We start from the raw sequence: 72,089 nt of genomic DNA, 5'->3' as shown, positions 1-72,089 counted from the left end.
TAAATATTTTTTATCATAAAAATTGCTGAATTTGCATATTTCCTGTTCAATTAGAGGGGAGATACGCGAGTTGAGGCAGCGAGGAGTGGAGCCTCATCTCGGACTGCGCAATCCCTCACAAACTGGGTTGAGCGCATGCCTTTTGCTTTCTCACTGTTTGTCACCAATGTAATGTTTGTAGACACTTTTATTATATGTCCTCACTTTCCTTAAAATAGTTAATGTATTTCATGTATGTGTATAACATATTTAGTCTTGCTGATCTTACATAAACCGCACTGAAAAAGCATGAGATGAGGCAGCCAGTACCTCTGCCTCACTGATGGGGGCGTATGCGTGAGCCCACGGGTTTACAGGACGGAAAGACTTCTAAAACTAAAAGAAGATAAGGAGGACTTTTACAACAAAGTCACGGAGATTTTTGTCCAGAAGGATAGGAGAATGGACTTCATTTTCAAGTAAAGGTAAGCCCATGCATACACTGCAGTACATCATTTTATTTGTATTGAATGAGTATGTAATTAATTAAATACTAATAGTAGTAGTAATAATAATAATAATAATAATAGATTTTATTTATAAGCGCCTTTCTGGACACTCCAGGACACTGTACAAAGATAAACAAATACAAAAAGCAACAACAGATAAAAACTACACAATATAAAAAATAGTAGTAGTAATTGTGGAATTACGATGGCAAATTAGGAAAACACGCACGGTGCACAGCAAGTGCGCTTTCTCTGAGCCGCTTCTTGTCCAAATATGTACCTTAATTATGTGTGTGTAAAGAATGCTGATGAGATATGAAACACAAGCAGTAGTCAATGTGCAAGCTGCCAAATTAGTGGTGAATTGAAGCTACTATATTGGGTTCGTATATTTGTAAATGTGACTCTGAAAAAGTCAGTGCCTCACCAGCCACGAACCTCACCGCACGTCACTGGTAAATATCATTAATCATTTTGAAGTGAACCTCTTTGGCTTTTTGGGGGGGAGGGGGGATGAAATGCATCTTTTCCTAATTTTATGGGCATTCAAATTTGAGTAAATGTCTAAAATATAATTCCTTCTTAAAGGGTCAGCATAGCATATCTTCAGCAGAGAGTTTCTGATAAAGAGATTATTGCAGGTTCTGTCGACAAATTTTAAGTTGTCAATCATTAAGGGGCAAAGTGTGGGAGAAGAAGAACAAGTAGTAGTAATAGTAGTAGTAGTAGTAGTAGTAGTAGTAGTCAAGTCCATTTTATTTGTATAGCCCAATATCACAAATTACAAATTTGCATCAGTGGTCTTAACAGCAACACAACATGCTGCACTTAGACCCTCTCATCGGATAAGGAACAACTCCCTTAAAAAAAAAAAACAAGAGGAGGCGGAGGCATGGCTATAGTAGAACCGGATACGGCGCCGCCGCTCAACCTTGCAGCCATTTTTTTCCAGTGGTCACTCGCGGTATTGCGGCGGAAAATCCCCTGCGAGCCAAAAAGCATTTTCCCCATAGACCACCACTGTAAAAGAGACGCCTGTAAAACTGTTGACAGGACACCTGCAGCTATAATCATGGTCAATTATTACTCGTTGTGTTGGATAGTGTTAAGCCAATGGCGTTTAATCTTTTTTTTTTAATTTCCAAAGCCCAGATACCCGGTATCCAGTTCTACTATACATCCATGGGAGAAGAGGAAGAAGTAGTAGTAAAAGAAGAAGAAGAAGAAGAAAACGAAAACGAAGAAGAATGTGAAAGATGGAGCATGGTTAAATTGCAATTGGGCCAGTTTTCACCAAGCTGTGTTGTGTTTTAATGTGTCCTTAGAGATAAACCCACTGGATCCAGTCAACTAGCCAGGCACCTGCAGCATGACGCATCATGCTTATTAACTGATTTGCTGTGTATGCTGGTGGAGCTGGCTTCCTCTTGAGTTGGAATGAGGTGGACACATCCTACACTGTGTGCTGCACCATATTAAAAATAGAAATATGCATTTCTTATCACCAAGGGATTGAGGCCTAATAAAAGGGATATAGGTCCTCAGTCATCAGAGCCATGCAGCGATGAGTGCAGTGGTGGTGGGCTCTTTTTTCTGAAACTCTGAAATGAAAACTGCTGTTTGGATGTAAGTGAGGCAACAAGTTCCTCATTCAGGGGAAATTGAAGTTCAGCCCCCGTGGGCACTTGATGTTATTGTTTATTCTGCTTCTTTTTCTCAGTTTGGCTTATATTACTTCCCTTTTTTAATATTTCTTTCTTTTCATTACATGAGGAAGATCTCGTAAGGTCTCGTGTCAATATGGTGTGATACCAGGATTAGCCCAAACAAAGTGTCTATGTGGATGTGAAGCTCACTCAACTGCTTAGTGAGCTCTTTAGACAGTATTCAGTCTTGAATTATTTTTGTGATATGTCACAAAAACAAGATGGAGATCATTTTATGTGTAAAGAGTAGTCGTGATCGGGCGTCAGGGTAGCGTGGCGGTCTATTCCGTTGCCTACCAACACGGGGATCGCTGGTTTGGTCAGGCGTCCCCACAGACACATTTGGCCGTCTCTGCGGGTGGGAAGCTTGATGTGGGTATGTGTCCTGGTCGCTCCACTAGCGCCTCCTCTGATGAGATGTTATACTAGTGCTAATTTTTGCTTTTCGCTTCACACAAATTCTGGGAGAGGTTTGGGGGGCATCTGGTATCCTTACAGTTTAAAAAAAAAGAATTAAAAAAACAAGACATTGATCATACCCAGAAAATGAATCACTGACCCTCTCTTAAAAGAGATAATACCACAGCTAACAACCAGCCCTGAGATCTGTGCTGTCCCAGATGATTTGTGATCCCAATCAAAAATGCCAACCTTTCAGTGTGTGACGTTATCCATTCATTAAGTCTTGGAAAACATGTGTCCACACCAGCAGTTCACCCTTTACAGCTCTCTCAGAGTTTGATGAACTGCAGCAAGACTACACACAGCGTCTGAGGAGCGTTTCAGGCGTCGGGATGGACAGTTACTCGTTCCATTAGCAACAGGGGAGCAGATGGGCCCCTGACTCTGTTCTAAGTAAAATAAAAAATAAAAAGATGGAAAATGCCACTCAGCCACCCTGTCACGTTACAGCTATACCAGCCACTTTGCCGTGTATGATAAAGTCCCACTTAAAGCGGCATGAAAATGACAGTCCTAATGCTGAGCCCCAACTGCTGCCATCAGAGCAAAAAGCCGGAAAAGTCTGTTCAATTAATCAGAGAGTATTACAAGGGCCACACATTCAGATGCTTTTGTTGAAAGAGTGTGCTGTGGAACATTGAATGAAATACCTTTTAAATGTTCACCAAAAAAAAAAGCATTGACCATGATGTTCCATTTCCCCAGAGACTCCATTTTACAGGATGCTTTTTTTGGTATGATTCATTTCCTCTACCTCTTTCACATCGAAGAAAATGCCCTGAATAGGCTGTGAAGCTGTAAAGCAAACACTACTCCACTCAGGAACAGTTTAATGCTTACCATGATGGCCCTTGTGTGCAATGCCTTCACCACTTGACAAGAAAATGCCAAGCATAACACCGCAAAGAAAATATATTCACATGATGTTGTGGGATGTGTGCTGAGTCCATCTGGCCTAGGTATGTCCCACTGACTGAGTGTGTGTCCCACTGGCTAAGTGTGTGTCTGACTGGCCAAGTGTGTCTGTTATGTCTGCACACATCGACAGTGCTGCCCGACTGGCTGAGTGTGTCCGACTGGCCGAGAGCGTGTCTGACTGGCCGAGTGTGTCCGACTGGCCAAGTGTGTCCGACTGGCCGAGTGTATCTGACTGGCCGAGTGTATCTGACTGGCCGAGTGTGTCCGACTGGCCGAGTGTATCTGACTGGCCGAGGGTATCTGACTGGCCGAGTGTGTCCGACTGGCCAAGTGTATCTGACTGGCCGAGTGTGTCCGACTGGCAGAGTGTGTCTGACTGGCCGAGTGTGTCCGACTGGCAGAGTGTGTCTGACTGGCCGAGTGTATCCGACTGGCCGAGTGTATCTGACTGGCCGAGTGTGTCCGACTGGCCGAATGTGTCCGACTGGCCGAATGTGCCCACCTGGCCAAGTGTGTCCGACTGGCCGAGTGTATCTGACTGGCCGAGTGTATCTGACTGGCCGAGTGTGTCCGACTGGCCGAGTGTATCTGACTGGCCGAGGGTATCTGACTGGCCGAGTGTGTCCGACTGGCCAAGTGTATCTGACTGGCCGAGTGTGTCCGACTGGCAGAGTGTGTCTGACTGGCCGAGTGTGTCCGACTGGCAGAGTGTGTCTGACTGGCCGAGTGTATCCGACTGGCCGAGTGTATCTGACTGGCCGAGTGTGTCCGACTGGCCGAGTGTATCTGACTGGCCGAGTGTGTCCGACTGGCCGACTGTGTATGGTCACTGAGCAGTTCAGACCAAAAGGCTGATGGTCCTCTTTGTGGGTGGATGTCCTGATTGTGGGTTGAGATTGTCATGAGTCATTGTCTCAACTACTGTCCCCTCTGCACACCACCACCTTCCTTTGTGTGACATCTCCTGGACTAATCATGTGCCCATTAGTCTTCATTTCTTTTTATGGCCCACGTCAGCACAGACCAAAGAGTTCCCACTCTCATTTTCCTCCCACTGGTTTTATCTACCGACTTGACAGGCCTGGCAATCTTCCAGCCAACGTCTCCACGCCCCTGTAACCTCCCCATCAATTACAAAGCTCCACTGACTCTCCCACAGATGCAAACGTTTATGCATTTATGCAAACAAAAGCTTGAGAGTGAATGTTCTTAAAAAAAACACCTTTTCTTTGAAACAGAAGTGTCAAAAGCCTCCCATTAATTTCACCAGAAACTGCATAATGGATCACAAATTAAGATTATATTTTTCAGCATACCTTCATACATTCCACACAGATGGAAGCAACAAGAGAAAATGTCAGTTGTTGTTTCCACAACCGTTATTTTTCTCCACTGAAAACCCTTCACTATAATTTTATTTGTTTGAGAGACGCAGTTGTGTTTTAGTTTCATCCTCTGGCCCTGTGCTGTGCTAAGGGGACACTGCCAGGCACTCACGATAAATGAGATGTGGCAAGGCAATCTGCATTGAGAGCCCGAGGTCATAATAGGTGCCCTCATACATAGATTACCTAGTTAATGCACCTCTAATCATTCAGAGGGATGGACAGAACACCCATTGGCACTTTCTGCACACACACTTGGGTTGTATGAAATAGGATTGACACCAACAATCAGACAACACTGATGTTGTTTTGAATAACTTTGCAGAGGCAACTGCAGAAATAATTTCCATGTGGGGGATATGTGCCCTCAAAGGATTACAATAATAGTGTAGTCATCAGAGTTAGACAAATAAATAGACACAGCAGACATCTCTATGCTCACACTCATGATTGTTCTTACACAACACACTGCCCAGCACACAAATGAAGCACAGACGTGCGCGCATTCTAATATAGTCCCCTCCTTTTCCTACACACACACACACACACACACACACACACACACACACACACACACACACACACACACACACACACACACACACACACACACACACACACAAACCCCATATGCAAAGATAGAGTACAAGTAAGAAGATGCTGTACTCTACTGGGTGCTGATGTTGTGGTGATGTTAAATATTTGGGGGTTCATTATTGGGGTTCACCGCGTGCAGCAGATTTATTAGGAGACCATGCTGTTGAGAGAAAACATGGTGTAAATTGAGCATGCAGGGCAATTTGAAAAGTGCCTCTCAGAGCAGGCTGACACTGCAGTAAAGGGATGAGGTGTAGAGCAGGTCCCTGGGTGCCTGTCAGTGTCTCAATAGATGTGTCAAAACTCACTTATGGAGGGGGATTTACTGCCAATCTGACTCAGTCAATGAAGATGCTCGATCAAGGGTGCACAAAAAAGCACAGATGTACTTATGTCTGCCAAGTGGGACAATGGCAGGGAAATTCTCTCTCACATTCTCCCTTGCTCTCACTGCATCTTTCTTTCTCCCCTATACACAACTGTACATTCGTGTGCATGCACAGCGATGCTTTCACACATACAAACATTATATGTAGTAACCTATCTCAATGCATGCTTAATAAGAAAGCCACTTTATTTTTGTCATTGTGCAGTGGTTTGGTTACAGTGAAATTTGTCTTCTGCATTTAACCATCCTATTGTATAGGAGCAGCTGCAGCACCTGGGGACCAACTCCAGTTCTTCTGTCCATTGCTTTGCTCGGGGGCACAGACGAGAGTATTAATCCTAACATGCATGTCTTTCTGATGGTGGGAGGAAACCGGAGCACCTGGAGGAAACCCACGCAGACACAGGGAGAACATGCAAACTCCACACAGAAAGGACCTGGGATGGCCTAGGGTTCGAACCCAGGACCTTCTTGCTGTAAGGCAACAGTGCTAACCACTGGGCCACCATGCCACCCAGTAAAAATCCAGGCGTAGAAATTACAGAAACATTAAGGCAATGAAAGATATCCTTGCGAAGCAGCTGAATTTTACTGTCACACCACAGAAAGTCCCCAGCCACAGAATCAGCGATCCATAACAACAACATCACCGGCCAGGAAGCAAGCAACTTTGGACAAAAGTTTCAGCCTGCCTTGATAATGCAAAGCTGCCAGAGTCCAACATCACAAGAGAAGAGAGGATTGCACTCATGACTCTCATTAAAGACAATAACATCATCATTCTTCCGGTGGACAAATGTAGGTGTACTGTTTTAATAAAACAGACAGACCATCATGAGAAATTTATGTCATTACTTGGTGACATACATACTTATGAGCCCCTGAAATAAGATCCAGATAGTGGTTACAAGATAAAGGTGCTATAATATCTGAGGCTGTCAGAACAGGACAATGCTACTGACATAATTTTCTAAGTTTCTGGCATCTATTCTTAACCCATTGGTAGGCAGTACTGAACATCGCATACAGATTTTGTGGACAAGGTGAGGGACGTCATCATGAAACAATGGTCTCTTATGTTATGTCCCTCTTCACACCTGTTTATATTGCTGAAGCAGTGCAGGTCGTCCATATGAAGTTACAGGACAAACCAACTCTTCACAATAAGACCACCCTTAACACTGACCAGGTGTGTCTGCTCCTGAAGCTGTGTACTATCCACATACTGTACTTACAAAAGGCAGGACTATAGGCAGAAACATGGGTATGCTATGGGTTCCCCAGTTGTACCTATTGTTGCCAACTTGTATATGGACGAAGTGGAAAAAAAGAGCTCTGATGTCCTATCCAGGGACACCACCTAGCCATTGATTTAGGTATGTGGACGACACCTGGTTTAATATCAAATCACAGGATTGGGTTCCATGGCACAAGCAGAGCAATACAGTGTAAGCTGTCAATTGGCTACATGAACAGAGAAACGACCATCCCTGAACCAACAAGGGGCCTAAGAGTATATCTGTCGCCATCTTACAATGCAGCTACTAATCAGTCCTCTGTAAATAGTACACATAACCACTGTAACTCTAGTTAATGTTCACAGCAATTTGCATATGTTAGATCACTGGTTTTGGTGATTACATAAATCAAGAATCAGGAAACATTTATTGTTATTTCTTTCATGTACTTGCGTGCATGCGCACACACGCACGCACGCACACACACACGCGCGCGCGCGCACACACACACACACACACACACACACACACACACACACACACACACACACACACACACACACACACACACACACACACACACACACACACACCAACTCTGGGGAAGCCTAGCCTGAGTAGCTAAAATGTAGGAAGCAGACTCAGAACTGTTTCCATTCAACCAATGTGATTTCTGTACAGGGTGTAGCTACATGTGAAACAACAAACAAATATGGACAAAGCAAAGGAAACAACTTAACAGTTAACTAACCTTAACTGAACAAAACTCAACTCATAATATAAATTAAATTAACAGCACATGCACACGTCTACACCCTGACGTCCTACCCCCCTAACAACTCCACAGCAACTGCTTAAATAGTCCCTTGGAGTTGATCAGCAGCACCTGAGTTCAGGCTGCACCACTGCGGCAGGGAAAGCCAACACCTGTTGATGGATGGTGGGACAAATGGTGTGTTCTCACCTACTTTGTCACACACCCCACCTTAAGACCGTTACTCCTAAGAGTCATGGGACAGGAAGTCAGCAATGACTTTCTTGTGTCCCGGTCTGTACCGGACCTGAAAACGATAGAGCTAGAGAGACAAATACCATCTGGTAATTCTAGCATTAGTGTCTCTCATATTGTGAATCCACTGCAATGCACGATGATGAGTCTCAAGAACAAACTCTTTGCCAATTAGATAATATTACAAGGTATCCAATGCCCATTTTATAGGTAGGAGCTTCCTTTTCAACTGCTGAATACCACATTTCCCTTGGCAAGAGTTTTCGGCTGATGTACTGCACAGGGAACTGGTTTCCATCCTCCCCTCGCAGCAACACAGCTCTGAGACCTGCTCCGGAGGCATCTCTCTGCACGGTAAAGGGGAGAGAGAAATCTGGACACTGCAAAACAGGTTATTGACACAAATATTTCTTCAAGTCTTTGAAAGCACTCTCACTTTCCTGAGTCCATTTAACCTTTACTGGGCTAGATTTTCGAGTCATGTTAGTTAGTGTAACAGATCTTGATGAAAAGTTAGGGATAAATCTGCAATACCAACCTACTAACCCCAAGAATGACTTCAGCCTCCTCTTGGTTGTAGGTAGTGGTGTAGCTGCAAACACCTCTACCTTTCCTACCTGAGGTCAGATGCCTCCACCTCCATTCACATGGCCAAGGTTCTGAACCTCAGACTTGGCAATGTGACACTTCTTTGTATTGATGACCAGACCAGCACTCTTGATACGTTGAAAAACATCAGTAAGATGTTGCACATGCTCCTGCCAGGTCCAGCTGAAGATAACGATGTAGGCTGCAGACTTCATCCATCAACCTCTGAAATGTTGCTGGTGCTCCGTGCAAACCAAAGGGCATCATTCTGAATCTGAACAGGCCACTTGGAACTCTGAATGTTGTTAAGTCTCTTGAAGATTTTGCTAAGGGCACCTGCCAATACACTTTGCAGAGATCAAGGGTCATCAGGAAGTTGGCATTTCCCAAGGTAGACATATCATTCAACTTTGAAAAATTGACACAGAATCTCAGTTTAGGGTCATCCTTCTTTGGACCCAGCACCACAGGGCTACACCAATCACTGCAAGAAGGCTCAATGATCCCTGTAGCCAGCATGACCGCCACTTCTGGCTCCAGCTCAGGAACAAGTCTGGCTGGAATGTGGCAGGTGGTGTCCCTGATTGGCTGTTGTTCTGATGAACGCAGATTAATCTGATGCTCAATGAGGTGTGTACAACCTGGCTTAAGACTGAAGAGTTCTGGCGTCATGTTGACTTCCAGCTCAAGGCGTTTATCTGCTGTGAAATGACTTAGATCTGGAAACACTGGAGCCGCAAGTGCTTCCTCGTCAACAACAGTGCGTGCCCACAGGGTTGTAGACTGTTCTGGTCATTCTACCCATTCTTTCAGAAGATTTATGTGGAAGACTTGATACTTCTTCTGGCAGTCTGGCACAAAAATAGTTCATATGTGAATGGACCAGTCTTCCTTTTTATCTTGTATGGTCCCTGTCACTTGGCAAGGAGAGCACTGTCAGATGTTGGCAGCAGTAGGAGAACTTTCTGGCCCTCCTGGAAAACCCTCCCCCTAGAAGCCTTGTCATAACTCTGCTTCTGTTGCAGCTGTATTTGAGCCACATTGACATTAACTAACTCCTGAAACCGCTCGATTTTGTCCCTCATTTCATTTTCAGGGCATATGAGAGCTCACTGCACTGCTGTTGTGGCTTGGGACCCTCCCAGGCCTCCTTCAAGACATCCATTGGGCCCCTCACCGAATGTCCATACAGAAGCTGGAAAGGTGAAAACCCAGTTGATGCTTGTGGGACTTCTCTGTATGCAAACAACAGGAATGGAAGCTATTAGTCCCTGTCTGATCCTAAGTCACTGACAAATTTCCTCAACATGGACTTCAAAGTCTTGTTAAAACGTTCAACAAGGCCATCTGTTTGCGGATGGTAAGGACTGGTCCTCACACTTTGGATTCCCAGCTAGCCATATATCTCTTTCAGCAGGCTTGAAGTAAAGTTTGTGCCTTGGTACATGATCATTTCCTTTGGAATTCCAACTCTGGAGAACAGCTGAATGAGGCAGTTGACAATCTGGCAGGCCTTTATCTTCTTCAAGGGAAAGGTTTCCGGATATCTTGTGGCATAATCACAAATTAGCAGTATATACTTGTGACCGTATATACTTGTGGCCTGCACTACTCCTTTCTAGAGGGCCTACAATATCCATTGCAATGCGCGAAAAGGGTGTGTCAATGATGGACATGTTAATGAGGGGAGCCCTATCTCCTTTCTTGCCTGGTGCTGTCAACTGACACTGGGGACAGGACTGACAATATTTAACTTTGCCAGCATACTGCTGGGGCCAGTAGAACCATTGCAGAACCTGGCTAATTCCTGAATTTAGACACCAAATGGCTAACACTGATGTCTTTGCAAACCTGAATGATTGCTCGTTGCAAGAGGTAGACAATGTTAGGGGGAAGGAATTACAGATAATCATTAGGCTTTGTTGCAACCTATCAGACAATATTCAGGGCTAAACTTTTCCGTGGGTGTGTAAGAACAAATTTGTACATATGAATGATTGATGAATGAGGCCCCAAGTCCTGTCTCTACCACCCCACCGGCCTTATGACTGTGCCATAGATTTGCAACCCGGAGTGCCTCTGCCCAGCAGCCATCCCTCTACCGGCCGGAAGAAGACGTCATGGAAATGTGCATTCGTGATTCCCTGGCTGCAGCTAGTATATGCCCCGCTTCTCCGGTGAGTGCAGGGTTTTTCTTTGCGAGTAAGAAAGACGGCTCACTTAGACCGTGCATTGACTTTCGTGGCTTTAATCAGATAACCGTTAAGAAAAAAATGTCCATTGCCACTAATCAGCCCTGCTTTTGCCCCCCCGCCCCATGGAGCCGTGGTGTTTTAAGTTGGCTCTCCGCAATGCCTACCACCTTGTACGCATTACGGAGGGGGATGAATGGAGGACGGCATTTAACACACCTCTTGGAAACTTCGAGAACCTGGTGATGCTGTTCGGCCTGACAATGTTGTGTTCCAAGCCCTAGTAAATGATGTGAAGCGATTGGGTGCATTGTGTTCGTATGTATGTCCAGCTGATATTTTAATCTAATCCAAGGACCTCGACTCTCACCAGCTCCATGTTCACCAGGTGTTCCAGCACTTGCTGGAGAACAAACTGTTTATGAAGGCCGAGAAATGTGAGTTCCATGCTGCTACCTGATCCTTTTTAGGCTACATCATTTCTCAGGGACAGGTGCAGATGGACCCCACCAAAGTCACGGTGGTAGCGGAGTGGTCGGTAACTGCAACGGTTCTTGGGTTTCGCTAATCTTTACCGCCGCTTCATCAGGAACTATAGCCGCCTGGTAGCCCCCCTCACAGATCTTCACCTCCACTACCACACAGTTCCACTGGACCTCTGAGTCGGCGTTCCAGAAGCTGCAGCGTCGTTTCACCACTGCCCTGGTGCAGCGCCCTAGAAAGAGAGAGTTACGTCAACTCCGTAGACGTCAATGGACCAATTATTTAACAGCAATTGCGGATCATGGGAGCCCCGGATAGTTCCAAACAGTGCGACCCGGGGCAATAGGATTTCTATGGCGAAGGTATGTTTCTCGCATTAATCAAAGGTTAATTTACAGGTAAGAAACTACAGTTGACATTTTAATGATGATCATTTACAAGCACGTTTGAATCAAATTAACGATGTAATTTAAAGCATGATAGCTCGTCAGTTTCAAACAAAATATTCGTTTTAATGTTCCTACACATGCGCATAGAATATGTGTAAGGTTGGAATATATCTATCTACTCATATATTTTTGTAATGTGTGTGTGTGGCGTTAGTGTAGATAGCGGGACCGAAAACTAAAGCACTTATGATCCTAATTCTTTTTGGAGGTTGTAGGTATTGTCTCAGAGAGTAAGGGAAACATCCCAGAAAATTAAAATTATGCATAATTATGCATAAATATGCAAAATATGCATTTTTCAAAAAATGGCTAATAACCACTTTTCTCGGCATTTCAGATGATCCTGAGCATCTTTGATTTTTTTCACCTATCTAAAAAAAATTTCTGGGACTTAGAAATGTTTTGGCATTATGCAAAATATATGCATTTTTGCAAAAATGCACTTATGATCCTATTTTTCTTTGGAGGTGCTAGGTATTGTTCCAGAGAGGACCAGAAAAATAGCAGAAAATTCAAATTTAATTATAATAATTATGCATAATTATGCATTTTCTAAAAATGCAAAAAAAAAACATTTTCTCGGCATTTCAGATGATTCTGAGTATTTGGGGGGAGGGAGTTGGAGTGGGGGGGGGTTTAGGAGCAGGGGGAAGGCGGTTAGCTGGCAGGATGAAGAGGAGGAAGATTTAGACGGGTGGATAACGAAACCGCTACATTGTAGCGGGGTTCTTCTAGTATCTATATATAAATGTAAAAACCTGAAAATATTGGTTAGTAGTTACCAGAAATCCCGGCTAAGCAGTTCATTTAAATTACCCGCCAAGCTTCGTTTGGAACGATTCAGCGGCTACATTAACCACGTGACTCTCTGGCGTTCTGACCCCTCATTGACGTAACTCTCTCTTTCTAGGGCTCTGCCCTGGAGCTCACCCAGCCGGACCCGGAACTGCAATTTGTGGTGGAGGTGAATGCTTCCAATGTCGGTAGATGCCGTTCTCTCCCAGCACTCCCCTGCCAATCATAAACCTCACCTCTGTGCTTCTTTTTTCTTGTAAGCTGTTCCCCACAGAGAGGAACTATGATGTCAGGAATCAGGAATCCCTGGTGGTGAAGGTGGCGCCATTGGCAGGGGGGCGTGGAGCATTCCTTTGTCTGGACCGACCACAAGAACCTGGCATATATTTAGGCTGTCAAACGCCTGAACTCCAGGCAAGCCAGGTGGGCCTTGTTCTTTGACTGGTTTAATCGTATTGTCCAGGGTCAAAATTTCCAGCCTGATGCTCTCTCCTGGCAGTTTGTGACGGATGACACCTATCACCAATCTGAACCCATCTTGCCCCCATCATGCATTGTGGCTGCTGTTCTCTGGTAACTCGAGTCCTGCATCCGTCAAACAACAAGAAGTATTTTTAAACTCTTTTATTGAATTGTTCAAGTCATCCAACCTTTGTTGGAAGGAAACTTTTATGCTGACAACCTAGTATGTCAAAACTTCTTGTGCCCAGACAGGTGTTTGCCATGCTTTGTTTAATTTCTCACTTTTTTGCAATTTGTCTCATTTGTCGAGAGCATACTGATATTGACATACAAAACATCGAGCTATTATGTATTAGAGATTTAATTTAATGAATTCTGCAGCCTGTGGACGCCAAATATTTAACCCACCATACTCTCTTGTCAGTGGTGTATCAAGTAGGATATATAAATGAAAGCATAGAGAATAAATGATGATGAAAACGAAACAAATCTTAAGCATATTACAGGCATATGAGCTTTTTATTCTATTGCTTTATTTTCGTTTTATCACCAACGCTTCCTTATCTTCACAATATGTCCACTACAAATGTACAATGTTCAGAGTAATTTATGTGCATGCCACTAACCATTTAAGGATGTTATCAGTTGTGTTATATTTTTTTCCCTTTCATTATGCAGTTTTCATGTGGAAAATTGATAAAGTACCTATCACAATCCATCTCTTTTCTCAACTTGCCTACTCCTTCAAAAGGCCACAGGTTATCCCAGCAAACCTTGGATAGAAGGTAGAAAGGCACCTCTAGGCAGGTTGTGAGTCCATCACAGGGCAATCACACAACCACTCCTATTCATTTCTATGGACACAAAAAGCTGGGCTGAAATTAAGAGCAATTAGAATAACCATTTAAAGCAAACACAAATCTAAAATTACTATTCTGACTGTATATTTATCTGAATCAAATGACAATTCTAAGCTAAATTAACCACTGCCTGTCAGCATGGAGATGATCCATGAAAGCAAGCCTCCTCTAATGGATCAGTGCTAAGGGTGAGATGGTTAAATATAAAAATGTGCAAGCTTCACAGAAATAATTGGGTGTTGAATCTTTGCAAACAAATAATAAGCTCTTGTTAAAGAGTATTAGAGACGCCCCCCCCCCAATCCTTAAATACACATTTAAACTTTCCCCTTTTTTATTTTGGGTTATTTATTCCAAATTTTTTTCAAAATGAACATAACATCTTGTTCAGACTGCATAAATTCTTACACTTACTGAACTGCTGAACACACATTTCAGCTGTTCCTACTCAGACACTTGATATGTACAGTGTGTATGTTCACTCACTTGTGCAAAGATCTGTACAAAATCTAATCTTATTTGACTTTCCCATCACTATTGCAGAGAACCAGCAATTGGCCTTTTTATTTTAAGGAATTGCTTGTTTGTTTGAATTGTATGTGTGTTTGGGGCACAGTGGCCTAGTGGTTAGCATTGTTGCCTCACCGCAAGAAGGTCCTGGGTTCAAATCCCAGGCCGTTTGCTTTCAGTGTGGAGTTTGCATGTTCTCCCCGTGTTAACACGGGTTTCCTCCTACCATCAAAAAGACATGCATGTTAGGGTTAATACTCCTGTCTGTTTGAGTTGTCCCACCCAGAGACCAAGTCCTGTCTGAGTTGGTCCCTGGGTGCTGCAGCTGCCCACTGCTCCTATACAATAGGATGTGTTAAGTGCAGAGAACAAATTCGTTGTTATACAATAAAAAATACAATAATAATAACAATAATAATAATACAATATAAAAAATAAAGTGGCTTTCTGGGGAAAAAATACATTGTGTACTTTTTTTCAGTTGTGTTTAAAACCATGCAATCCAGGTGCCACAGAGAAACATCTGTAGGTTTGCTTTCCAAACACACATCACACCTCTTCATTTCACAAATAAGATGCCCTTCAATTGCACTAAGACATGGTGAAATCTACTAAGTGAAATCTTCTAGTTTAATGTTTAGTTAAAATAAAAAGTTGCATACACATCGTTCTACATGTCATATAGTTGGAAACCACTAGTTCAGACTAGCATGCCAACAAGGTTTAACTAGAAACGTTCCCTTTTTGACAATAACTTGATGAAAACCGATTTAATTTTACTATACCTCACCTGTTTTGTGCTATTCTGCAATTGTTCTTATAAAAACTCAATGTAAGAAGACATGGAGTCAGCTACGATCTGCAAAATCCTGTATGAGGTTTTGCATGAGGTCATCTCAACAAAATAAAAACCAAACCAACAAGGTTCCAAAACCAAGCTTGGCTTTGGAACAATCCACTTTGGCACAATAATAAACTGAATAAGACTGAGACACTGAGCCACAGCTTGACTTCACAGAAGGCATGGACTCTCAGCAAGGGTATACTCAAGACCGAGCAACTGGAAGAAAACACAGACACAGCTAAATAGTCAAGCCTCCAGATGGAAGCAAACACCAGGACTGAGTCAGAACAAATTGGCCGAGTTGCTATTGGCAACCAGCTCCCCAATGCTGTTGGTGTTGCACAGTTGTTAAATCCTCCCTCCTCCACAGATGGTCTCTGATAGCCTCATAACACAGTCATGTTGTGTTCTCTGGAATCCTTTTTTCACCTCAGGGTCCAGGATCTCCTGCAAGGAGACCCAGGACTGCTCCTATAGAATGTACCCATCCGAATCTGTCAAATACCGGGTGATGACTGGCTGGTCAAACTCCCATGTCCCCCTCAGCACTTCCACAAGGGTAAAGAGTTGGTCTGTTGTTCCACAGCCAGGACGGAATCCGCATTGTTCCTCCTGGATCCGATGTTCGACAATCGGTCGGAGCCTCCTTTCCAGCATCCTAGAGTAGACTTTCCGAGGGAGGCTGAGCAATGTGATGCCCTGATAATTGGAAGATACACTCCAGTCCCCCTTTTTAAATATGGGAACCACCACCCCAGTCTGCCACTCCACAGGTACTGTCCCCAACCTCCACGTGACACTGAAGAGACGTGTCAACCAAAACAGCCCAACAATGTCCAGAGCCTTCAGAATCTCAGGGCGAATCTTAATCCATAGCCGGCGCCTTGCCACCGAGGAGCTTTTTAACTACCTCAGAGACCTCTGCAAGGGATATAGGTGGGGCATCCCCTGAGTCTTCAGACTCTACCTCCTCCACTGAGGACATGTTAGCCGGGTTCAGGAGTTCCTCAAAGTGTTCTTTCCACTGCTCAACAACATCCCCAGTCCGGGTCAACAGATTCCCTCCCTGGCTGAAGACAGCCTGAGTCAAACCCTGCTTCTCCTTCCTGAGTCGCCGTATGGTTTGCCAGAACGTCCTTGAGCCCAACCATAAGTCATCCTCCATAGCCTCGCCGAACTCCTCCCACACCCGAGTTTTTGCTTCCGTGACCGCCGAAGCAGCAGCCCTTCTGGCCTCCCGGTACCTGTCTGGTGCTTTAGGAGACCCCTGGGCGAACCAAGTCCGAAAGGCCTCCTACTTCAGCCTGACGACTTCCCTCACCACCAGTGTCCACCAGCGGGTTCTTAGGTTGCTGCCTTGACAGGCACCAATGACCTTATGCCCACAACTCCTGCCCGCCGCATCTGCAATAGAGGCTTTGAACATGGCCCACTCAGACTCCATGTCCCCAGCCTCCCTCGGGATACACGAGAACTTCTTCCGGAGGTGGGAGTTGAAGACCTCATGGACAGGGGCCTCTGCCAGACATTCCCCTTTCACCCTCACTACACGCTTGGGTTTGCCAGGTCTGTCCGGCAGTCTTCCCTGCCATCTGATCCAACTCACCACCAGGTGGTGATCAGTTGACAGCTCTGCTCCTCTCTTTACCCGAGTGTCCAAAACATACGGCCACAGATCTGATGATACGGCCACAAAGTCTATCATCGATCTTTGGCCTAAGGTGTTCTGGTACCAAATACACTTATGAACTACCTTGTGTTCGAACATTCAGATTTAATTGCCATAAATTTGGACAGGTTTCAGGTTGAACATGTACGGATTGAACATGCATGGGTTGAACATCAGGTTGAACATGCATATGTGGTTGAACATACATGGAACAGCTTTTATACTGAGTGTATCAATGTTATAGACAAACATGTTCCCTGGACAACAATTAAGTTTAAAGGTAGACATTTACCTTTGATTAATGGTAATTTATAAGTCTCTTTAAACAGAGAGATAAGACCTGGGTAAAATATCGCTCGACAAAGGTTTCTGCTGATTCGAATGCATGTAAACATTTAAGGAATATATGTACAACCAAAACAAGAAATTCTAAATCTAATTATTAAAAAGACTCTTTAGCTAATGACTTGTAACCTAAACCCTTTTGGAACAGAATCAATAGTAATGATAAGAATAAACTTAGTTATATCACACCTAAACAACAACATTCTAAACAGCATTACAAGGTGCCCTACACAACAGGATAAAATAATACACATTGGCACAACAAAGCAACAAAATAGAATAAAAATATATAGGAAATAATGCCAGATCCGCTCCACAGGACAAGGTTAAACACGGCCAGGATAAAATCACAAGAGAATAATCAAAACGTAGAGAATTACAGCCGATAAATCAAGGGATATGATTAAAAACACTTTTACATTAAGGCTTTTTTATAGTAAATCCAATGTGGCCCATTTTTTAATTTGTTTTTTATATTTGTATATTATTCATATCCAAGGCTCAGCGTTTTCGGTTTTTATTTTTCAAAGCCATCCAGTATGCCGAATTTCGCCACAAGAAGACACCGTTACATAACCTCACACGAACAGGAACAACTTTTGGATCCGTGGAAACATAAAATCCAGGTGAAAATCAGTTTAAACCGATCTGCTCCTTTTTAAAAATCTGGGTATTTTTCGGTAAAAATCGGTCAAAACCGAAAACGCTGAGCCTTGTTCATATCTTATACTTTTATAATTCTACGTTTGTTTTCTCCCTTTTTCTCCCCGATTGCATCCGGTCAATTACCACACTCTTTTGAGCCGTCCGGGTTGCTGCTCCACCCCCTCTGCCGAGACGGGGAGGGCTGCAGACTACCACATGCCTCCTCCAATACATGTGGAGTCGCCAGCCACTTCTTTACACCTGACAGTGAGGAGATTCGCCAGGAGGAAGTAGCGCGTGGGAGGAAAAAATGCCCTAGGCAGCGGTCATTTTTTCAGGAATGCTCCAGTTAATAAATGATAATTTTCAAATAAAATAACCATACATTCAAATCCACCACAGTGGCACAAGATTGGTAATAAAAAACATCGTTTTAAAAGTAACTGCAGTACACAATAATAAACTTCTCGGCAATCATGTGTGTCCAAAAAAAACTACATGGATGGCTAATCTAATCAATTATTTTAGCGAGATTCATGAGAAAGTGAATTTCACTTCCTACCTTGCGGATTTTTTTTTTTGTGGTGGTGGGGGGGGGGTATTTCCTTGTTTTTCTCCCCAATTGTACGCGGCCAATTACCCTACTCTTCTGAGCCGTCCCGGTCGCTGCGCCACCCCCTCTGCCGATCCAGGGAGGGCTGCAGACCACCACATGCCTCCTCCGATACATGTGGAGTCGCCAGCTGCTTCTTTTCACCTGACAGTTAGGAGTTTCGCCAGAGCGACGTAGCATCACACTATTCCCCCCAGTTCCCCTCCCCCCCGAACAGGCACCCGACCGATCAGAGGAGGAGCTAGTGCAGCGACCATGACATATACCCACATCCGGCTTCCCACCCGCAGACACGGCCAATTGTGTCTGAAGGGACGCATGACCAAGCCGGAGGCAACACGGGGATTCGAACCGGAGATCCTCGTGTTGGTAGGCAATGGAATAGATGGAATAGACCACCACACCATCCAGACCCCCCCCCCAACCTTGCAGAAATACAATAGAATTGTGACCTAACCAAACAGGGCAGCCACAACAGCTGAACCAGAGCAGAAACAGCAAAAAACATGAGCGCTCTCTCTGGTGGCTACTCTGATTAATTCACCTCCTTACACGTACCCCCTATTTGCTTGATGGCGTCCCAGCCATCGGACAATAAAGTAAGCCACCCATAATCACGTACACTGTATTTGTGGTATGTGAAGTGTGAAGTGTTTTATATGTGTCACATACAGTCTCTAACAGCAGTGCGCTTTTCTTCCTTTGGCTTTCTGCCAGAACATCCGTCGTCTGCCTATATTCTGCTGAGCAGTTTCAGCTCCACAACTATTGATTGATAGGACAACCTGCTGGCAGGGTGTCTTTCTCTCGGAGGATTCCTTCTTACAGGTTCGGGGGGGGCGCTGTCTTGTGGGCTGGTCCATTTTTCCCCTGTCCTTTTCCTGAAATATTTCTTTGGGACTTGCCTTCTCCCTCATCCAGCTCACTTTGATACTCCATGGCTCACCTCCCTTAGTTGCCTCCTGCTGGGGCCCCATGGGGGGGGGGGGGCATGCACCGAGTAAGAAGGTTAACCACTCTTTCTCTCACTCCATCTTCAGACCAAACCACGTACACGGGTATGTCAGGCTGTTTTTTTACGATAATATAGGGCTGGCATTTCCATCTATCACCAATCTTCTGTCTGCCTTCCACGTGACATATTTTTATCAGGACCCTGTCCCCTGGCTTGAACACATTGTGCTTTGCTTTGCAGTAATTGTGTCTTTTCTGCTGTTCTTTGACTTGCCTGGACATCTGGTTGGCCTTGTCATAGGCATTTGTCAGACAGCCCTGAAGAGTTTGGACATATTCCCTGTACTCATATGGCTCCTCATTCGCTGACAGCCCAAAGAGCAGGTCGATCGGGAGTCTGTGATGTCTGCCATACATTAAAAAAGTATGGAGTGTATCCAGTTAAGTCATGACGTGTACAGTTATAGGTGTGTGTCATGGCGTGTACATACTCATGCCAGTAGGACTTCTGGTGTGGATCCAATGTACCCAGTATATCCATCAGGGTCCTATTAAACCTCTCTGTGGTTCTACTACCCTGAAGATGATATGGACTTGTGTCGGTCGGTGATTCCAGTGATCTTGTACGGCTCCTTCACCACAGCACTCTCAAAGTTGAGCCCTTGATCCGCATGAAATTTGGCAGGAAACCCAAAACGGCAGAAGTTCCTCCGCCGTGCAAGTCTTCTGGTCCTTAGTGGGTTACACTTGTGCAAAATGAGAGGAGTGGTCAGTGACGAGTAGAACATTTTCAATCCCTCCTTCGGACTTCTCCAGCGTCAGAAAATCTATGGAGACAAGTTCCATTGGAACACAAATGTGAATACTGACAAGGGGAGCTCTAAGACCTGCAGTGGGAGTCTTTCTGAGACAGCACCTCTCCGTTCACGCCATACTTTGATGTCATGGAGCACCCTGGGCCAATAAAAACGCTCCCTCATAAGTGAGAATGTGTGCTCAAAGCCGAGATGCCCAGTGTCACCATGAAGGGCTGTTTTTGCCAACATTCGCAGCTTCTCTGGCAGCACTAACTGTTCGATTAATCCCCTTTGACCATCTTGAACTCTGCAGTAGAAGATGCCCTCCCTGATCACCAACCTCTTCCACTCTTTCAAAAGAAGGTGCACCTGCGCCCCAACTTCCACACACCCACTTCTCTTTGGCTTGATGTTTAGTGACCTGTAGTGTAGAACTGGACCAATCACAGAATCATCCTTTTTCCCTGCCCTAACCTGCTGTTTTGTCATTGCAGGCAGTGACTCCGTTCCGACGACAGCATACTGTCCGTTCAGCGGTTCAGTTTGGCAGGATAGCGGTGTTTGGGTACAGTCTACCTGTACTCCTGCTGGATTTCTCTCTGCTGCATCTGAACTCTCTGATGTCCTCTTGCTGCTCCTGGTTTTCACTCCCTGGTGGCATGTCTGTAGCGCCTGGGCGACATCTTGACTGAACATCCGGGACAGTGCAACGGCCTTGTGTGTTGCATTTTCCTTGACGGTACTGAATATCGAAGTCAAACATGGACAGTTGGGACACCCGGCGCTGGCCAGTTGCATCCAGTTTAGCAGTGGTCATCACGTATTTAAGCAGATTGTTTTCTGTAATGACAGAGAATTTGTGCCCATACAGGTGATCATAAAACTTACCGGTTGCTGCTCATTTCAGAGCTAAAATCTCCAATTTGTGCGCAGGGTAATTGCCAAGAAAATTATCAACCTGTGTAAAGAAGTTTGTCAAATGTTCTTGACAGTTTCGAAAGACAGAAATGTTTGTACCTGGTGACAGCAAACCCCGTCCTTGCCATCTTGAACCAAGTATTGCTTTAGCTTTTGACAAATCTAAGTCCCTGACCAGGTCATTTAATTCTGGCTGTGTTACTAGATGAGGATAACCGGGCATAAAGGGTTCAACATCTGGATCAGTGTCATTTTCCACATCTGGTTCATGCGTTGTGGTATCTTCATCTGCCTCAACTAAGCTCCATGTCCATGTACCGAAGCGGTACTGGCAAACGGTCATCATGTGGCACTAGTCTCATGGCTGAAGACAGATTGGGGTATTCAATAGATTTCTTATTTTTAGTAGAGAAGCCAGATACATTGGTCAGTCAGAAGTAGCAGTCTGTTACATTAACCTTCTGTTCTCGCCATATTATTGGGACTGCAAATGGCATCGACTTCGAGGTACCTCTGAGCCAAGCTCTCAGGCTGACTGCACATGTTGCACAACAAATGCGAGGAGCCCAGGGTTTCTCTTGGTCACCAATTTTACAGCCAAAGTAGAGCTCATAGGCTTTCTTAATGAGTGCAGTCATGATGCGTCTTTGAGCCTTAAGCGTATACTCACCACAGAATGTATCGCAGCTGTTGCAACAATGATGAGACATTTCTGCTGTATTAAATCTTCCCGAAGACAATAAATCCTAATGTTAAGTATACTCACTATGCTATTTCCTGAAGAAAATGTTCTTCAACGGCATCTGTAAATATGAGCAGCTTTAATAGCCTGTCTGCCAGCATGTAACCTGACTAAGCATGCCCAGGCATGCCTAAGACAACATTTGCATAGCGCCTACACTGAGCGCATGCCCAGGCACGCTTAGCCTGACAAAACAGCTTGCTTTGTGGGCAATATACAACCCGGTAACACGCAAAAGCGTGTAATACACCCACTGGTGCATGAAGGTGCAGTGCCAGCAGGGGGCGATGATTGAGAGTTGAAGGCAGGTTCAGGTTAGGGTTGGGTTAGGGTTAGGGTTAGGGGAGGGATTTTGGGAAATGCTGTATGCTTCTTTTCCTCCGTGGGGAGTTGCTGCATTGAGTTAGTCATCGCCCCCTGCTGGCACTGAACTTCATACACGTGTGTACTTTTCACGCCTGAGTGAGGCAAACCATGACACTGACACAAAATATGATGGAAAATAACAAAGATAGGTTATACCTACAAAAGGGTATGTGATAGGAAAATGTTAAGGTGATAATCGTAATCAGCAGCCTAAAATCCACAAAATACACCCAAAAGTGTTCAGGAAGCAAAATCTTCGTTGTCCAATATTATCTGTGCTGTCATGCCCTGCGCACGGGAGGTAGCTTTTTTTTAAACAGTAGTTGACGGGAACATGTAATTGTCATAATTGTCATAATTGTGGACGTAACATGATGCGTATGAGGATGCTTATGAAGATGAGTATCCTCAGCCTCATAATTGTGGACATAACTTGAAACTTTTCCCCCGTTTGCTGGTAGGTGCAGGTGAAAGGTTGTCGACAATTATGTGCATGTCGTTGACATTTATCCATGGTAAATCTTGCAGGCATCGCGAAAAATACGCCACTGTCAATAGCACACGGCAACAAACAGTAAACTGGTATGACCGCTGCAGTAGAAACCGGAAGTCAGTGGACATCAGTTATGCACAGAGCCAATTAAAGTATGATTTGGATTAATCAGCTGACAGTTGCTGTTGGCAACAGGTGACTATGACATGGGCTGCCAATTTGATGTAGATGGAATGTTATTGGTCTCTATTCCAACAGACTTATTCATGTGCACGCCACACCATGACGGTGGAATGTGAGACACTGTGGCGATACACAATTGAGGGTGGATTCACCAGGGGCTGCTGCTCCTTTAAGGCAGACGTTCAGAGTGCTGACGTAGGCACTGCTTAGAATTTCCGGGGTGGAGCCATGTTTGCAGCAGCCTAGTGGTTAGCTGGTTGCCACGAGAGATTGTGCTGTATCGATGTCGTTTTGTGTGGCGAGTAAACGGAAATGAATCGACTCGATCTCTCCGTCTCCTCATTCCTGCACACAACACGTAGATTTTAAGTCACAATCCTTGTACCATAATATTGTAGCGAATTCGGGGGACAACGCAACCACAGGAACTGCCGCGGCCGGTAAGCGAACCCGTATTGCCCGCACCGCAGGAGACATCGATTAGCGATGTCGCCTTGTGGTGCAGTACACTCGTATCGAATCCCGCACCGGGCGAAAAAATAACCGGTTACATTGGTGTCAGAAGTGGGATGGCGACCGTAAGGCCGTCGGAAGCGTATGCGCCCTGAGGCGTGAAGGAGCTGATATGCTTAAGCGCGGGGACGCGCTTCCCGAAGGGGGGGGGGGGGGGGGTAGTGTGACGTGCATCGATAAGTAGACACGCTAGCCGCTGGCTGGCGGGTCTGACCCTTTAGTCGAGCGGTTAGCGATGTCTCCTGCGGTGCGGGCGATACGCGTTCGCTTCCCGGCCGCGGCAGTTCCTGTGGTTGCGTTGTCCCCCGAATTCGCTACAATATTAAGGCAGACATTCGCTCATTTAAATTTACATCACCTGTGCATAGTGTATGATACAACACCTCCCACTATGGATAACCGGTGGGTTGAAGTCGGTGTAGTGTTGAACGCATGTGAAAACAGATTTTAAGTCAACTTGAGCTGACTGATTTTGGACAGGTCGTGAAAATCAAACATGTTTGATATTTACAACCTACCATCTGCACAGGTCCTGAGCACTCTGGAAGCAGAGGCTGCCATTCCCCGAGGGAGCTGAATTCACAGCGACGCGAGACAGAACAGAAAGGGAGCGTTTGAAGAACGATGCACATGAAAAGGCAACACACACAATAACAAAATGGATTTACAGACTTTTTTTAAATTCTTAAAGAGGAGACAACTGTGTGATGACCAATTTTCCATAAGTGCCCAGGAGGTATGCATGAATTCCTGTGAGATTGGGGTCCTACCAATAAAATGTAAATTTTACAATGCTTTACATTTAAAGAACCACCGGGACAATCTCAATTGTGCCACTTACCTCGTCCAATCCTCTACCTCTGACAAATGTGCAATAGAGAGACAAATCATCTGTAAAACCTACCATATTGCATACCGATATTGCTCATTTTAAAAATGTGTAAACAGATTAAGTCAAGGTCTTTGCACAATACCAATTCTGAAATACTGTGCAGGCACAAAAAGATTGGGGTCAGTGTGGAGGGGAAGCTAGCAGAGTGCTAGACATCATTAAATATGAGTCATGTGCCCCCAAGGCAGTGAACCATTAATGATACAGCTTACAATCGGTTATGCCTTTTCTTTATCATCAGATGACATCCGCAGTGAAAACTGCAAAATTGGAAATCAAAGACCAGTTGTATAGTAGCATAGAGCTGTGGAAATTCCATACGCAGAAATTCACTCAGATCAGGTATTCCACCATGCAAGAAACACTGAAGCTGAATAATACCTAAATAAGTATGGCAGAAGAAATTATCAAGTAGAACTATCACAGAGAAAGTCCAGGAGGGAACTGCATCAATTTTGTTTTTGTGGTGGCCATTGATAGAAAAATTGTGGAAAAAAAAGTCAGTGAGACAAGGATCCTTCAAAATAAGACTTTTATTGACGTATCAACAAAGTCTGGGTCAGGTCTGCAGAGTGACTGAAGCTCAAACAAAAGTCTTACTCTTTTTATACCGTTCTGTTTAGATCTTTTCATGGGTTTCCCCTCCGCCCTTTGCCCCTCCTGCTAGCAGTGATGATCATAACACATACGGAGCACACCTTGGAGCATCCTTGCATATCTATGCAAGGATGTTTTCAGTCTAGCTATGCAAGGATGTCTGACACTCTAATGGTGGGTTTAACATTTCAGTGGTTACGCTGACGATTTGAAACCTCACTTACCCTGCCTTTGAGCATAAACAAGATCCTCTTCTAATAACTGTCTGTCCTGGTTATATGGCCTTGTGCTTCTTGCCACAATTGCTCGCCACTCTAATCACATGAAATGACAGATACACACATGAGGCCTTATACACGATACCATATACTATTTCCCCCCTTTGAGGCCTACAAGGCCTCAACCTTGCTTTAAAACCTTTCTTTTTCCTTCCTTCACTTGATTTTTTTCTTCTCGTCCAACTTGACTCTTAACACTCTCACACTCTTATCTTTATTCTGTTAGGGTTTGTGGAAGACCCCAAGCGCACGACACCAGACAGAGACAGGGTTAGCCGAAAACTGGCGTACTTTATTCCTTACGCGTACAAATAGTCAAACACACGAAGGCAATGAGCGACAAGAAAGACGGAAAGTCCAAGGGGAAAAACTCGCGGGTAATTCAAAACGGGAACACAGCAGGATACTTCCACGGGGAAACTTTGCAAGGGAAAACATAAACCAAGGGCTGGGGTAAGTTCGGAGAGAAAAGGACCGTGAGGGAAGAGTATCCGCTACTGCGAGGAGGTTACAACATGAACTGACAACGAGCGCTGGGAGGCCACCAAACTTAAGCCCAGCCCTGACGCCTAAGCCCGGCCCTGACGAGCTGATTGGCTGCCGGCGCAGGGTGGGCGGGCCATGGCGCGGGGTGGGCGAGCCGTAACAGTACCGCCCCCCTCCACGGGAGCCACCAGGCGACTTGCCCGGCTTGTCGGGATGGGAATGATGGAACTCAGTGAGCAGCCCAGGGTCCAGGATGAGCTGGTGGGAGACCCAGCTACGTTCCTCCGGACCGTAGCCCTCCCAGTCCAACAAATACTGGAACCCCCGTCCTCGGCGCCGGACGTCCATCAGCCGGCGGACCTTCCACTGGGGGTGCCCATCCACAATCTCAGGGGGAGGCGGAGCCGGGGCCAGAGGCATCAGAGGACTGTGAGAGACGGGCTTAACCCGCAACACATGAAACACGGGGTGGGTCTTCAAGGAAGCCGGAAGCTTCAGACTCACCACTGCGGGGCTGAGAACCTTCCCGATCTCAAAGGGCCCGACAAACCGGGGGTTCAGCTTCTTCGCAGAGGACTGAAGCGGGAGATCCTTCGAGGACAGCCACACCCTTAGGCCTGGTTGGTACGTAGGCGCCGGGGACCAGCGTCGGTCGGCTCCCCGACTGGCGCACTCAGCTGCCCGGAGCACAGCAGCTCTGGTCACCTCCCAGATGCGACGACACTGGTTCAGATTGGCCTGCATGGAGGGAACTGCCACTTCCGACTCCTGCGCAGCAAAGAGAGGCGGCTTGTAGCCCAGGGACACCACAAAAGGTGAGAGGCCGGTGGCAGAGCTGACCAGGGAGTTGATGGCATACTCGACCCAGGGGAGGAACCGGCTCCAATAGCTGGGCTTCTTGGCGGCCACGCACCGGAGGGCAGACTCCACGCTCTGGTTCATCCTCTCCGTCTGTCCGTTAGTCTGTGGGTGATAGCCAGAGGAGAGACTAACAGAGGCACCCAACCCCTTACAAAAGGCCCGCCATACCTGGGAGACGAACTGGGGCCCTCGGTCCGAGACGACGTCCAGGGGAAGGCCATGGAGATGGAACACATGGTTCGTCAGGAGGTCCGCCGTCTCAGAAGCCGATGGGAGTCTGGGGAGGGCCACCAGGTGCACTCCCTTACTGAAGCGGTCCACCACTGTCAGGATCACAGTGTTACCCTGGGAGGGAGGCAGTACGGAGACAAAATCCAACGCCACATGGGACCAGGGCCGGCTTGGAGTTGGGAGGGGCTGCAGCAGACCCGCGGGTGCCTGGTGAGAGGCCTTGCTGCGAGCACAGACGAAGTAGGCCCTTACGAAGTCCCTGACGTCGATCCTCATGGTGGGCCACCAGAAACGCCGAGCCAGAAAGGTGGAGGTGCGGTGGACACCCGGGTGGCAAGCAAACTGACTAGCATGGCCCCACTGGAGAACCCGGGGCCGACTGCGTCCGGGACGAATAGGCAGCACTGAGGGACGTGGCTCGGGGCGGGATGGGAGCGCAACGCCTGCCTGACCACGGTCTCGATGCCCCGGGTAACCAGGCCAACCACCCTGGCCTCAGGAAGGATGGGAGTCGGCTCCTCTGTAGCTGGCTCCCTCCTCAGGTGTTGTCGGGACAGGGAGTCTGCCTTCGTGTTGCGGGACCCGGGGCGATAAGTCAGCGTGAAGTCAAACCGACTGAGGAAGCTGGCCCACCGTGCCTGCCGACCATTGAGGCGCTTGGTTGCCCAGATGAACGTCAAGTTCTTATGATCAGTCCAGATGCTGAACGGCTGTTCCGTCCCCTCCAGCCAATGGCGCCACTCCTCCAGAGCAGCCACCACTGCTAGCAGCTCCCGGTTCCCGACATCGTAGTTCTCCTCGGCGGGGAAGAACCAGCGAGAGAAGAAGGCGCATGGATGGACCTTCTGGTCAGACGCTGACCGCTGGGAGAGAACAGCCCCAACCCGGTGTCCGAAGCGTCCACCTCTACGATGAACTGCCTCTTGGGGTCTGGGTGGAGCAGGACCGGGGCGCTGGTGAACCTCTCCTTAAGAGACTGGAATGCAGAGCGGTCAGCCTGGTGAGAGGTTATGCCACGCGGCTGTAGTTCTGGATGAACCTCCGATAGAAGTTCGCAAACCCGAGGAAGTTCTGTAATTCCTTCCATGATGTGGGATCAGGCCAGTCCACCACAGCCTGGATCTTGCGGGGGTCAGCCCGGGTCTGTCCCCTCTCAACGACGAAGCCCAGGTAGTCAACAGAAGGGGAATGGAACCGGCACTTACAGTGATTAAAGTGTGCCGGAGCTACCCGGATCCCGACACCGGCACTTCCCCTCCTCCCCCAAGTCAACCGGAGCTGAGATCCGGCACTCGGTAGACAGGAGTAATTTCAACCTTTTTGTCACAGTAAAATTTAAAACAAAAAACATGATGCAGCCAATTCACAAGCATTACAAAATAAATCGCAAATAAAGTCGTTCTTCTATTTTTATACTACTTTACTTTTTCTAAAAGTTTGAACGATATCGCGTCCTCACGTGACCCGCACCTGCCTGCTGTCTGGCTTCACCAGACTTGACATCAAAAGAGACTGGCTTCACACTCACGGGTCAGGGTCAGTTCACCGCACCAGGCAGACAAGACTCGAGAGAGCGTCAACCTGCTACCTGCGCTATTATCTTGGATTGGGGGGCATAAAGAGTGAGTATCTTCAGTGTATTTCCAATAGTATTTCCAATAGTTTTGTCTAGCTCTGCTGTGGTTTTCATTCAAGCAACTCACGTTAGCGAACGTAACGTTAGCTAGCTAGCTAGCTAACTAGCTATCTTCCACCTGGTAACGTTGCTAGCTAGTAGCTGACGTTGCTGGCTAGTTGTGGCACTTTCAACTAATACAAAAGACTGATTAAAATGCATTTCAATTTTTAAATTGAACATGTAGCCAGTGATTTATTGAGCATGTATTGGGTGTGTGTGTGCATGTGCTCGTAGGGTTAATTTCCTGATTTCAGAGATCCCCCACTTACCAAATCCCACTTTAACCCCTGGGCACTTATCTGCCTTGACGAAGAGCCGGTTCCGGAGGAGACGTTCGAGTACCCGGCGGACATGCTGGACATGTTCCTCGAGGGCCCTGGAGAAGATGAGGATGTCATTGAGGTAGACCACAACAAACTCGTCGAGCATGTCGCGGAGAATGTCATTCATGAGAGCCTGGAATACCGCCGGTACTCATAATGACCCCGGGGCATCTTAAAGGCTGTCTTCCACTCGTCCCCCTTCCGGATCCGGACCAGATGATAGGCACACCGTAGGTCCAGCTTAGTGAAGACTGTAGCCTGGGTGAGGGGCTCAAGGGTGGAACTCATGAGAGGAAGGGGGTACTTGTTCTTGACGGTTATCTCATTGAGTTGGCGATAGTCAATGCAGGGTCGGAGGCCCCCGTCCTTCTTCTTCACGAAAAAGAATCCAGCTGCCACCTGGGAGGACGAGGGCCGAATGAGCCCCGCTGCCAAGGACTGGGAGATGTACTCATCCATCGCAGCCTTCTCGGGGATGGTCAGACTGTACAGACGACTGCTGGGAAGGGGTGCCCCAGAGTGGAGGTCGATAGCACAGTCATGAGGCCGATGAGGAGGAAGAGATTGGGCCCGGGTTACTGAAAACCTCACCTAGCTCATGGTACTCAGGGGGAACAGAGGAGAGGTCGGGAGGCGGGGCACTAGGGGCACGTCGGGGAGATGGGGCAGGAGCAGCCTGGAGACATTGGGCATGACAGGAGGAGCTCCACTCCATGATGGTACCGGAGGCCCAGGCGATGTGTGGCTCATGCTGCACGAACCAGGGGCGCCCTAGGATCACAGGGACTAACGGGGACTGGATGATGTAGAACCGAAGTCTCTCCACATGGTTCCCTGCTATGGTGAGAGAGACAGGGTGGGTGCATTGGGTGACGCTGGCCAGGCAGCGCTCGTCCAGCGCGAAGGCCTCCATGGGCTTCTCCAGCGTCTCTAGCGGGATGTTAGCCTGGGCAGCAAACTCTGAGTCCAGGAAACACTCATCAGCCCCCGAGTCAAGGAGCGCACCCACCGTGAGCTGCTGGACAGCCCAGGCCAGGGTAATGCTAACCAGATGTTTCTGTGGGGCAGGACGGCGGGAACAGGAAAGGCGGCTCACTAGGATCTCCCGGGGCCCAAGTGAGCCTAGTCTTTTGGCCGAGTGGGGCAGCCGCTGATCAGATGTCCCTTCTGGCCAATGTAGAAGCATTGACCCACCTTGAACCGGGACTCCCGTTCGGCCAGACTAAGGCGCGTGCGCCCCAGCTGTATAGGTTCCTCCCCCGTCGTGGTCTGGGGCGCGGGGGGAGAAACGGCCACAGGGAAAGTGGGGTGAGCAGGAGTAGGGGTCCTGTCAGGAGTACTGGACGACTGGGGAATGGACGGGGATCCACGCAGGGCTCTCTCACGCCTCCTCTCCCGGAGGCGTCCGTCGATGCGGATGGCGAGCTTGATCAGGTCATCGAGGGAGGTGGGCTCCTCCCGGGTGGCTAGCTGGTCCTTGACAGCCTCGCTGAGACCTCTCCGGAAGGTGACCCGAAGTGGCTGGTCGTTCCAGCCGCTCTCAGCTGCGGCCAGCCTGAACTCCACCGAGTACTCTGTGACACTGCCACTGCCCTGCTGGATACTGCTCAGCCGAGCACCAGGGTCCTGGCCACCGACTGGATGGGGGAAAACCTTCCGTAGTTCCTCCTCAAAGTCCTCGTAGGTGAGGCAGAAACTGGCCTTCATGGACCAGGAAGCAGTGGCCCACTGAGCTGCTCGGCCTGTGAGCAGGTTGGTCACGTAAGCGGCACGGGCAGCATCAGACGTGAACATGCTGGGTTGGTGCAGGAAGACCAGCTCACACTGCATGATGAACGTGGCACAAGTCTCAAAGTCGCCATCAAATGGTCGTGGGCTGGAGAGGCAGGGCTCCCGGGAAACTGGGTTGAGCTCCACAGGGTTAACTGGGGCAGCGGGCCCAGGGGGCGGGTTACCCACGACTCCAGGGGCAGGCTGGCCCGGCGGCTGGATGGTGAGAGCCGCCGTGATGGTCTGCAACTGCCGCAGGATCTCTGCTTGTTGGTTCGCCAACGCCGCCTGCTGGCTCGTTAGGTTACCCACACAGGCCTGGAGGGGCTGGACCCGAGTCTGAAGATCGCTCACCGCAGCAGAGGCCGCCTCTAGCTGCTGGGTGTGGGAGTTGATCAGTTGGATCTGTCCGATGAGAGCCGCTTGAACCGGACTGGTCGGTACGCTCTCTGTGTCGGCTGGGGTCGTCATGGTCAGTTCGTACTGTTAGGGTTTAAGGAAGACCCCAAGCGCACGACACCAGACAGAGAGGGGGTTAGCCGAAACTGGCGTACTTTATTCCTTGCGCGTACAAATAGTCAAACATAGGAAGGCAATGAGCGACAAGAAAACGGATAGTCCAAGGGAAAAAAACTCGTGGGTAATCCATACGGGAAAACGGCAGGATACTTCCACGGGGAAACTTTGCAAGGGAAACCATAAACCAAGGGATGGGGTGAGCTCGGAGAGAAAAGCACCGTAAGGGAAGAGTAGCCACTACTGCGAGGAGATTACGGCACGAACTGACAACGGGCGCTGGGAGACCACCAAATTTAAGCCCAGCCCTGACGGCTAAACCCGGCCCTGACGAGCTGATTGGCTGCCGGCGCGGGGTGGGCGGGCCACGGCGCGGGGTGGGCGAGCCGTAACAAGGATATACTTATTAGAAGTGAATGTGCATATTTATAACTTGCATTTTACATTTTTACTTGTGCAGACAGAGTATTGTAAGCGTTTATAATATATGGTTTTTTGTTACATTTATATACTATACTTTTTATCTTTATACCTATATTTTCATACTCTTGAAAGACTGTAACAAACAGAATTTCCCTCCGGGATCAATAAAGAATTTCACACACACACACACACACACACACACACACACACACACACACACACACACACACACACACACACACACACACACACACACACACACGCAGAAAGAAAGACACAATACAAAAACAAAACAAAATTATGAAATTGTCAAACAATTTCATGTAAAATAATTAATGTTCCTGTGTAAGATTAAAAGTTTGACATGAACCTAGTATCACTTGGCCCAAGTCTGACAGGGTAATATTGTGCAGCTGTTGAAGAAGTAGACCTCTTCTTAACAGACGTTTCACCAGTTTGTCATTTTGAAGGTTGTTTCTGTGTTCAAGGATGTTGCGCATCAGGAAGATGTGAGCAGAAGGCCCCATGTTGTTCAAAAAAAGACAAGCAAAGAGTTGCTCTGCAACCTGGCTGTTCAAAGTTGCCTGAAGATCTGGAACAATGTGTATCCTTCTTAGTACATCCTGTGGGTCTTTTGTATTGCCTGATGAAATTTGTCATACAGGACATAGTGTTTGCTTGAGCCTGTAACAGGATGGCCATTTGAATCTTGATGTTCAAGTTTCTCAAACAACCACAGGAGATGCACTTTGAGTTTGCCATGAGCAGCAGCCTCAACATTGTCATTTGTTGGGTCAGCAAGTCTTCCGTCAAACGACTGGAATGGAGGGTTGTCTGTAACTCTCAAATTAGCATGGGCGACCAAGCCGCGTGCAAAGTCGTAAACACAAACATTAGGTAAATGCTTCCATGACAGTAGGAGGTCTGCGAAATCCCTGGGGCTTTCTGCTCTGAGGCTGAACTTAATATTGTAAACAACTCAATGGGGGCATGTAATGACGGACCATCCACCTATGAGAATACAAAATAAATATCTAGTCTAACTTCCACCTTTATTTTATGAAATTATTGCAATAATTTTACATTTCTACACTCACCAGAGGCCCCCCAAATTGACTGAAAGACCTTGTCATAGGTCTGCCTGGTCTTCATCTCCTCCCACAGCCAGTCAATTAAATGCATCACTCTGTGGCATTCTGATTACTTTATTCATCCAAAAATGGAAATTCATTTGGCTGTCAGCTCATTTATTTGTCTTTAAAATTAAGTTTGATTCATTATCAGTGTTTTCCCTTGGTTGTGGCAAGAGTACATAAAAATAAAAACACACCTTACATTGTAATGTTGCATTTCAGATGAATAATGATAAATGCATCTCATATACAATGACATTAAATTGTCATTTGCAAATGTATTTAATTAAAAATAAGAACAAATTAAACAAGATAATGGGTGACTCGACTGTACCTTCTGTTTTTGCAGCTCATCAGCGAGGCGGTCCGCTGTTATATCACCTAGCTGAGGTTCACCAGAGGACCTCTGCAGTGGCACCAGTGCTGCTTTTCCTAGTCTCCCCTCCAATCCAAGGTGCCCAGTTGTCATATGTTGGTTTAACAACAAATGGGTTCTGTGAGGAGACTTCATGGAAAACATAGACATTAAAATACTGCTAATTCTGAGGAGCACACACCAACTTCGATGAAACTTGCTGGATTTTTATAATCTAGACAGACTCGCACTTACAAAATCCTCAGCTGATCATGTGCAGATTAACCGATTCCCAGAATGCCGGCATGTCGTGCTCACCATGAAAGTCAGCATGTGGTTGTTCCAGTTCACTAAATGAAATTGCCAAACACAACAGTAAATTTTACCCTTTAATGAATGATACTATTGTGAATAAATGTTATGTCAATTAAATATTTTACAAGATAAATATATAAATGGAACCTAAAGGGAGACATACTTTCAAGACTGAAAACTCCTTTTCTGTGGAGGTCCATAATCACCAAAGGAGGGTAGAAGCCACAATTTACACAAGAGTATTTGTACTCTGTGTTGCAAAGTGCCTCGAATTGGCAGTATTCTTGAAAAATGAAGTCAGTGGCTAGAAACTTCATCTTCCACAAAGTCTCGAGAGAGGTGATGACTCGAGACACGGACACATGATTCTATATTAAATACAGAAGAATTACAGGAAAATATCAGGAATGATACGAATACCCAGAAAAGTATCAGTAACAACTAATAAGAGCAATCTCTGCTATCATTGTACCAAAAATGTACTGCTGTAAATGCCTACAAAATGTATATTTCCTACACGAAATAATGCCAACACTTTACAATAAGGTACACAAAATTAGAGTAGTTACTGGGGGGCTAATGATGAATTAACTATTACTTCACACACACCTGGAGATTGTGCCTCAACTCAAGTACAGACAAAGCTGCAGCGTGAGGATGATGTGGTCATTGAAATTATGAAGACCATCTGTCCACTCCTGGTATCGGTACACCATTTGGCATTTGGTGTACCTTCTATTGTAAGTTGAGATGTCTGTAATGGACATAGATACAAACATTAGGGCATAAAATTAGCTGTATGTTATAAATCTCATGATGTATTTAACTTACTTTCTATTACACCTTCCATGCCAACTACTCTGGCTTTTTGGGTGATTAGCTTGGCCTCCTCCAATTCAGGATTTCCAGGACACAGCTTGAATGTTTTTTCTGATGGCAGCAACTCCTTAGGGTAAGCTCTTCGAGCTGTGGCCTCTTCAGGGAGAGTGGCGGGTATTTTTTTGTTTTCGTAAACATATCTCACAGTTCTCTCCATCCCTGAAGTGGGGGGTTGACTGACAGGGTGAGTTGTCACTGGTGATGTTGGTGGTGTGGTTGTGGTCTGAGGTGCAGTTATGAAAAGCAGTGGAATGCCACTTGATTTGAGACCTTCACTCACGAACTCTCTAGAATGCCTTCTTCTTCTTCCCTAAAGTTCTCTCTACTTCCGCACCCCATCCAATCACAATAACGATTTGCCCTTATTGACATCTGACATTAACCAATAAAACACTCTTATATGCCATACAGGATAGGTTGTACACTCGCTATGCCGCGTGTGTGCCCACGTACATTCCAATCAAACTTGCTTAGTTTTTTCTTTTCTTTTTTTTTAAATCTTAGGCAGACGGGATGTGAACCTCTGTAGTGGTTATAGGGATACATAATTCCCCTTATTGAGCTAGTAGGAACGTTTGTTTACAGCTGCTGTTTTCTCGGTTTGTGTTTACAGTGGTACACTTCCGCTGCGCGGGTTTTTTTTGTTTGTTGTTATGGTGAAGGAAAAAATGGTGCACGTTGTGTAGCCCGAAAGAGAAAGTTGTCATGACTCCTGATTGAGCTCCTCTACACTGGTGACCCCGACATTTGTCTCTTGGTAGTTATCAGAGACAATTGTGGCGAACGTAGAAGTAACGACAAAGGTAACTTTGCAGTCTCTTGTATTGAACTCGCGCAGAGACAAGAACTTACGAGAAATGTGACACAATACATGGCGGTCATCTACTCGAACAAAGTTGATCAGGGTTTCAGTACCAAGGTTACACAACACAACAGAATGACAACTACAATTACACCACAACAAATAGTAATCACATAAACACATAAAACACTTACAAAACATTTAACAACAACTGACAATATGCACGCAGTGCCTGATGGGTAAAACAGGACCGCACAATTCTGACGGGGTAGCGACTTTGCCACATTACCCCCTCCAGCGTGTCGCCTGTCCTCAGCCGACAACAAAGTCCCTATCGCGAAGGGGAAGCCGTCTCCGCCGCCGCGGGGGCACAGGTCCCTGTTCCCCACTGTCCGTCCGGTTGGTAGGGCCTGTGGGTGTAGGAGGGACCGTCCCGGGTGGGCTAAACTGATCTACAGGTTCTTCAACCAAGGGGTGGTAAGGTGCCAAACAATCCCGGTGCAGAACTACCACCCGCCCCCGGACACACAGTTTCACCCCATACACAACATCCGAAAGCTGCTCCAACACCTCACAGGGCCCCACCCACTGGCTGGCGAGCTTGGAGGAGACTCCTCTCTTCCAGGTTGGGTTGAAGACCCACACCTTTGCTCCTGGGGTGAAGGAGCGGCCCTGACAACGAGTGTCATATGCCCGCTTTTGTTTCGCACCTGCCTGTTCCTGATGCTGCTGAGCAAACTCATGTGCCTCGGCCAGACATTGTTGGAGGTGCCGCAGGTACTCGAAACCGGGTATCTTGGGAAGGTCAGTGCCCGGGGGTGTGCCAAAGGCTAAGTCCACAGGGGTCTGCAGTTCTCTCCTGAACATGAGCGCGGCCGGTGTACACCCAGTACTTTCTTGCACTGCCGACCGGTACGCCCACAGGACCAGGGGTAGATTACAGTCCCAGTCTCACTGGTGCCGTGAGGTGACAATAGGGAGTTGTGTTGTGAGCGTTCAATTGAACCTCTCCACCAGTCCGTCGCTCTGGGGGTGGAGGAGCGTTGTCCTGGTCTTCTTCACCCCCATGCGTTGACACACCTCAGCGAACATCTGTGCCTCGAAGTTCCACTCCTGATCGCTGTGTATTTCTTCGGGTGCCCCGAACCGACAGAACATCTCATACACCAGCCGCTCGGCTGTAGTGGCAGTGCTCTGGTCTGGGACCACATACGCCTCAGGCCATTTGGTAAAGTAGTCCATGGCCACAAGGACGTACCGGTTTCCGTTGTCTGTGGTGGGAAATGGGCCAAGAAAGTCCACACCGACCCGTTCCATGGGGGCCCCCACCTGATATTGTTGTAGAGGGGCATGGGAGTGTCTGGTTGGTCCTTTCTTGGCAGTGCAGGCATCACAACAGTGCACAAAAAGTTCAGTGTCATGCCTGCATCCGGCCCGTAGCCCATAGCACTCGTTGGCACAGACCTTGGGCAACAGTAACTGCCACACACTTCTTCCCCGGCCCGGCGCTTGCCAGACCCGGTACAACCGTCCATCACGCCAGGCCAAGGTGGCCCACTGGGAAAAGTAGGCCTTGGTCTCCACCGACATGGCAGAGACAGCTTGCCAGTGGGGGCGTGCCTTGGCGTCGACCCACTGTCCCACCCTGGCCAGGGTGGGATCACTATCCTGCGCTGTTTGCCACTCCTGCCTGTCCATTGCCATCAGCCACGCCTCCTCTGGCTCAACCTGCCGCGTGGTGGACACTTGGAGGATTGCTCTGTCTCGCTCCTTTTGGCACTCACAATGTCTGCAATCCTTGCAGGGACGACGGGAGAGGGCATCTGCATTGCTGTGCAGGCGCCCAGCTCTGTGCTGGGTCTCGAAATCGTAGCTCTGCAGCTCCTCAATCCACCTAGCCACCTGGCCTTCGGGCTCCTTAAAGCTGAGCAGCCAGATCAGGGCCGCAAGGTCAGGCCATAGAGATAGGGGCGAAAATGATTGAACGCCATGACCACCGCCAGGAGCTCGCGTCGTGTAACGCAGTTATTGCATTCAGGGCGGCTCAAGACACGACTGTAGTAAGCCACCACTCTCTCTCCCCCAGCAACCTCCTGAGACAGGACGGTCCCCAGCCCCACATTGCTGGCGTCTGTGTCCACGATGAAGCGGCACTTAGGATCAGGAAGGGCCAGGATGGGTGCAGTGATCAAGGCAGTGCAGAGCTGGGCAAAGGCGGCTGCACAGTTGTCGTCCTAGTGGAACTCCCGTCCCTTCTCGGTGAGACGGTGTAGGGGACTGGCAATGGAGGCAAAGTTGCGAACAAAACGTTGGTAGTAGGAGACGAGCCCCGTGAAGTTGCGCACCTCGCTGACGTTTCGCGGAACTGGCCATTTCTCGACCGCCTCCACCTTAGTAGGATCATGGGCCACGCCCTCTGCCCCCACCACATGGCCCAAAAACTTGGTCTCACATCGAAGGAGGTTGCGTTTCTTGGGGTGCAGGCACAGGCTCGCCCCCCGAATGGTTTGGAAGACCTGACGGAGGTTCTCTAGGGCCAGCTCGAAGTCAGCGGCATGAACCAGAAGGTCATCAAGGTAAACCACGCACCGGTTGAGGGGAATGTGAGCCAGCACCCTCTCCATTAGTCTCTCGAACGTGGCGGAGGCATTGCAGAGACCAAAGGGCATCACACGAAACTGCCAGAGTCCCTGACCGATGGTGAAGGCCGTCTTGGGTCTGGCTTCTGGTGCCAGCTCCACCTGCCAGTAACCGCTCCATAGGTCAAGTGAGCTGAACCACTGTGACCCTGCGATGTGGTCTAGAGTGTCGTCAATGCGGGGCAAGGGGTAGGAGTCCTTGCGAGTTGCATTGTTCAGCCCACGAAAGTCCACACAGAACCTCCAGGTGTCATCTTTCTTTTTGACCAGGATGGCAGGGGCGGCCCAAGGGCTGTTGGATGGCTCTATCATCCCGGCCGCAGCCATCTCTAGAATCATTCGCTCTGCAGCTTCACGCTTGGCAAGCGCTAACCGGTAGGATCGCAGTCTAATGGGCGGGGTTGTACCAGTGTCGATTGTGTGCTGCACCAGGTTGGTCTGGGTACACTCCTCTTCGCGTGCAGCGAAAATCTCAGCGAACTGTTGGAGCAGGTCTTTCAGCTGTTGACTCTGCTGAGGGTCCAGCCCTTCACTGCTCAGCTGATACAGATCCTGGATGGTGGCAACAGTGTCCGGCGAGGGTGTCTGAGGAATGGTAGCCTCAATGAGGGTCGTCGTCATTGTTGGTGGGCCGGGCAGTGTCGTCATCCCCTCGGTTGGCAGTGGAGGTGGGGGCAGCGGCGGCAGCATGGTGACAGGTGGAGTTGGCTGGATGTGGATACGTCCCACCTTCCTCTCTGGACGGCGCCGGAGGGCCAGGGTCTCTGTGCCGAGGTGAATGGCATTACTCGACACATCGACCAGAGCCCCCCAGCGAGTCAGCAAGTCCAGCCCGATGATGCAAGGGTCTTGTATTTCAGCCAACCAAAACTTGTGGGTGGCTGCAACTTTCCCTGCCCGCACCTGCAGTGCTCTCTTCCCCAGCATGCTGGTTAGTTCCCCAGTCACAGTTCTGATTTTACAGGTGGTGGGCCTCCACTCTGTCTCCGGCAGCACCCCTGGACGCACAATGGAGATGGTGGACCCTGTGTCCACAAGGGCCCAGCAGCTGTGTCCACCAATGGAGCAACAAAGATAGAGACCGTGTGCGTGGCCCACTCTGCCGATCTGGGAAGAGTTCTTAATGGGGGATATGGTCGGTTGGCTGGGTAGCAGTCTCCCCGCAGTGCCACCCCATTCTAGTTTTCCGACTGGGGAGCGCTACGGTGTCGTGGTGCAGGGGCAGGGCAGTCACGGGCCTTGTGCCCCACTTCTCCACAGTGGTAGCATGGATCACGAGGCGACCAAGGTCTGAAGGGTGGTTGGCGTCGGCCTGGTTGCTTTCGGCGTGGTGACGGACAAGCCTGGCAGACGACCCCTCTTTCGACGTCTCCTTCATCTGCGTGGACCTCAGCCTGACGCACTCGGGGTCTTGGATGGTTGTGTGGGGCCATCGAAGGCTCAACCCTCTCTGCCTCTTCCAATGCAGTCTTGAAGGCTATAGGTGCCGTGATGCGGAGGTGCTCCTTCAACCTCTCTGGGGTGAGCCCTTGGATGAAGGCACTCAGGGCTAACTCGTCACGAGCTGCTGGATCAAAGTTGGGGTAGCCACGATGTGCAAAGAAGTGCACGTCTGCTGCATAGGTTCCCTGGGTCTCGCCCTCTTGGCAGCGCCGGCGGGGCCAGTCGGTCTCGCATGCTGTCAGTAGAGACCCGTTGACCAAAGCGTCGTTCTAAAACAGCGGCCAGTGTCTCGTAATCCTGCTGTTCTGATGGCATAAAGTCGAGCAATACCTGCAGCGCATTCCCTTCGAGCGCCAGGGCAACATGAGCAGCAGTGGCTTGGGTGCTCCACTGGTTGTGACTTGCTACCAGTTTCACTTGAGCTAGGTATGGCTCCAGGGCCGTGATGCCCGCATACCGTGGGAGCTTGAAGATGCTTGGGGATGGCAGCATCACATTTGCAGGGGGTGCTGGGGTTGTAGTGACGTTGGTCAGCGAAGTGGTGACGGTGACCGGTGACGTAATGGCGGCGGCGGCCGGCGGCGGCATGGCGGCTGTTGATATTGGATGGGCGGCGGCCGGCGCTGGCAATGAGACGGTGGTGGAAACAGCGGCGGCCGGCGATGACATGGCGTCGGCCGGCGGCGGAATGACGGCTGTTGGTAGTGGGTGGGTGGTGGCCGGCGGTGACGTGGTCGGCGTTGAAATCAGAGTGGGCCGCGACCCATCGGCGGCAGTTGCCGCCTCCGAATCGCTGAACCGGTTGGCCGTATCGGGTCCTGAAGGACGGGGGGCGTTGGCTGCGTCGGCCCTTCCTCCGCGGGACATCTTCTTCCGAACGGTGATGCTCTTTCCCCGGGAAAGCTCTTTTTCCAGACACTCGATGAAGTCCTCAATCTCACGGAGCTCTACATCGAAGTTTCTTCTTGACGTTGCCATCTTCGATTTGTGGGTATTGGCTGCGATCCCACTTCTGACACCAGTGGGGCGAACGTACAAGTAACGACAAAGATAATTTTGCAGTCTCTTTTATTGAACTCACGCAGAGACAAGAACTTACGAGAAATGTGACACAATACATGGAGGTCATCTACTCGAACAACAAAGTTGATCAGGGTTTCAGCACCAAGGTTACACAACACAACAGAATGACAACTACAATAACACCACAACAAATAGTAATCACATAAGCACATAAAACACTTACGAAACATTTAATAACAACTGACAATCTGCACGCAGTGCCTGATGGGTAATACGGGACAGCACAATTCTGACGGGGTAGCGACTTCGCTACACAATCTTTCAAACGAACATGGTTGACGAAATCAACGTGGTTTCTCTCAAATTGCCAGAGTTCTGGGAGTCATCAGCAATAATGGGAGTAAGTTTCACTTGAACATTGGGGGACACATTTAGTGGGGGGTCAGGGGGTCCTCCCCCTGGAAATTTTGAGCATCACACATTTATTTTCCTGCATTCTGGTGATTTTGTATGCACCAATTTGCTCTTTTTCTACATTAATTTATTGTGGAAATGTCTTATTTATGTAAAAGAAAAACAACTTTCAGATAGGCTAGCCTATAGTGACACAAAAAGGAAAATAATGAAGTACGCTTGTTACGGCTTGCCCACCCCGCGCTGTGGCCCGCCCACCCCGCGCCGGCAGCCAATCAGCTCGTCAGGGCCGGGCTTAGTCGTCAGGGCTGGGCTTAAGTTTGCTGGTCTTCCAGCGCCCGTTGTCAGTTCGTGACGTAACCTCCTCGCAGGAGTGGTTACTCTTCCCTCCCGGTGCATTTCTCTCCGACTTTATCTCAGCCCTTGGTTTACTGTTTTCTTTGTGAAGTTTCCCTGTAGAAGTATCCTGCTTTGTTCCCAGTTTGTATTTACCCGTGAGTTTTTTCTTGGACTCCCTGTTTTCTTAGTCGCTCATTGCCCTCCTGTGTTGACCGTTGTATGAGCTAGTAATAAAGTACGCCAGTTTCGGCTAACCCCATCTCTGCCTGGTGTCGTGCGCTTGGGGTCTTCCACAAACCCTAACAGTACGAACTGACCATGACGACCCCAGCAGGCACAGAGAGAGTACCGACCAGTCCGGTTCAAGCAGCTCTCATCAGACAGATCCAATTGACCAACTCCCACACCCAGCAGCTAGAGGCGGCCTCTGTTGCGGTGAGGGATCTTCAGACTCAGGTCCAGCCCCTCCAGGCCTCTGTGGGTAACCTAACGAGCCAGCAGGCAGCGTTGGCGAGCCAACAAGCAGAGATCCTGCGGCAGTTGCAGACTATCACGACGGCTCTCACCACCCAGCCGCCGGGCCAGCCTGCCCCTGGAGTCGCCCCAGTTAACCCTATGGGGCTCAACCCAGTTCCACGGGAGCCCTGCCTCTCCAGCCCACGACCATTTGATGGCAACTTTGAGACCTGTGCCACGTTCATCATGCAGTGTGAGCTGGTCTTCCTGCACCAACCCAGCATGTTCACGTCTGATGCTGCCCGTGTCGCTTACGTTACCAACCTGCTCACAGGCCGAGCAGCTCAGTGGGCCACTGCTTCCTGGTCCATGAGGGCCAGTTTCTGCCTCACCTACGGGGAATTTGTGGCAGAACTACGGAAGGTTTTCCACCATCCAGTCGGTGGCCAGGACCCTGGTGCTCGGCTGAGCAGTATCCAGCAGGGCAGTGGCAGTGTCACAGACTACTCGGTGGAGTTCAGGCTGGCCGCAGCTGAGAGCGGCTGGAACCACCAGTCACTTCGGGTCACCTTCCGGAGAGGTCTCAGCGAGGCTGTCAAGGACCAGCTAGCCACCCGGGAGGAGCCCACCTCCCTCGATGACCTGATCAAACTTGCCATCCGCATCGATGGATGCCTCCGGGAGAGGAGGCGTGAGCGAGCCCTGCGTGGATCCCCGTCCATTCCCCAGTCGTCCAGCACTCCTGACAGGACCCCTACTCCTGCTCGCCCCACTTTCCATGTGGCCGTTTCTCCCTCCGCGCCCCAGACCACAACGGGGGAGGAACCTATGCAGCTGGGGCGCATGCGCCTTAGTCTGGCCGAACGGGAGGCCTGGTTCAATGCGGGTCAATGCTTCTACATTGGCCAGAAGGGACATCTGATCAGCGGCTGCCCCACTCGGCCAAAAGACTAGGCTCACTGGGGCCCCGGGAGATCCTAGTGAGCCGCCTTTCCTGTTCCCGCCGTCCCCACAGAACCATCTGGTTAGCGTTACCTTGGCCTGGGCTGACCAGCGGCTCACGGTGGGTGCACTCCTCCACTTGGGGGCTGATGAGTGTTTCCTGGACTCAGAGTTTGCTGCCCAGGCTAACATCCCGCTAGAGACGCTGGAGAAGCCTATGGAGGCCTTCGCGCTGGACGAGCGCTGCCTGGCCAGCGTCACCCAACCCACCCACCCTGTCTCTCTCACCATGGCAGGGAACCATGTGGAGAGACTTTGGTTCTTCATCATCCAGTCCCTGTTAGTCCCTGTGATCCTAGGGCGCCCCTGGTTCATGCAGCATGAGCCACACATCGCCTGGGCCTCCGGTACCACCGTGGAGTGGAGCTCCTCCTGTCATGCCCAATGTCTCCAGGCTGCTCCCGGCCCATCCCCCCGACGTGCCCCTAGTGCCCCGCCCCCGACCTCTCCTCTGTTCCCCCTGAGTACCATGAGCTAGGTGAGGTTTTTAGCAAGACCCGGGCCCACTCTCTTCCTCCTCATCGGCCTTATGACTGTGCTATCGACCTCCACTCTGGGGCACCCCTTCCCAGCAGTCGTCTGTACAGTCTGACCATCCCCGAGAAGGCTGCAATGGACGAATACATTTCCGAGTCCTTGGCAGCGGGGCTCATTCGGCCCTCGTCCTCCCAGGTGGCAGCTGGATTCTTTTTCGTGAAGAAGAAGGGCGGGGGCCTCCAACCCTGCATTGACTATCGCCAACTCAATGAGATAACCATCAAGAATAAGTACCCCTTTCCCCTCATGAGTTCCACCCTTGAGCCCCTCACCCAGGCTACTGTCTTCACTAAACTGGACCGCCGGTGTGCCTATCATCTGGTCCGGATCCGAAAGTGGCACGAGTGGAAGACAGCCTTTAAGACGCCCCAGGGTCATTATGAGTACCTGGTCATGCCGTTCGGCCTCACCAACACCCCGGCGGTATTCCAGGCTCTCATGAATGACATTCTCCACGACATGCTCGACGAGTTTGTTGTGGTCTACCTCGATGACATCCTCATCTTCTCCAGGACCCTCGAGGAACATGTCCAGCATGTCCGCCGGGTACTCGAACGTCTCCTCTGGAACCGGCTCTTCGTCAAGGCAGAGAAGTGCCGGTTCCATTCCCTTTCCGTTGACTACCTGAGCTTCATCGTTGAGAAGGGACAGACCCGGGCCGATCCCCGCAAGATCCAGGCTGTTGTGGACTGGCCTGATCCCACATCCAGGAATGAATTATAGAGCTTCCTCGGGTTTGTGAACTTCTATCGGTGGTTCATCAGGAACTGCAGCCACGTGGCAGAACCTCTCACCAGGCTGACCTCCCCCACCCAGCCGTTCATCTGGTCCCAGGCTGCCCGCTCTGCATTCTAGTCCCTCAAGGAGAGGTTCACTAGCACCCCGGTCCTGCTCCACCCTGACCCCAAGAGGCAGTTCATCGTGGAGGTGGACGCTTCGGACACCGGGTTGGGGGCTGTCCTCTCCCAGCAGTCAGCGTCTGACCAGAATGTCCATCCATGCGCCTTCTTCTCTCGCCGGTCCCTCCCCGCTGAGGAGAACTACGATGTCGTGAACCGGGAGCTGCTGGCCATGGTGGCTGCTCTGGAGGAGTGGCGCCATTGGCTGGAGGGGGCGGAACAGCCGTTCAGCATCTGGACTGATCATAAGAACTCGACATTCATCCGAGCAACCAAGCGTCTCAATGGTCGGCAGGCACGGTGGGCCAGCTTCCTCAGTCGGTTTGACTTCACGCTGACTTATCGCCCCGGGTCCCGCAACACGAAGGCAGACTCCCTGTCCCGACGACAACCAAGGAGGGAGCCAGCTACAGAGGAGCTGTATCTGCCTGCGGTTAACCAGCCCCGGCTCCTATTCAGCGGAGCTGTTGGGGCAGAGAGATCCGCCGTGGGCGGTGAGAGCCGCCGTGATGGTCTGCAACTGCCGCAGGATCTCTGCTTGTTGGCTCGCCAACGCCGCCTGCTGGCTCGTTAGGTTACTCACAGAGGCCTGGAGGGGCTGGACCTGAGTCTGAAGATCCCTCATCGCAACAGAGGCCGCCTCTAGCTGCTGGGTGTGGGAGTTGGTTAGTTGGATCTGTCTGATGAGAGCTACTTGAACCGGACTGGTCGGTACGCTCTCTGTGCCTGCTGAGGTCGTCATGGTCAGTTCGGGATCAAAGGTTGGTGGCGGCAAAGTTTGTCTGGCATGGACTCAAAAAGGATGTGAGGGACTGGGCTGACACCTGTGTGGAGTACCAACACTCCAAAGTGCTCGGGCACGTCAAAGCGCCCCTGATACCTTTCACGGTACCTGAGAGGAGGTTCGACCACGTGAATATGGACCTAGTAGGCCCCCTACCCCCCTCCCGTGGTTTCACATACCTGCTCACCATGGTCGACAGGGCCACGCGATGGCCAGAGGCCGTCCCGCGTACGTCCACGACGGCGCCTGAGGTTGCCCGAGCGTTCATCGTAACCTGGGTCGCCCGCTTTGGCACCCCATCTAACCTCTCCTCGGACAGATGGCCGCAATTCATGACAGCGCTCTGGGAGGAGATTGCCGCTGGTTTAGGGGTGAGGCTCCATCGCACCACAGCGTATCACCCTCAAGCTAATGGATTGGTCGAGAGGTTCCATCGCTCGATGAAGGCCGCATTGCAGGCTACCCTCAAGGACGACCGCTGGGGTCGACAAACTGCCTTGGGTCATGCTTGCGCTCAGGACGTCCCCCAAGGAGGACCTCCAGTCCTCATACGCCGAATTGGTCTACGGACAGCCACTTCCGGTCCCGGGGGATTTCCTTCCCACCACCACAGCTCCCTGGTCCGCCAGCTGCCAACGGACTGCGCTGCAGGAGGAAGCCAGGGCTTTTGCACCGGTCCCCACTTCTCAGCATGGTGGCTCTCAGTCCTATGTCCCCACGGAGCTGCGGTCGGCGGAATATGTTTTCATCCGTCACGACGCGCACCGCGGTCCCCTGCAGCCACCCTACGACGGCCCATTTTGGGAACGGGACACTGGAGATAAGCACTTTGTGGCGGAGGTTGGCAGCAGGCTGGAGCGGGTTTCTGTGGACCGCCTCAAGCCTGCTCACCTGGACTTAGACCGCCCTGTTGGTCTGGCCCTGCCCCCATGGCGGGGGCGCCCCCCAGCCCTGCCCCCCCCGGCGAGCCGCCCCCTGCTTCCCCAGCCCCTCCCTTTCCCTGGTCCAACAGTGAGGACTCTGCTGCTTTGCCTGTGGTTAACCAACCCCCAGCTCCTGCTCAGTGGAGCTGTTGGGGCAGAGAGATCCGCCCCCCTCGCCACACTGACTTTTCGTATTAAGGCGAATTCTGGGGGGACATGTGTAGTGGTTATGGGGCTACATAATTCCCCTTATTGAGCTGGTAGGAACGTTTGTTTACAGCTGCTGTTTTCTCGGTTCGTGTTTACAGTGATACACTTCCGCTACGCGGGTTTTTGTTGTTGTTGTTATGGTGAAGGAATAAATGGTGCACGTTGTGTAGCCGAAAGAGAAAGATGTCACAACTCCTGCTTGAGCTCCTCTACACCTCAGACATAAGCAAACCCCTATTGACACAGTAAAACTACATGCATTTAACAACTGTAATAAACCCTGCCTTTTCTCACCCGAGCTACATAAGAAAAAAAAAAAGTAAAACAAAATTGTGTAAGCCGTGGAAATAGGTATCACACAGGACACAATCACTACTTTTGGGGTTCTTTATTTTTATTTATTTTTTATTTTATTTCATTTTGTGTGTGTGTGTGTTATCACTCTAAATTGAATTGAGTTAAGTTCCACCTTTATGGTTTAGGCAGAAAGATTTAATGAAAAACAAATACAAAAAAAACTCAAATGTATCCCGGTGGTAAAAGAGTATTAGTGTAGAATGCAAAGAAATTCATTTAAATCCTTATAAACTTGGAAACTACGATTGAAGTCCCTATTTCTGTTACATTGACATTTATGCTATTGTTGCTTTGAGAATGGGACGTGTACCGCTGACCCTATGACGCTGTCAGGAAGTGAACAATGTTCATTGTGGCCACGCTTTGGGTTTTGTTTTTTTTGCGCTATGCAGAACAGAGTAGGCAAGGGTTTTGTGTCCGCCGTAAAAGCTTTCAACCTTTGAGGTATGTTAAATCCGTTTACAAATGTGAATCGGACAATAAGTATTATTCGTATAACTTTGAGTTGCATATGTATGTGTGTGCATAAGAACAAGAGTTAGCTAATTGATTTCGTTGTTGTAGACTTCAAGACAGTAGGCTAATGCTAGTACAACAGTAGGCTAATGCTAATACAACAGTGTAATGGAGATTGTTTTATTTTTATATTTTCTCATTGTATTTTCAGCTGTGAATACGAAGAGTAGTGTATAATACTCTTCGTATTCACAACTGAAAACCAATACTCGCTGCTAAGCACACCAAGCCACCAACATGGTGGCTCGGTTCGTGCTCGAAGAAGGAGAATTTGGATCCCATCTGTTTGAAAACAGGGAGCCTCTGCTCCCAAAGCTGCATGATGAAAAATACCATTACTACAGTATTGGAAACCTTAATAAACCCAAAGCAAAAAATCTGCCGTCGAACGTGAGAAAGGATTACAATCGTGGAGACCCTCTCAGTAACATGGACAGGGTGTTGGTGAAACACAACTATAGCACTAACCGCATTGAAGAGTTCTACATCTCTGCACACTACAACAAAAATCAGACGTACAGGATTGACCCTAGTCTTCTGAGGGAGATGGGCCTGGGTCAGCCTGGGCTGGAGGGCCAACATGAAAAAAGAAAAGAAGAACACCAGGCTGACTCAGGCCCTGGGCTGGCCATGAGCCGGCCGACCCAGGCCAACCCAGGCCCATCCGCCTCAAGCCTTGCCAGCCTGGGCCATGTCAACTCTTCTCTCCAGCCTGGGCCTTAAGGCCCGGGCCAGAGATCTGGCCCTGGCTGGAGATCCAGCCCAGGTCCTCCCCAGCCTGGAGGGGGGATGGACCTTGGTTGGCGTGGGCTGGAGGGCCAGCATGAAAAAAGAAAAGAAGAACACCAGGCTGACTCGGGCCCATCCGCCCCAAGCCTTGTCAGCCTGGGCCTTATAAACTCTTGTCTCCAGCCTGGGCCACAAGGCCCGGGCCAGAATTCTGGCCCTGGCTGGAGATCCAGCCCAGGTCCTCCCCAGCCTTGGGAGGCCCTGGGCCGGCCCTTTAGCCCAAGCCAAGGTTGTATCGCCGGCCCTCCTATGCAGGCCAAACCAGGCCCATCCGCCCCAAGCTTTGCCAATCTGGGCCATGTCAACTCTTGTCTCCAGCCTGGACCACAAGGCCCGGGCCGGAGATCTGGCCCTGGCCGGAGATCCAGCCCAGGTCCTCCCCAGCGTGGGGGGGGGCATGGGCTTGGGTCGGCCTGGGCCGGAGGGCCAGCGTAAAAAACAAAAAAAGAAGAAGCAGAGGCTGAACACCAGGCCGACCCATGCCCTGCGCCGGCCCTTCGGCCCAGGCCAAGGTCGGATCAACGGCTCTCCGGCACAGACCGACCCAGGCCAACCCAGGCCCATCCGCCCCAGGCCTTGTCTCCAGCCTGGGCCACAAGGCCCAGGCTGGAGACAGGCCCTTGGTCCAGGTCCAGGCCCTAGCCTACTATTTCCTCACACAAGCAACCTAGCGAGCATTACGTGGTATTAACTGTAGCCTATTGAATACTTACTTTTACTTATTTAATTATAATGAATGATATTTATTTAACTTACCTATAATTAATTAATTATATTATTGCACTCTGTGTGTGCTCTGTCCGTATTCACCAGCTGTCTGCTATATTGCATTTACTTTTGGTGGGGGATGGGGGGCCCGTGGGGGGGACCAAAATGGAGGCGAGGCCTAGGGCCAATTAACGTGAGGCGGCATTGCCCTGGACAGGCCGCCAGAATATCACACAGGGTCGACATTCGCACACACACACACCCACACACATTCATACCTGGGGACAATTTATTATGGCCGATTCACCTGACCTACATGTAAGTGCCAAATAACGTGTCAAGTTGTCAAGTTGACATTTCTTATTTTCCTTCATTTATTGTGCAACAACTAAATGATAGCAGTACAAGCCTGTTTCGTGCCTCACGCACTCATCAGCTGCCAAGTTTGGTAAATAACAAAGGAAAACACCAGCGAATGAATGTTATGTTGCCTCGCAACATGCTGCTAGTTGCGGTGCACAGCACGGGGGAGAACATGCAAACTCCACACAGGACGACCCAGGACGACACCCAAGGTTGGACTACTCCGGGGCTTGAACCCAGGACCTTCTTACTGTGAGGCGACCGCACTAACCACTGTGGATGATTAACTGTATTTATTTTTACTGCTCAGTTTTACAATAAAGAGACTTTGAGGTGTTATTTTGAACCCCACTTCCATTGGGGGCTTTTCTGTGTGGAATAAATGAAACTTTCAAAAATCCCTGGAAATGATTTCACTGCTTTAAAGGCTGTCTTTTTGAGGTGCTTTATCATGGCTTAATTATGTGTAAGTTCACAAGAACATAATGAAAGTAAACTCTTCCGACTAGTTATGGGACATTGGTGTAAGAGTGTGGTAAGTATGTTGTATCAGTCACTGGTCCATACAACGAAGTGTTGCCTAAACCCCTTCTTTAGTCTCATATTATTTTCTACCTTCACCAACCCCAAAGAAAACTCTTCGAACAATGCCCTTCAAATAAGCTTTTGTCAGGTTATCTCCCTCTGTACTAGTGTTGGAATGTTCTAGGCCAGTGGTTCTCAACCTTTTTGGGGTCCTGGACCCCCTGCATATTTTTGATCTACCCCCTGAGAACCCCTCCACCTGATCTTTGGGGAGGGGGGTTGCAATTTGATAGAAACAGTAGAAACTGCATTTTACATTGCATTATAGCATTTATTCACTCTGGGGCAAAAATAAGAGCTTTCAGTTGTAACTTAGATATAGTTAACAGAATTCTTATGCAGTAACTTTCAGATATATGTAACAACAGAATTTTTATGCAGTAACTTTCAGATATATGTAACAACATAATTTTTATGCAGTAACTTTCAGATATATGTAACAAACATAATTTTTATGCAGTAACTTCGAGAAATATGTAACAAAACAAAATTTTTATGCACTCTGCAAGAACAAAAACAAACATAAGTATGAAATCTCAATGGATATTGTATAGTTAAGTCTTAGTTTTGTCTGTAGAGGCAGATGATGTGTGTGTTTTCAAAGCAAAGCATCCTCACTGTTTGTGTGCCACTTGGGTGTGGTGTGGTGAAAAGTTCATGTGTGGTGAGGTGTGCTGTGTAACCGTTAGTGAGACACTTGTACTTGTCTGCCGCTCATGAGTTTCTGTAACCTGGGTTGAATAGTGGCAACAGCTGTAATGATACCTCTCTCTTGAAGTCTGTTTCTCTGTTTGGTCTTTATGTGTGTCAGAGCTGAGAAAGTGACCTCACACAAGTATGTAGACCCGAATGGCTCCAACTGGTAGAGAGCCTCTTTTGCAAGCTCTGGGTACTCCTTCTCCACACAGCACCAAAACTGTGTTAGTGATGTCTCTGAAAACTTCAGTCTGAAGCCACTGTCTGAAGACAGGTCAATGAGGCTCTCATGGAGTTGCTCTGGTGCTGTATCCATGCTGCTGGGCATGAATGGCCTGTGTATCCAGTCATGTCTAGTACACGTCCTCAATGTCTGGGAAGTAGGATTGAAACTCAGCTGACAGTTTGGCCAGGTGCATTTTTACAGTTTTCAAAATGTTCTGCTTCATGTTCTGTTTCATGTCAGCTATCCAAGAGTTAAGCTGAGGGAAATTACTGACATCCCCCTTTTCACACCGTCTCAACCAGAGGTCAGTTTTCCTCATGAATGCTGAAACTTTATCAAACATCTGAAGAACAGTTTTATCATCACCTTGCAAGCTCGTGTTCAACTCATTCAGACGGCCAAAAACATCAGCAAGGTAAGCCAGGTGAGCCAACCAGGTCTGGTCTTCAAGTTTAGCAGCCAGAGGATGTCCATGCTCGGAGAGGAAATCGCGCACCTGCTCTCTCAGTTCCCATAGTCTCTGTAGTGTTTTCCCCCTTGGTAGCCAACGTACGTCTGTATGTAGCAGCAGCTGATGATGGTCACCGCCTGTTTCGTCGCACAGCTTGTGGAACAGTCTTGCGTTGAGAGGTCGTGATTTAATGAAGTTAATCACTTTCACAGCGTCAGTCAAAACACTGTCCAGTTCTGGGCTCATGCGTTTTGAAGCCAACGCTTCTCTGTGAATTATGCAGTGCATGCTTTGGATGTTGGGGTTTACCTGCCTGATGCGAGAGACAACTCCGCGGTGCCGACCTGTCATAGACGCTGCCCCGTCTGTGCATACACGCGAGCAGCGCTTCCAGTCCAACGCGCGCTCCGTGAAAAAACAGTCAATCAAATTAAAAATGTCCTCACCCGTCGTTTTTTCAGGTAGTGGCTTGCAGAAGACGATGTGTTCAACTATATCGTTGACTGTGTCATCTTTGAAACGAGCAAACATGACCAACTGGGCTTCTCCATTCACATCAGTAGACTCGTCTAGCTGTACTCTTTTCAGTTTATCCGTCACCTGCTGAACAATGACACCAGCCATCTCATCCACTCTACGGCATATTGTGTCGTTAGACAGCGGTACTGACCGGATTGCATCTGCTGCTTTTTTATCCACCATAGTTTCAGCTAGGATAGCTGCTGCTGGTGGTGCAATTAGCTCCTCTGCTATTGTATACGGCTTTTTAGCTTTAGCGATTAGCAAAGCTACCTGGTAAGATGCTTGAAGGGAAGTTGCTTAAGTCTGACTGGCGGCTCCGCATGTGATTTTGCGCTCCCCTGAACTCCAACAATTTTCGTTTGAAGAAGTCAGCAGTCTTGCCCACTGATGACTGGTGCCTGGTGCTTAGGTGTCGCTGCAGGTGTGCCGGTGTCATGGCGTGGTTTGACGGTACCTCTCCACATAAAAAACACAGAGGCTGCTGAGGTTCTGAATCAGTTGCCGTAAATCCAAATAATATGTCATCTTCTTTGTAAAGTCTCTTTTTGCTGTCTGTTTTGGTTTTCTTTTCGGGTGGCCCCGAGTCTCCTTCGTCCGTTTTTTTTAATTTGAGCCATCTCTCCATGTTGTCACGACTTCTTCTTCTTCTTCTTTTTCTTCTTCTTCTACTTCTTCTTCTTCTTCTTCGTGTAACTGTGCTTATTATCTTCTTCTTTGTTTGTTTATAACATTAGCTTAATGTCAAGCGCTAACCCTGAATCTTGCAAGTTACTGAGTTTTCCCACAACACCTTCCTGCAGATGTTTCACAATAAAATCATTATTAAGAAATGAATGGTGTACGCCCACTGAAACACTAGGGGGCTCATAATTTGGAAACGGATGCAGATCGTGTTAAGTTTGTATTAACAGCGTCATGCAGTAACTTTTAACAATGCAAACAGGAGCGAGATCTCTTATTAGAATACAATAAATTACACTTGTGAAACAGATGTAATTAGAGAAAAAAGTCCTGTTACCCTTTATAGTTTAGGTAGATAAAGGTCTCAGTCACATTTGAGTAAAATAATCCTATTTCTATAAATGTCATAGGATCTTTTTTTTAAAGATATTTTATTTTTCACGGACCCCTTGCAATTACACCACGGACCACTAGGGGTCCGCGGACCCCCGGTTGAGAAACACTGTTCTAGGCCATAAGTATGGAAAGGTGATTTTAAAACACAACACATGAAGTGTGTAGGAAGACAGTGAGGAGGACAGATGTCTGTGAATGTTGTCATTCATCCAGGTCATGGTTATCCAAAGAGTTGAATCAAGTGCAACTGGACTTGGTATATATCCATGAAGACGTTTCGCCTCTCATCCAAGAGGCTTCCTCAGTTCTTGCCTTTCTGACTAGGCCAAGCTAGTCTGACTGGCTGGTGATGAGACTCATAATGTATCCTCTTTGGAGTCGCCCGTCGCTAACAGAGCCATGCGTTGGTAAACATCGAAACACAAAGAACAATGGACATCTATAGCTCTGACAACGACTCCAAAGAGGATAAACTCTGAGTCTCATCACCAGCCAGTCAGACTAGCTTGGTCTAGTCAGAAAGGCCCGAACTGAGGAAGCCTCTTGGATGAGAGGCAAAACGTCTTCATGGATATATACCAAGTCAAATTGCACTTGATTCAACTCCTTTGGATGAGGAGGACAGAGCTCTTCAGCTGCTGTCTGTGCACATGCAAGAGGAGGAAACTCCAGGCGTTCACTGAAACTAATGAGGGCAGCAGAAGATTGAAAGACCTAGGAGTCTGTTGTCTCCATCCATTCCTCCAAAGCTATGAAGGTCATTATCTTAAAATCAGGGTGAAAAAGCATCACCAAGAAGTAGAAAGTCCACATATCCCATGCATGATCCCAGCTGGATCGGCTGGGAGAGCTTGGTCTGCTGCATTCTGTGGGCCCAGGGACCACGGCCCTGCCTGGATCTGTGTCCGAAGAGGAAACACCGAGGGCGGTCTGACAGGACACGGAAGCGGGGCAGGCTAAGCTAACAGCTAGCCCATGCAGACCAGCAGTTCTGACAGTCATCCTGGCTGGCGTTCATTCTCCTGGATAGTGATTTTTTTTATTTTTGTTTTTGTTTTTTTTTGTTAAGTTTAGATATACGTGTTAGTTTGGATATATGAGTTCATGTAGTGTTTTATGTGTTTTGTCTTTGTGTTGCACTGCTGTGGGCTGGGCGAAACGATGTCTCATTTCATTTCATGTGCGCAAGTGCCCGAAATGACATGACAAATAAAGGTTTCTGATTCTGATATGAAAGTTATCATAAACTTTGATTCATCGCCAATATCGGTTTGAGTCGAGGGATCCCACTAAAAGCATGGGCTCTAACCAGTCCTTGAAGGTGGAAGCACACACATCTGTCAGCAACCACAGCAGTGTTGCAACACTCTTCTTCAACTCATGATGACAAGATGCTTTCACACCCACAAGGCCCAGCAAAAAAAACAACACATATTTTCTGCTCTCCTCTGTTACCAAACATGGGGATGCCAACCGGACTCTCCGTGCAAGGTGAAGTCCTATTTGATGTGATACTGGAAATGCTGCCGGGCTCTGTGAAGAACCCAGAGACCAGTTGGACCAGTCACACTGAACTGGAAAACTTCCAGGGCCTTTGATTTATGCAAAATCTGAACACATGATGTAGAATATCAAAATACCCTGTGCTTGTGCATGTGCATATGCATGTGCATGTGCATGTACGTTTGCGTGTTTGTGTGTGTGTGTGTGTATATATTTATGTTTGCTAAATGAGAAGTAAGGGAGTTATAACACAAAAGCAGTCTAAAATGGCAGCATGGACAGACTCACAGCAGCCTTTCTTTCTTTCCCTCCTGTTCTGTTCATCTTAAATGAACTGGAAATCAAATCAAAGTGAAGGTAGTATTTGGAAGAGCTTAGCTCTGATGTTTCACTCCGTCTGCCCTTGCTTTACAGAGGACAGGTTTTCTCTGAGTGGATGGGGGAGTGCGAGCTATTTGACAGAATTCTAAAGCAGCAGAATGAACAGATGTCTCCCAATGATTAATGTGCCTCCCTTCCTTGCCTCTGAAGAGCTGCATGCCCATGCATCTCTAACCGCCCCCTCCCCTTATTCTGTAAAGCTAATTTCTTTAACTCTCGTCTCTCTCTCACTCTCTCGCTCTCTCTCACTCTCTGTCTCTCTTTCTCCAAGTTCATGTAGCCTCTTGCTCTCATAGATTTGTTCAATATTCAATTGTTAATTGCTGTATCAGTGAAGATTACTGGAATATTTATTTTAGTCCGTACTCAGGATAGACACACACACATGCACACACAAACATGCACGTGCACGCATTACACACACATCAGCACACACAAACATGCACGTGCACGCATTCACACACATCAGCACTAACACAGACACACACACATATATGTATACTGTACACACACACAAACACACACACACACACACACACACATATATATATATATATATATATATATGTAGTTGTAGGAAAAAACTTTTAATACATAGCAGTACAAGCTTGTTGTGTGCGTCGTGCAACAAACTTGTATGACACACACAACAAGTTTTTTTTTCCTACATCTATATTAATATGCTGCTCCTCATTTGTTGAGCACTTTTATCAACGCCATTGACCTTTTTTTTTTTCCGGAAACCGTCAATGGTGTTGATATGGAATATCAATATCAATATATATATACCATTATCAATGTCTTTATATATATATATATATATATATATATATATATATATATATATATATATATATATATATATATATAAAACTTTGTTAAAAGAAATACTTAATGGTAGGTAAAGTGTCCTCAACAAATAAGGAGCAAAATAATCCAGTGAGTACAAGCCTGTTTCATAGAGAATTTACTTGACTAACTGGATTTAATATATAGCTCAACAAGTGCTCAAGAAATGAAGAGCGGAATATTAAAATAGATTTATTTACCCATCTATCTATCTATCTATCTATCTATCTATCTATCTATCTATCTATCTATCTATCTATCTATCTATCTATCTATCTATCTTTATATATATATATATATATATATATATATATATATATATATATATATTTGTGGAGTCGTTGCATGATAAATGAAGGAAAATGAGAAATGTGAACGTGACAACTTGACACAACATTTGGCACTGATGTGAAGTGAGAATAACGCCATATCAAAACAAAAACAAACAAACAAAATCTTTAAAAAACTGTCCACTAACAACATCTTGAAGGTGATAGAAATAGAGGAAACAGACTGTAAGTGTGCTGTAGTCGAAATCATTTGCACAAGTCTGGATGCATGGTGGCCTGGGTACAGCAGCACATGACTGTTATGGTGTGAGGGGCAAAGATCATGGGGTGAGGGGAAATGATCATAGTGTGAGGGGAGACGGTCGTGGGGGAAGGGGAGAGGGGAGATGATCATGGCATGAGAGGAGATGATCATGGTGTGAGAGCAGAGGGGAGATGATCATGGTGTGAGAGGAGAGGGGAGATGATCATGGTGTGAGGGGACATGATCTTGGTGTGAGGGGAGATGATCGTGGGGGAAAGGGAGAGGGGAGATGATCATGGCATGAGAGGAGGTGATCATGGTGTGAGAGGAGAGGGGAGATGATCATGGTGTGAGGGGACATGATCATGGTGTGAGGGGAGAGGGGAGATTATCATCAAGGTGTGAGAGGAGAGGGGAGATGATCATGGTGTGAGGGGAGATGATCATGGTGTCAGGAGAGAGTGGAGATGATCATGTGTGAGGGGAGATGATCATGGTGTGAGGGGAGAGGGGAGATGATCATGGTGTGAGGGGAGATGATCATGGTGTAAGGAGAGAGTGGAGATGATCATGTGTGAGGGGAGATGATCATGGTGTGAGGGGAGAGGGGAGATGATCATGGTGTGAGAGGAGAGTGGAGATGATCATGGTGTGAGGGGAGATGATCATGGTGTGAGAAGAGAGGGGAGATGATCACGGTGTGAGGGGGAATGATCATGGTGTGAGGGGAGATGATCATGGTGTGAGGGAAGAGGGGAGATGATCATGGTGTGAAGGGAGATGATCATGGTGTGAGGGAAGAGGGGAGATGATCATGGTGTGAGGGGAGATGATCATGGTGTGAGGGGAGATGATCATGGTGTGAGAGATGAGCAGGCGGTGATCGGTGCTGGGCCATGTCTTAAGTGGATCAATCTAAGAGAGAGGAATGTATTAAAAGTGAGCCACTTCTCTTGCCAAAGGAATTCTTTAATACCTACTGTAGTCTTTTTAATGGGGTAAGCCTGACCCCTATTGAGTAAAAGAGGAATGGAGTCCATTAATTTCTTTTTCTTTTTTTTTAATGGAGTTCATTAATATTTGATTGGAAAAGGCTTGTTTTTAATCATCACCTATACCTGCAACTCTAATTGCGGTGGAAATCAAATACCTGACCGCTTAAAATGTCTCCCTTTGTAGTGTAGAACTGGCCTCATAAACAATGCAATGCTTTACATTCTGTTGTATCAGTGTGCATGGTAATATATCTCAATATAACTAAAGTCAGAAACCGCACGCGATCAAACAGGTGTCTGGCAGTGGAGATTGCAATGCTTTTGTGGATTTGTGCACAATAAGCCAACAAGGCGTTTATTGTCATTTCCAAATGGGTCATTTGAACGGCAATTTATGTTCTGAAGCAAATTTAAATTGCAACATGTCTGGGAGATGTGCAGCCTCGGCGTGATCTAGACGACTAATATCTAGACACAGTGTTAATTCAGTTGAACGAACGTGGAAAAAAAACTATTAGCGCCAATTGTTCTAGTTTAAACATAAAACTGTTAGCTGGAGTAATATTTTCACAATAGCATTAAAACACTCGACCTGTGATGACCTGTAAGCGGCGATATCAGCGCATTAAAATGCACTCGGTGCATTTCTCCAACTCCTAATCCCCGTCTCTGTCTGCCTCTCCCTCGCTTTCATTCTGATTGCATCAGCCCGTTCAACGGAGCACCAGCGACCCCTACTGAGCGACGACGTACAACATGGCGCCGTCCCTGGTCTCCTGGGAAATAAACCATAAGAATCCAGCGCCGCATTGTAATGAACACCAGGCGCAATGGTAAAGGGCTTGTATAAAATATTCACTCACTGGTTAATATTTTATGATGTAATTTTGTATTTAAATTGGATTTAATATTTAATAAATGTATAGTGTTAAGTGGGGAATAGTATTCCCAAACACCAATCCAGACACCTTCCATACGAGTGGAAAAAAAATAATTATGGCATGAGCAGCATACACAGGTACATCTGAGACCTGCAACCCGTCCATGCACACTTCCACACTATTGCTATGAGGCTGCATAACGCAGAGAGATAGTAAATATGACTTTCCCTCCCATCTTACAGGTTGTATGTATCTACAGTAAGATTTCATCCACAGACGCTTATCATGGAGCAAATCTTATATTACCCTGACAAAATTCCAAGTTGCTTTTTTTGTGGGGCACAAAAATGAGGCGGAGTTCTTGACACAGATTAGCGAGAATTTGATTGAATACACATTTGGTGATTTGTCATGGGCTCATATGTGAAGGTGACATGTGACAGTCTGAGTGACAGAATAGGAAAGGTTTCGTAACGTGATTATGCAGGATGGGTAGCACAGTACACAGGCACATATCCAGGACTGTGTCAAGTCAACATCATCAGCTGCCAACAGGTAAGTTGTCTTGTCAAACGCTCAGCCACGAGGCATGACCGAAAGCATGGGCAAAATCCATCTCTGAGAATGACAGCATGTTTTCCTAAAACCATTTTGTCAGACGTCAGCAGACATTGTGTGATTTTGCCAAGGAGAACATGATGGTGGGGGGATATACCAGGCTTAAGTGTTCCCGTCCAAATTGAACAGTGCATGGAGGACTAATCAATCACTGCTCGCTGGGATGCTCTTTAACTAGATGAGGTTTACACACACATTCTGTGCTCCAGTTCAACAAAGTTTTTCTCTTGTTTATCTTGTGACTATTTTTTAACCCTTCTGCTGTCTTACGGGTCAAAATGACCCATATCAGTGTTTAACAGCAGAGAAAAGACTCAAAATGTTATTTTTTCAGCTTGAAATTTCATTAACTTTCCTAGCGTGACCCCAACATTAGAAAAAGTGAAACATTGGTTTTGTTCATATATCCATGAAAGCTGTACACCACTAGGGTACTAAGTTTGCCTTCGGGTCATTTTGACCCTAAGACATGTTTGCTGGTTTGCTGTTCATTGTGGCCATTATCTCTCTGCAGCCTCTTCTCTCTGAGGCTGCAGAGAGCCATAAGAGAATGTCCTCCATTGACCTTCTCTCTGCATTGTGGTCATTGTCTCTCTGCACTCTCTCTCTTCTCTCTGCAGACCACAATGAACAGCTGGTTGGCTGTTCAATGTGGTCATTCTCTCTCTGCATTCTCTCTCTGGTTGCAAAATGTAACTTCCAACTCAATGGCACATGTTGGTCATCTACAACGTCAAGGTGACCAGTGTTTATGATGAGCGGATCCAGACAGTGTCCTCTCACATGTGGCAGGCTGCAAAGTGAAAGGGAATGACTCATCCACTTTTTCCTGCTTTAGCAGATTAAAAAGTTCACAGTTCAAGGGGTAACCTTTGCAGGGATGCTGTCACAGTCCTCAGGCGGATTCCTGCCCTATCACAGGCTAACCTGAGGAACCAACCCAAAGCCATCAATTTAATGTAAATTCCTGTTGCCAAGGGTATCTTGGGGTACTGCAAGTAATCTCCCAAAACGCAGAGCTTGTACCAACATAATACATTCAATGAGAATTTCCATTCCCAAAACAGAACCTCCAGTGCCACAGAAGATACGATCAGAATCTTACAGAAGGTCATTCCAATTATGTTTGATGGAAGGGCGTCCTCAGAACCACCTTTTCTGAAGAACCAATGCTTTACACATGAATATGAATCAGAGTAAGGTGCTTGTGAGCAGGAGGATAAGATGGTGAAGGGCTGTCCGGTTATTGAGGTGGAGATGGTGAGCCCAATGTCAGTGTGACAGGAGAGGACAAAGCCATCATTAGTCTGAGAGGAGGTGCATTAACATAAGCAACGCGGCAGCAGAAGGGAACATGTAAACGAGCATTCCCATCCTAATCACTCAACCAGTTATCATGGCCCAGCAGAGAAGGGGAGCTCACTGATGGTTTTCTGGAATTGTCGATTAGGATGCATTAGGCATTTATTTAGCTGGTCAGGTAATGAGCATTTCCTGCTCTTCCTCCTATTCGCTTTCCCTAATTCCTGGCTGTTAAATCCCCTGTCCCCCTTGTCTCCTTATTCATCTGGAGATTTAAATACAATGTGGAGGTGGAATTTCTGGTGCATGAGGGAAGATATACGTCTCTTATTTATTCTAGGAAGAAAAACCCATATGTTGTGCTGCTGTCATCGCACCGAGTAAACTCCGCGGCAGGATGTGGATGCCAATGAAGTGTATTGTTCCAGTTTCTTCTCCCATGACTAATCTATGTAACACCACCATCATGACCTTGTATAAATACTGACAACATTAAGCTGTAAAGTTAAACTCAATGGATCATGCTAGCATGAGTGAGCGAGCGAGCGAGCGAGCGGGGATGATTCGGATGACTTGCCCAAAAATAGAAGCCAGCCGAAGGCAGCCCACGTGGGTGGGTGTGCGTGGCGACACATGGCTGTAGAACCTCTTATCGGTTATAATGGAGGGCATTCTCTTATGGCTCTGTAAGAACATGTGTCGTGCCGTGTCTGTGACCGGTGTAGCAGGCCCATATATATGTATATATTGGCTGTTGTAGAGATTTACATTTCCAAAATAAATGTGGGTCGTTTATAAAGTGTGTTCGTAAAGTTTGTTAACGATGATATAGATTATATTAGCTGAAGAATGTTTCATATATTTAGAGCTACAGCAGCGTTTGTTTGTAGACATGAAAAGAGCAAAAGTAATTTGCAAGGTAATTATTTTAATAGTTTTCGGTAACAAACTAATTTAGTCCTACTTCGGTAAGTCCATCCATTATCTGAACTGCTTATCCTGCTCTCAGGGTCGTGGGGATGCTGGAGCCTATCCCAGCAGTCATTGGGCAGCAGGCGGGGAGACACCCTGGACAGGCCGCCAGGCCATCACAGGGCCCATACACACACACACACACACACACACACACACACACACACACACACACACACACACACACACACACACACACACACACACACACACACCTAGGGCCAATTTTTAGTATGGCTGATTCACCTGACCTACATGTCTTTGGAGTGTGGGAGGAAACCAGAGCATCAGGAGGAAACCCACACAGAGAACATGCAAACTCCACACAGAGGACGACCCGGGACGACCCCCAAGGTTGGACTACCCTGGGGCTCGAACCCAGGACCTTCTTGCTGTGAGGTGACCACACTAACCACTGTGCCACTGTGCTGCCCTACTTGGGTGGATTTCTTTATAAATACTGTCGTGGCAATTTTGCTAACAACGTTGGTGAGAATAAGAACCCAGATCTTACAGCAATATGTCTTTTTATAAAGCTTTATTCAACCACACACATGCATATGGGCTAACCTCCCTCGAAGGACTGAGCCCCAATCTTTCTCTCTAGTTCACTTTTATACCTGGCATGAGTACACAAATGTGCTTTGAGTGGAAAAGTTCAGGGCGAGCTGAGGTTTCGTCCCCAACCAGGCTGTCTGATTTATGTCCAACAGCTTGTTAGGTACCAGACAGTTGTTGTCTCAGACTATCTGTTCTCAGAAAAACATGGTTTCTACTTGGCCTTAAGGTCAAAAAAGCACGGTGGAAATTTACTGCTATGTGAGATTAGCACAAATGGAAAATTCCTACTCTTTATTAAGAACGATCCATTTTGCCCTTACAATACATTTACTTGTACTCAAGTACATTATCACTGAAGTAGCAGTAATTTTAGTAAAATAGGAATTTTCAGTACTCTTTCAACATCTACATAAAACCAAGGACGAGGCTAGATTTGCTGAAGTTGTTGTTTCATATTTGTCCGGTTAAAAAACATGTAAAAGCGAGTCTTGTGGATTTATTGCATATTCATATTTCCATTCATTTCAAGTGAGCTAAAGTTGATGGAAATGGTTTCTATTTCACTTTTTCATCGGCATTTAATACAGTCAGCACATAACTAATCCAATATGATATAATGGATTACTGTATTTGAGTAGATGTTTTACCTAAATAATGCTTACATAATATAAATAGGCAATAGCAACTGGAATTTTATTCACTTTCTCAAATGTGAATTAGCATTTGCATAAAGTCAATGAGGCGGCACACCGACGCAGTGGTTGGCGCGGTCGCCTCACAGCAAGAAGGTCCTGGGTTTGAGCCCCGGGGTAGTCCAACCTTGGAGGGTCATCCCAGGTTGTCCTCTGTGTGGAGTTTGCATGTTCTCCCCGTGTCTGTGTGGGTTTCCTCCGGGGGCTCCGGTTTCCTCCCAGTCCAAAGACATGTAAGTCAGGTGAATCGGCCGTACTAAACTGTCCCTTGGTATGAATGTGTGTGTGTGTATGTTGGCCCTGTGTGATAGTCTGGCGGCCTGTCCAGGGTGTCTCCCCGCCTGCCGCCCAGTGACTGCTGAGATAGGCTCCAGCATCCCCGCAACCCTGAGGGCAGGATAAGCGGTTCAGATAATGGATGGATGGATGGATAAAGTCAAAGAGAAAATTTACTAATTTTTAACCTATACTCTGTCTATCTACGACAGGGATAGCACATGAAAAACACCTGCAGTTGTCCCCAATCTTTTCTGCATCACAATTAGTAGTGACACCGAGGTTTTTATTTTGTTTTTTTGTTTTGGGTTTTTTTTCTGGCCGCCAATTGACGTATCGTGACGTCAGATAGTGGCTGGAACAACTACAGCCGAGCAGTTTCTAATGCTGTAATCTACTCTAAAAACGCTGTTCAAAAAATAAAAAACAAAAATTCTCATTCGTTCAACTAAGCTACGTTTCTGATGCAAAAATGTATGTCCAACACATAAGTCTTCACATACGCCCTGAAACATGTATAACCACTATACAATGACTAACAAAATACATGTCATATTATCCATGGGGAAACTAAACAGACGCTGGCCAAGAGGATGGCACAACACAGGAGAGCTAACACGTCAGGCCAGGACTCCACCGTCTACACCAGGGGTGCCCAACTCCAGGCCTCGAGGGCCGCAGTGTCTGCAGGTATTTATTGCAACCATGCACTACACCACCTGATTTAACTAATTCCTTTCCCTCCTTGGTCCAAGATGTGAGCTAATTAGTTAAATCAGGTGGTGTAGTGCATGGTTGGAACAAATACCCGCAGACACTGCGGCCCTCGAGGCCTGGAGTTGGGCACCCCTGGTCTATACCCATCTACAGGCCAGTGGCCACTCTTTCAAGGATGAGGATGTGCAGATCATTGATAGGGAGGAACACTGGTTTGAACGGGGAGTCAAAGAGGCCATCTATGTGAAGAGGAAACGACCATCCCTGAACCAGGAGGGGGGGGGGGCTAAGAGTATATCTGTCACCATATTGCGATGCTGTGATTGCAAACATTCCCCAGCCTTCTGTGAATAATAGTACATATGGCCATTGTAACTCTAGTTAATGGTCACGGTAATTTGCATATAAAACCGATTGCCAGTTCCGATGGTTATACCACTGTATTGTTTATTAGGGTGGGGGGTACCTGCAGTCAGTTGAGCCTGAAGAGGTCACTTGGATGAGTGATGAAACGTTTCTGTCTATAAACGTTGAGTCCTGATGAACTGATTCAATCGTATGTGATGTCCTTACCTATTGAGAATGCATCAGGACATATGTCAACTATATTGTTTGGAAATGAGATGAAGACAAAATATGTTAAGTATTTTTGCATATATTTTTTTCTGCTGAAAATCTCAACAATATCTTGGGTCATTTTGACCCAGTGAACACTTACAAGCGGTCCAAAAAGTAAAAACCACACACGGGTTAAGGCAGTATTCCAACTTTGTGACATATCAAGAGTCAAAGCATTTTTGCCCAACAACACTAAATCTACATAGAGAAAATGTACAAAGTGCCCAGTTAAATCCTTTTAACCAGAAGGTTAAATTTGTCTTGACTTGCTTCTTTATTTGGAAACTTTCACACTAATCATGGCGTGTGCTGTGCTCAGCAGGTCACAACTTCTCATGCTACTCTCTTATCACTGGGACAGCCCACAAAATAGACGGCGTTTCAAAAACCAAAACAAGGGAGACTCAAGTTGCATGTTGTTGGCTTGCTTGACTATGTACTTGTCCTGTGCTCAGAGGAAATCCCTGACAACTTTCCTGGAAATGTTTCCTTTGCTTGTAGAGGGGCATCGGGCCAATAGGGTGTGTGGGTGTAGGAAACCCTCATGTGTTATGATGTCTCCGAATCAGTCATTTTACCCCGTCTCCTGGTTTAGCTTAGTCTCCCAGTTAAGTTCTGTCACTTATTTTTGGCAGTCATTGTCTTCCGTAGCTTGAGTCAGTCAGCCTATTACCTCTATCATTGTTTGTGGTCTTTCCTGTTATATTTGGAAGTTCACCTTTCTTGTCATGTCAGTTCCTGCCCCTGGTTTTGTCAGTGTTTCCCACACCTGTTCCCCCATTCCCTCATTAGCTCCCCAGCTCATGTCCTCCCCTGGTTTCCCTGTTCCCCTGCTGGAGTGTCTTGTGTCTCCAGCCAAGCTGTCCGGCTTTCACCAGCACTAGAATGACCAAGTCGGTCATTTTGACCGTTTTGGATTTTCAAAGCTTAATAACTTCGTGGGGAAAAAGATACAGACCTGCCGCTCCCTGAATGCTACTAAAATTGCATATATTTGCATTAAAATGGTTTTAGACCAATTGCACAAAAAAAAGTTATGATAAACTCTACCTAAAACGGCCATGAGTGGTCAAAAAGACCACACGTAATTTGCATGTGACCGTGCGTGTCATGTCACTATTTGTGACGTGTGTTGGTCACGTCATTTCCTTCGTGACGTTCATTGCTCTGTCCTAGAAACACACTAGCGTTCTCCAGTGCAGAGTAATAGTCTAAACTTGATTTTTGCCAACATGTCTGGTTACAGACGCCGCTATAGATGCACCATGACTACCACCGAGGTGTTGCAGAATTTACAGGCATTGGACAGCGGTGATTTTAAATTGTCTGAAAAATAGTATTAGAATTGTTAAAATTTTAATTTTGGTGTCAGTCAATTTCATAACAGACATACTAACATATGCAATGCATTAATATCTCAACTGGGTATTTGTCTTGACTGTCATTCTAGTAGTTTTTAAGTTCCGGTCATTGTTTGGCACTGTTTCAATGGTTATTTTCAGTTTTGTTTTTTTTTCATTTCACGTTTTATAGGCCTTGTTATGTTAGATTAGCAATGTGTTTTCCGTTTTGTTTTGTTTTGGGGGTTTTTTCAGGTAATATTTTCACTTTTTCAATTTTGCTATTCAAGTTTGACCATGTCTCTCTGAAGTTTAAATTGTTAAAAATTAGCATTATAGTTGTTGAAATGTTAATTTTGGTGTCAGTCGTTTCCTAACAGACATACTAATATATGCAATGCATTAATATCTCAATTGGGCATTTATCTTGAAAGAACATAGAGTTTAAAAACTGGCGGTCATTTTGTCCGCCCATGGTCGTTTTAGGTAGGAATGAAATCCCGGTCGTTCCTAGTGCCTGCGTTCTACCTGTTCACCGTGTTTGAAGTTTTTTGCCTGTTCCTGGATTTTGTTTCTCTTGTCTGCCTCTTGTTGGACCTGATCGGCTGTTTGGACTGCAAACCCTGGTAATTTGAATTTTAACTTTTAAACCCGTTTTGTCGGTCAGGTCGCCTGTTCAGACTGGTTCCCAGTGTCCTGAGCACTGCCTGCCCTTGACAGTTAGACTGATTGTTTCTGTAACCTCCCTGGGAATTGTGCGTTTGGGTTCTCATCTGCCAGTTCCCTTGGGGGAATGTGACATCGGGTATGGAGAGCAGTTGGGAGGGTTCAGATTCTTTTGGGAGTTAAAATTACACGATACACTGACTTGGCCAACTTGAGCAGCTATCTTGCCATCTGTTCTGCTTCACAGAAACAATGTGGTGAACATTTTAAATAGCCATTGTAGAGACTTATAAAATTAACACCCATTTGTCATAGCTGATCCACACTTCAACATGCCCAGTATGCTCGGTCTATTGGAAATATGCTTCCATGTCACCTCTCTCTGTATGAGTTTAGTGTCATGTTGTATATTTCAGGATAATACCCGATAAACATGCACTCTTATGTCATAACTTGGGGCAAAAGTTCAAATTGGTTGAACTCTGGGCACTAGTGACCAGCTCACGCAGGGCAAATTCATTTCCACATAACACAGATGAATGGGTTTGGTGGTAAACTGCATAGAAAATGTCGTGTAGCTTTGCTGGTTTGTTCATTTTGTGTTAATTATCAGAGCATGAAACTATGCTTAAATTCCGAGGAGTAGAATGAATCTGAGAAGTCTCTAAATATGAGGTGTGGAGTAAGTCTGAGGAACAAATTTAAGGACTCTATAGACTATTGAATGAGTCATCAGATGGTGAGTTCTTATGGTGCTTTGAGCGATGTGTTGCCTAGCTACTTACTCTATCCATAGCATTGAAAAAGGCACATTTACAATCAAAATCATCCTTCAATGCCCAAGAAAGGGCAGCTCTAATGCCCTTGCTGACTGTTACCCCACCAGGGGTGGACCGACACAGAAAAGGCCCTCGACCTTTGATCAAGACTTCCCTACCACACCAGACTCTTGACTTCTCCCACACCCCATCCTTTTCAATAGGAACATGAAGAACTGGAGAATATAAAACCTGTTTTTAAATAGAATCCCCAATAAATTAACACACATACATGATTTGTGTGTATCCTTGTGGAGGTGATTACATCAATACATGCTGAGATAAATACAGTGATAAATTCTAATGAAAAATGCAACATTTAATGCTAGATTAATTGTTTTGTATTCCATCTTCAGTGAATCAGATAGTATAAAAACTGTCTCCACATGAGTCTATTCCAATATTAAAGGGTGTTATATTGCCTCAGCATGACTGGATTCATGGATTAAATCATGACAAGTTATTTGGGTGGCTAAGCAGGCTGAACTGCCCAAACTAGAGCAAAATAGTTAATATATGAAATAAGTGGTATAAAGCTAAAATACTGAGTTTTAGATAAATCAAAAGTTTGTGACAATATTCCATCTCTTGTAGGAACTATTTTCTTAGACCAAACTACACCTACATAACACTTCTCACAGCAAGGTCTGTGAATTATTTTGAGTAACCGGGTCATGATTTCTGGAAAGAGACATCGCTGTTGTTTGGTTTTTTTTTTTGGTTTTTTTTTTTGGCGCTTTGAGTGACACAAGCCAAGTGTCATCCAGTTCCATTGTATTCGAGAGAAGGCAAACATCTCTTCAGCCGACAACTCCATAACTCAGCAACTCACAACCAAAATAATCTATATGGACAAATAGCTTTACAGGCAAGAAGAAAAACATGTACTTTGGATTTTATGGTGGCTTGTCCCTTTTTTATCCCATCCTCAAGTAAACCAAAGGGGCATGGCTCTTCTAATGAAAGCAGGAGTTCGGTTCTCAGTTCTCAAATCACACACCACCCGTCACAAATCGCACACCACCCGCCTCAGTAATAGTTTCTTTATACAGGCAGTCAGGTTGCTGAACAGCCGGCACATCCATACACACTTTACGTTGTTGCTTTGTGTACTTTTCTATACTGTGTATACACTGCATGAATTCGCGTATGTAGGTCTGTAGTGCTGTTTTGTCTTTTGTTTGTTTTTTTGAGAGGGGGGTGTATTGTATTTAGAAATCACGTCAGGACACAGCGCTGTCGCTCGACACAACCTCTCCGTTGCATTCTTTCTTTAGATTAACACAGCATCACAGGCAGACCCGATCAAACAACCCACAGCCCGCAGGCATCACCAATCGATCCCAGCACAATAGAACAGCACCAAATCAAATGCAGCACTGTCGATGTGTGCAGACATAACATCCCCCCCCCCCCCCCCCCCGGCAGGATTTCAAACATGAAAGGTTGACACAAAGTCCTCCAGGTGGCCAGGGCGTAAACGTGTGCGAACAGGTCGCGGGGCGGCCTGAGCCTGGGCAGGCCGAGGTGGAGAGGGAGAAGGCAGGGGAAGCTGAGGCCCAGGAATGTCTGGGCCCATGTAGGAGCTGCACGAAGCCCCGGAGCGTCTCGCCATACTGAGGGAATGGCTAAGGTTGTGTCACCAGCTGTGTGTGGCGGAGCTGACACCTTCCGTAGATGACTGGAGTGCCACCGAGTGCCATCGCTGAGGAGGTAGGTGGCTGGGCCCAGCTGACGGGTGACTTGGAGAGCAGAGGACCAGTATGAAGCAATTTTATTGTCCCTGTGGGGCCTGCAGACCCTGACCCAGTCTGACACATTGATGTCTGGCACCCTGGTTTGTTTTGACTGGTCAAACCGTTGCTTCATCCGCGTCTGCCGACGAGTGACTGAGGCTCTGACCCCAGAGGGAGGTGCCTGGGGTGTGGAGGGGCGGAGCCTGTCAAGGGGCATGCACAGTTCCCGGCCTAGCATGAGAGAGGCTGGGGAGACGCCTGTGGACGAGTGCTGTGTGGCCCGATAGTGCAGCAGAGTGTGACGGATGGCCTGCGTGAAAGAGCACCCTTGGGCCATGTGTGCTCTGAGGCCGTTCTTCAGTGACTGGTGAAAACGTTCAACGCCGCCATTGGCCTGGGGGTGGTAGTACACAGTGCGTATATGACGGATGCCCTTGCTGTCGAGATAAGCAGTGAACTCAGCAGAGACCAGCTGAGGGCCATCGTCAGTGGTGATGGTCTTTGGGAGGCCCCAGCGAGAGAAGAGAGAGTTCAGGAAGTCGATGATGATCTGTGAGGTCACAGTGCCGGAAGTGGTGAGTTCAGGCCATTTTGAGTGTAGATCGTAGGTGACCACCATGAAGCGTTGGTGGTGGGGAACTCCATGGATCTCACCACAAATGTCCAACTGCAGGTGTTCCCAGGGCTGAGAGGGCCAGGCAAGAGGTTGCAGGGGTGGGGGAGCCTGGTGGCCAGTCTTGCCACTCACAACGCAGGCAGAACAGTCCTTCACCAGAGCCTCAATATCTCTGTCTATCCCCGGCCACCACACCAGGTCTTGGCAGCGCTGTTTCAGTTTCACAATGCCCAGGTGGCCTTCATGCGCCATATTCAAAACACGCGCATGGAGAGCAGCTGGGACCACTGTGCAAAACCCACGTGCCACGCAGGTGTCGTTCCAGCAGGAGAGCTCCTGTCTGACTCGGGCGAACGCAGGCAGCTCCTCCGGGACCTTGTGAGGCCAGCCGTTCTGGATGTAGGTGCGGAGCTGGGAGAGGACAGGGTCCTGTTCGGAGGCTGCCCTCAGCTTCTGCAGAGAGACAGTGGCCTGAAGGGGTGTGTGTAGCATTTGGACAATGTCCTTTTCCACACAGTCAGTGTCCGTCTGTGGAGCTGGGGTGGAGACAGAGCGAGAGAGCAGGTCAGCGACAACATTGTCTCTGCCTGGGGTGAACTGCAGGCTGAAGTTGTACTGGCGGAGGCGGTCAGACCAGCGGTGCAGCCTCAGGGGTTTGTGGCCTGTCCCAGATGTGGACAGCAGCGCTGTCAGGGCCTGGTGATCTGTCCTGAGGGTGAAGGAGCGGCCATAGAGGTAGAGGTGCCACCTTTCACAAGCCCAGATACAGGCTAACGCCTCACGCTCACCCACGGAGTACCGCTGCTCGGTCAGCTTGAGGGCACGAGAGGCGAAGGCGATGAGCTTCTCCACACCGTTCTGGGTTTGAGACAGCACAGCCCCTATCGCTGTGGCTGACGCGTCACAGGTCACAAAGGTGGAGCTGGAGATGTCGAAGTGAGCCAACACTGGTGGTGAAGTCAGTTGAGTCTTGAGATCACGCACAGCATCACTGCATGCCTTTGACCACACCCATGGCTCATCCTTACGCAGCAGCTGACGCAGGGGGGCTGTGGTCGCAGAGTACTGGGGAAGAAACCTCAGGTAGTAACTTGTCATACCCAGGAAGGAGGTGACCTGGGCGGCCAAGCTGGGCTCAGGGATGGCCTGAATGGCGTCCACGTTGGATTGTAGTGGAGTTACACCGCTCGCTGATAGCCGGAACCCCACGAACTCGATGGCTGGCACAGAGAGGACACATTTCTCAGCATTGAGAGTTAGCTTGTGCTTGGACAGGGCTGCGAAGACCATGTTGAGGCGCTTGTTGTGGATTTCACTGGTGGGCCCGTGTACCACTATATCGTCCAGATAAATGGCCACACCCAGTATGCCAGCCAGCACAGAGACCATGATTTTCTGGAAGCAGCTAGAGGCGGAGCTGAGACCGAAAGGCATCCTGGTGTAGCGAAAAACTCCTGCATGTGTCACAAAGGTTGTGAGGTTTCGGCTGCTGGGGTGGAGGGGCACCTGTAAGTACCCCTGTCTGAGGTCAAGCTTGGAGAACACCTCAAGGCCATAGAACTGAGCAGTGAGTTCTTCTGAGGTGGGCAGTGGACCACTGCCTTATTTACTGCACGTAGATCGACACAGACACGCAGGCCCCCCGACTTCTTCTTAGCCACCACGAGGTTTGAGACCCAAGGTGACGTGTCCACCAGTTCAATGATGCCAGCTTCCAGCAGTTGTTGCAGCTCGGCAGAGACCCCATCATGGAGAGCCAACAGGATGCGGCGCAGTGGTTGGATGACAGATTTCACAACAGGGTTGAGGAGAGGTTGATGGGCGAAGGCGGAGAGGCAGCCCAGCTCCATAAACAGCGATGGCCACTTCTGCTGCCAAGGCGTGGCAACAGTCAGGATTGCTGCCCCCCTTGTGTCTAAGAGGGAGAACCCCAGAGCGGAGAACAGGTCCAGGCCCATCCGGTTGGCCCCACGGTGTGCCACATGAAAAACTGCATTGGGCACCAGCTTGGTTCCATAGCGGACAATCACTTGGAGAGAGCCAACCAGATCGATTTTGGAGTCACCATACCCACAGAGGACAGCTGAGGGTGCGGACAGTGGCAGTGAACCGAAAAATTGACTGTAGGTATCAACATTCAGGAGAGACACACCTGCACCGGTGTCAAACAGCAGGGGGATGCACACATCATTAATGTTGACTGTGCATGATTTGAATGACACTGGCCCAGAGCTCACCTTGTGAATGATGGCGGGTGAAGACTGGGGGGTGTGGCCCTCTGACCCAGCCGGGGAAGATCGACAGACGTTGGCAAAGTGATTTTGCTTACCGCAGCTACGGCATGTCTGGCCACGGGCAGGGCAGTTCTGAGCCCTTGAAACATGAGACCGAGATCCACAGTTACCACAGGACTGTTGAGGGCGGGGCCGAGAACGCTGTCGTTGCAGTTGCAAGACGTCCTCAGTGGACTCGGCGCCCGCCTCGCTCTGGCTGGGTTGCGTCCCGAGGGGCAGCCGTGAGTAGAGGGAGAAGTCATTGGCAGCTTGACTGGAGGTGGCCACTTGCTGTGTATTTAGCATAGCAGCACACTCAGCTGCTCTCTCAACTTGTAGTGCGATGGTAATTCCTCTGGACAGCAGCAGATCGTCTTTTTCCAGCAGGAGAGTCTCACGCACCTTTGTGTTGTTGGTGTGTTCGATAAACTGGTCGCGAACCATCTCGTCCTGAAGCGCGCCAAACTTGCATGAGCTAGCTAGCCCTCGCAAATTAGCTACATACTGCTGCACAGACTCACCAGGCAGTTGGTGTCGCTGACGGAATATAAATCGCCGAAGGAGGGCACTCTGTGGAGCAGCGAAATGGGTGCTCATAAGTCCCACAGCTTCTTCAAAGTTTGTGACGTTCCCCAGAGTCCCGAGCACAAGATGACCCTCTGCTCCCAAGCAGTGTAGCAACAGAGCCGTCTTCCTAGCCTGGCTCACGTCGTCGAGCCCTGAGGCTATGATTTAACTTTCAAAACTATATAGCCAGCGAGTCCGTGGTACCAGAGGCTCGCCAGGTAATGCCAGGAAGGGGGCAGGTGGTGGGAGAGAGATATCAGCCATCCTCATCGCCAATATTGTATTTAGAAATCACGTCAGGACACAGCGCTGTCGCTCGACACAACCTCTACGTTGCATTCTTTCTTTGGATTAACACAGCATCACAGGCAGACCCGATCAAACAACCCAGAGCCCGCAGGCATCACCAATCAATCCCATCACAATAGAACAGCACCAAATCAAATGCAGCACTGCCGATGTGTGCAGACATAACAGGGTGGTGTGTCCTTGTGTTAAGGCAGAGAGAGCTAGAGCACAATAACTTCATTCTATTCCATCCATTACCCAAGCCGCTTCTCCTGCTCTCAGGGTCACGGGGATGCTGGAGCCTATCCCAGCAGTCATTGGGCGGCAGGCGGGGAGACACCCTGGACAGGCCGCCAGCCCATCACAGGGCCCACACACACACACACACACACACACACACACACACACACACCTAAAGACATTTTAGTAAGGCCGATTCACCTGACCTACATGTCTGTGGACTGTGGGAGGAAACCGGAGCACCCGGAGGAAACCCACGCAGACACCCATGCAAACTCCACAGAGAGGACGACCCGGGAAGACCCCCAGGGTTGGACTAACCGAGCACACGATCTTCATAGCAACATCCATCACTTCTTTCATGTTTAAGAGCTTCCCAAACAGCGCTTGTTGGTGAATTATGCAATGATAATTAAATCCGGGAAAGAATCACTTTGCTTGCACAATCCAACGAACCCATTAGGACGGCCTACCACAGCAGGTGCGCCATCAGTTGTAATGGAGATGAGTTTAAAAAGGGGCGGTTTATTCTGGTT

This window comes from Lampris incognitus, chromosome 9 (assembly GCF_029633865.1).
Source record: "Lampris incognitus isolate fLamInc1 chromosome 9, fLamInc1.hap2, whole genome shotgun sequence".
In the NCBI taxonomy this organism is placed as follows: Eukaryota; Metazoa; Chordata; class Actinopteri; order Lampriformes; family Lampridae; genus Lampris; species Lampris incognitus.
Note: the sequence above shows the minus strand (reverse complement) of the source record.